General features: G+C 43.1%; 4 protein-coding genes across 4 annotated transcripts; 1 reads left to right on the top strand and 3 right to left on the bottom strand.

Moving 5' to 3' along the window:
• Nucleotides 1-17,418: 17,418 nt before the first annotated feature.
• Nucleotides 17,419-19,432, bottom strand: RPL39 (ribosomal protein L39). The gene is made up of 3 exons (XM_020975136.2): nucleotides 19,347-19,432; nucleotides 18,248-18,351; nucleotides 17,419-17,971 (listed from the first exon to the last, which is right to left on the bottom strand). Exons 1-3 carry the CDS (start codon nucleotides 19,347-19,349, stop codon nucleotides 17,923-17,925), a joined length of 156 nt encoding a protein of 51 aa, XP_020830795.1. The 5' UTR covers nucleotides 19,350-19,432; the 3' UTR covers nucleotides 17,419-17,922.
• Nucleotides 19,433-23,384: 3,952 nt separating this feature from the next.
• On the bottom strand, nucleotides 23,385-46,222 carry UPF3B (UPF3B regulator of nonsense mediated mRNA decay). Its single transcript, XM_078147883.1, has 12 exons — nucleotides 46,051-46,222; nucleotides 45,709-45,960; nucleotides 45,127-45,263; nucleotides 43,121-43,227; nucleotides 42,816-42,922; nucleotides 38,198-38,296; nucleotides 36,006-36,116; nucleotides 33,762-33,805; nucleotides 33,060-33,248; nucleotides 30,694-30,854; nucleotides 29,978-30,287; nucleotides 23,385-28,369 (listed from the first exon to the last, which is right to left on the bottom strand). Exons 2-12 carry the CDS (start codon nucleotides 45,950-45,952, stop codon nucleotides 28,223-28,225), a joined length of 1,656 nt encoding a protein of 551 aa, XP_078004009.1. The 5' UTR covers nucleotides 45,953-45,960; nucleotides 46,051-46,222; the 3' UTR covers nucleotides 23,385-28,222.
• A 9,941-nt stretch (nucleotides 46,223-56,163) lies between these two features.
• Nucleotides 56,164-57,339, bottom strand: RNF113A (ring finger protein 113A). Its single transcript, XM_020975130.2, has one exon. The coding sequence runs from the start codon at nucleotides 57,270-57,272 to the stop codon at nucleotides 56,214-56,216; it is 1,059 nt and encodes a 352-aa protein (XP_020830789.1). The 5' UTR covers nucleotides 57,273-57,339; the 3' UTR covers nucleotides 56,164-56,213.
• A 93-nt stretch (nucleotides 57,340-57,432) lies between these two features.
• NDUFA1 (NADH:ubiquinone oxidoreductase subunit A1) lies at nucleotides 57,433-63,641 on the top strand. The gene is made up of 3 exons (XM_020975131.2): nucleotides 57,433-57,623; nucleotides 60,754-60,843; nucleotides 63,524-63,641. The coding sequence occupies exons 1-3, from the start codon at nucleotides 57,522-57,524 to the stop codon at nucleotides 63,551-63,553; spliced, it is 222 nt and encodes a 73-aa protein (XP_020830790.1). The 5' UTR covers nucleotides 57,433-57,521; the 3' UTR covers nucleotides 63,554-63,641.
• The last annotated feature ends 6,934 nt before the right edge of the window (nucleotides 63,642-70,575 follow it).

Genomic DNA, 70,575 nt, shown 5'->3' with positions numbered 1-70,575 from the left:
ACATAGAGATCTTGAGGGGGAAGTAACGTGAAATCAATCTAGGAAGATAGTTTAGACCTGTATTACCAAGAGCTTTGTATGTCAGTGGATTTGTGCCCAGTGGCTGGCTAACGGGAGGTGTTTAAGAAATGTTTATCAAATTGGTCCTGTGCTTTGAGGCCTGTAAAAGGTTGGGGTGGGGAGGAATGTGTATTTCCTAATGGGGATAACCACAAATAAGGGCTGGTCCATTCTCCATCTGCTGAGTACCAGTTGTCATCCGACCTGAAAAGAGGCATCTCAAAGGAATACTGCCATTCCTCCTGGAGTAAACATAATGATCTTCCCAGCAAGTGCTTGATGATAGGCCTGGGATGTTTTGAGCAAGAGAGCCCTCCCCCTGCAGCAGCTCAGCCTTGATTTCGCCTGGAGAAGTTAAGCAAGGCTATATCACATGATGGGAGGGGAACAGCTGACTACAGGAAAAACTACTGAAAACGGCTTCCATGTCTAACAAAGTTTGTCATGCAAGTGCAGAAAGGGATGACCAAATGATTCTATAAACTCTGAATGTCCAAGAGAGGATGAAGATTTGGGAGGCATTGTTGCACAAGGGGAACCATACTAGATTTGGAGTCAAGATAACAGTATAAATTCTGGCTGTGCTATTTACTGCCTATATGACCTTAGGCAAGTCCCTTCCCCTCACCGTGCCTCATTTTTCTTCTCTATAAAATGAGACATTTGCACTAGATGGCTTCCGGGATCCCTTCCAGCTCTAAATCTCTGATCCTATGTGTGACCTTGGGCAAGTCAATTCCTCCCCTTGGGCCTCAGTTTCCTCATGTATAAAATGAAGGGCTCAGACTAGATGGCCTCTGAGATCCTTTCATCTCTAGATCTCTAGTCCTGTGAAAAGTGGGGAGGGAATATATTCCAGGCATCCTAACTAGTCTGTGAACAGGATCAACAAATCAGAGCACCAGATCTGGGAGGCAATTCATGGATCATGTAGTCCAACACACCTCATTTTACAGAAGAGAAAACTGAGTCTTAGGGAGGTGATGCGACTTAGCTGACATCAAGAAGAAGTCAACCTACCCATAACCTCCCCAGGCCCACACTGCTTACTCAGGTAGCCAATGTCTAAAGGCAAACTGTCACCTGAAACTCCTAGAAAAAGCCATCTACACTTCTCCTTCTGGGTGCACTCTCCTCCCTTGGCTTCTGTCTCTCCTGATTCTCCTCCCACCTACCATGTCAAGGTCTCCTTTGTTGGCCCATCATTCATCTTCTATCCCTTAGACATGAGGGCTCTCCCAGACTCCGTCAAACAGTCAGTCAACAAGCATTTCCTCAAATGCCTAGCCTGGGCTCTTTTGCTCTCCATTTCTCTTTTGATGATCTCATCAGTTTCCCTGAATTTGATCACCAAGTCTACATAGATGACTCCCAGATCTATATATCCAGCCCTAATCTCTCCCATCCTAATCTCCAGTGCTGTTTCTCTAGCTCTCTGCTGGACATCTCCTGAATGGGCCATCAGCACCTCAAATTCAACATGTCCCAAACAGAGTTTATTATCTTCCTCTCCTTTAAACACTCTTTATTTCTGCTGAGGATATTTTCATACTTTCTATCTCTTAGCTTCACAACCTCAGGATCATCCTCTCTTCTTCTTTCTCCCCTAGCCTCACACTCATAGCCCTGCCTCACTTAAATCTAATTCATTTGCAAGTCATGACATCACCCTTCTGATGTCATGTTGGAGAATAAAGGACCATCACCATCAAACAAATTCAATCAAATTGCTATGTCCGGTCCATGCTGCCTAAGCACCATCTCTCACTTCTCCATCACCGCTCATACAACCACTATCTTAGTTCCAGACTTTATGACCTTTAGTTTCTTTTTTTTCCAGCCAAAGACAAGGTTTATTAGAACATCCACCCTATTGTCCAAACTCTCAAGGAATCTACTAAGCATTTGTATCACTAATGCAAGGAGGCCAGATTTTAAGAATCTGAGCCCTTGGCTAGATTATAAGAATCTGAGCACCTTAATGGAGACAAGATGGACCTTATATACAGAAAGACTGTGGGAGGGATCTAGGAGTGGCCAAGTAGATTGGGGTGACTGGAGGAGGGGCCTAAGGAGGGTCTGGGCAGGAGTGTCCAGTAAGCTGGTGTGAACAAAATGCCAGGGACCTGGACCACGTGGCTAAGGGAGACCTTTAGCTTCTTAATGGGTCTTCCTGCTTCCAGGCTCTTCCCTCCCCAATCTACCCTCCATGCAGCTGCCAAAATGATCTTTCTTGAGCTCAGAAACAGTCAGTGGTTTCCTGTTGCCCCTGGGCAACTTGCCATGTAAAGTCCTCCTCAAAGTGGCGCCAACCTCTCTTTCCAGACTTTCTACGTATTACTTCCTGAACACACTTTATTCTAGCCAAATTGTTGTTTCACAAACTCAACCCTCCATGTCCTGTCCGCTCCTTTTCCCAGGCTTTCTCCCATGCCTGGAATATACACCTTTGATTCTCACCTCTACTTCTTAGAATACTGCTCTGCTTTCAAGGCTCAATTAGGGTATCACCTCCTATTTTTTAATATAATATTAATAATATAATAGTTTAATATTTTTAATATAAATAACATTTTTGGTGGAAAATAGCTACACTTTCCAAAACAAAAAGAAATTGAGTGAGAAGAGAGGCATTATTTTGTATATTTTTGAAAACCTTTTTGATGTCTGGTTTAATGAAAAAGACAGCTGGCTTCTCATAATCTGCTTCTGCATTCAGTCTGGTGTGATGTGCTGTTATGATTTTGAAGCATATGAAGAAAATCTGGCCTCACACAGCTACACAGATGGAAAAGGGAAGAGTATTCTAATAGGTAAATAACATCTTTTTATTATTAAGAAAGTAGTTTTAACCTCAGAGACCCCCGAAAGGGTCTTGGGACTCCGCCTCCCAGGGTCTCTAATCATCCATGTAGCTGGATTCTAGTTGCTTCCCAGTCTGCAGACAAGGAAGAACTTCATAAACAGCAAGCAGGCTAACTGCACCCAATTAGGAGAAACTGCTGTCTATTTGAAGCTCGAAAAAGTACAGTCTGAAAGTCATTCGGCTCCCGTATTAAGTGCATGTCCAGAGTTTGTGTGACTGATACTAGCCTAGCGCTGAAGCTAGCCGGGTGCCACTAGGCTAAGACCACAAGGGCTGGGGACTTTCCCCAATCTCTGTCCTTTGTTTGCTCCCATTCGTTTGCCCTGGGCTGATTACTTTAGGGCTGGTCTGTTTCCTCAATAGGGTTCCTGGGACCTAATGGCTTCAGTTCCACTATCACCTCAGATTCCTGAAGAACAAGCCTGTTTTGGGCTCCGATCTAAGGGGTCTTCCCCAAGTTCCAGTTAGGGTTAGGGTTAGAGGTTCCTTCTAGCTCTACTCCTATCAAGCTCTTCCTGGTCCAATGTGTTGGGTGCCATGAGAAATCTTATTATTATTAAAAATGGTGGCCAGGGACACTGTGTTCTTGGGGAACCAAGATTACGTGACTGCAATATTAGAAATATTTTCTGAGTAAAGATTTAATAAGGGATGGGGAGGGAGGAAGGAAGAGAGAATTTGGAACTCAAAGTTTTAAAAACAAATGTTAAAAATTGCTTTCATATGTGACTGGGAGAAAATTAAATACTAAATAAGTACAAAATTTAAAAAAAATATTTAATAAGAAGGGCAATCTTAATAATAGCAAATGTTTCTAAAGGGCACAGTGAGTTGTCTAGGGAGGTTTGCAGCGAATTCATTGAGGACCATGGGGATGAGGGAACAAGGCAGGATTGCCAAGTAAGTTTTTTTCATAGGATTCTAGATTTGTAGCTGGAATGGAACTTGGAGGTCATCTGTTCCGTCTCTCTTTATGTACCAATAAAGGAATTTGAGGATTTTAGAAATGAAATGACCCACCTAAGGTCACACAAATAATAAGTGACAGGTCCAGGATCTCAGCCCAGGTCTTCTGACTCTACATCCAGTGTACCCATAGATCAATTGAGAAGCAGTTTGTTAAATGCTTTCATTGTTATTGTCTTAAAGATTTGCTTGGGGCACTGCAAGATTAGGTGCCTTTCTCACTCAGGTTCACACATCCATATGTGTATGTCTCAGAGGCCACACTTTGACGGGCATCTTCTCAAATCCAAAGCTGACTCTATTCTCTTTATGATGGGTTTGTAACCTTGGCTATGTCATGGACCCCTTTAGAACACTGATAAAGCCTATGGATTTTTTCTCAGAATAAATTTTTTTTTTTTTTTTTGCTTTTTGGTGAGGCGATTGGGGTTAAGTGACTTGCCCAAGATCACACAGCTAGTAAGTATTAAGTATCTGAGGCTGGATTTGAACTCAGGTCCTCCTGACTCCAAGGCCAGAGCTCTATTTCACTTCACCACCTAAATGCCCCTTCAGAATAATATTTTGAAATGAATAAGTAAGGAACTCAGGAAATGCAAGAGTATTTTATTCCATAAATTTTGAATATATTATTTTATTTTTATTTAATTTTTTAAAAAATTCAGTACAATAAAACAGATCGAATTACCAAAGAATCTAATTATACTGACATATTGCTATCCTGGGCACTAGGTTAAGAACCCTGCCCTGTACCATTCTGCCTAGACATTAAGAAGACTTTATTCTGATGGTCTGTCCAGCTGTATGAGAGTTTATTCAGTTGTTGACCTAAACTCAATTTTGGCCTATCTGTAAGGCAAATCCCATACTCCAAGGCTTTTCCTCAGGTAGGATCATGGAAGTGCATTTGATCTGTCTGTCTGTCTCTGGACTAATTTGAGAGTAGGCTTTGGTGGATATTGATAAAATCTAGCAAGTATAGTGAAAATGTCAGGAGCATAGTTGAAGGCACCAGGGTTGTCTCAAATCTAAGTCTCCAGAGGTGCACGTAATTGATTTCACTTCAGGATGTTTAAATAAAGTTTTGTTATGAGCCACGTGAATGAACTTGTTATAAATCTCCCCGAAATATCGCAGTTCCATCTCTTGTCTTCATGGGGCTCTCTTTTCTTCTTCCTCTAGACTATTTCTCTTTGTGATCTCACTAATTCAGTTAAATGATCATTTCTCTACAGATGAATTCAATCATGAATTCATGATCATTCCTATACACATGATTCTCAGATCTATTTATCCAGTCCTAATCTCTCTCTTGACCACCTATCTCATATGTCCAACTGCCTACTGGAAATCTCAAACTGGATGTCCCATAGACATTTTAAACTTGAGTTTCCAAAACCGAAATTCCTTCCCTCCCCCCAAGCCCTAGTTTCTTTCGAATTTTCCTATTACTGGAGAGCACCACCATCCTACCAGTAAGCCAAGCTCAAAACCTAGGTATCATTCTGGACTCCTCACTCTCTCTCATTCCCATATGTAATCAGTTGCCAAGTCTTGTTGACTTGACTTTTGCAATATCTTTCCTCTGACACTACTGCCACCCTGGTCCAGGCCCTATCACCTCATGCCTGGACTATTGCCATAGCCTTCTACTTGGTCTCTGGGCCACAAGTCTCTTCTCACTCCAGTCCATCCTCTACTCACCTATCAGAGCATAGGTCTAACTATGTCACCCCTGCCCCACATCCTCCCTGCCTCCTTCAATAAACGCCAGTACCTCCCTATCACCTCCAGGATCACATGGAAAATCTTCTGTTTGGCTTTTGATGACCTTCATAACCTGGCCCTTTCCTACCTGTCCAGTCTTCTTATACCTTACTCCTCACCCTGAGTATGCTTTGTTCCAGTCACTCTGGCCTCCTTACTGTTTCTTATACAATACGCTCCATTTCGCAACTTTGGGCATTTTCACTGGCTGCCCCCTATACCTGGAAATTGTCTCCTTCCTCATCTCTGCCTCCTGGCTTTCCTGGCTTCCTTCAAGTCCAAGCTAATACCCTGTCTTCTACAGGAGGCCTCTTCAAATCCTCACTTAATGCTGGGGCCTTCCCTTAGTGGATTATCTCCAATTTATCTTGCATATACAGCTCATTTGTACATAGCTGTTTGCATATTATCTTCCCCCATTAGACTTGGGAGCTCCTCTAAGGCAGGGCCTGTCTTTTGCCTTTCTTTGGATTTAACTCAGAGCCTGGCACATAGTAAGCAATAAATAAATGCTTGAGGTCTGTAGGGTCAACTTCACACCATTTGCTAATTAAGACCTTTCTGCATGTCAGAAAACCCTAGTTCCTCCATGAGATTAGGACCCCATGAGCATTTGTGTGGTCTTATAGCATGTAGAAACCTTAGGATCCTAGATCTAGATTCTACCCCAGATCTGAGATAGGCGTGAGGGGAAATGCTATCATCAGCCACTAAGCTAATGCAAAAGAAATAACCTTCCTGGTCAACGAGTCTCTCAGATTTTTCCAGTGGAGGCCTTCCAGAGGAAGAGGTCTCTTCCTCTGCCTCTGACTATGTGGCTTTTACCCCAAAAGATTCAGTCTCGAGTCAAAATTGTAACTTGGTTCAATTGCTCCAGCTAGGAACAAGGCCTTGGAGTCAAGATTATTCCCTTGAGCCTGCCCCACCTGCCTTTCCTCTGACAAGTGTCCGTAAACATTTTGAAAGATTCAGAGGCTACATTCTTACTTACATGGTCACATTTCTTTCTAAAATCTCAATGCTTTATTTTTATCCTTAGAAAATCATATTCCCAGCAATATAGGGATCTAAGACATCTCCAAAGGCCTCATGATGGAAAATGCTATCCACATCCAAAGAAAGAACTATGGAATTTGAATGCAGATCGAAGCATACTATTTGCTATTTTTTTTTCTTCTGTTCAGTTTTGTTTTCTCTTTCTGGTGGTTCCTCCTATTGGTTCTAATTCTTACTTACAGCATCGCTAACGTGAAAATATGTTTAATAAGAATGTATACGTGTAGCCTATATCAGATTGCGTGCCATCTTGTGGAGGGTGGGGGGGGGAAATTTTTAAATTCAAAAGCATATGGAAGTGATTGTTGATAAATCAAAATAAATTAATAATAAAAAAAAGAAAATCATAGTCCATGTAACTGTTGCCCTCCTTCAGCGTTTGTACCATGTCTTTGTCGATGTTTTGAAACGTAAATGATTCAAATTGATCGGGGGGGGGAAACCCCACAGCTGCTTTATAAGTAGGGAGGTGAGGTGACAAATCAACGACCTGTTGTTTGCCACATTGACCTACATCGACAGCTTCCAAGTCATTTAAAAGTAGAGTAGTTGCTAGTTCTTCAGCTCTGGGCCCTGCCCACCTTTTCCAATTCATTCAGTATATTGTTGTCAGACTATTCCCCTAAAATGTCTTTCATGTTACTCTCATGGCTCAAAACTCCACAATGCCTTATAAACTCTTCCCCTTGGCATTTGTAGCCAGCCCCGTGGCCACCCAACCAAAGATCTTTAGAAGTGCTCCCAATGGGACCCCTTGGCCAAACACATCTTATTTCTACTGTCTTTGCTCAGCCTGGATGCCGCTTCTCAGTGGAAGTCAAGGGACCAGTGTTGCAGCCGTTCCTCTGTCACTATCCTGGGACAAATTACATCACCTCTCTGGGGACTTTTCTCCCATGTATCAAATGAACTCAGTTGGTACTAATGGTGCTCCTTTTGCTCCAAGAATCAGTTATTTGGACTTCGGCCTGTATGCTAACTCCCTTCCATGAATTCCTGGAATCTGTCTATTTTCACTAAGTGTTGCAGGCCAGGACTATGTAATAACTTAAATGCTAAATAATTTTCACATGGTAGTTTTGCCTTTCTTCTTTAAAATATTTAATTCACTTTAAAATTAATGAGCATGTATTTTCTTTTTAAATTTTAAAATTTTATTTTTTTACTTAAAAAAATAAATTTTTTCTCCCTCCCATCACCCATCATTAGAAAAAAAGAAAACCCTTTCAACAAATACACACACACACACACACACACACACACATTCTATCTAAATAAATTCCTGCGTCTGCTTTGTCCAAAAAATGTATGTCTCATTCTGTACCCTGAGTCAATCACTTCTCTGTCAGTAGGTGGGTAGCATTGTTCCTCAATGGTCCTCTGAACTTATGCTTGGTCATTGCATTTATCAGAATTCTTATGTGTTTCAAAGTTGTTTATTTAACAATGTCATTATTGTTGTATAAATTGTTCTTCTGGTTTTGCTTAGTTCTTTCTGCATCAGTTCATAAAGATCTTCTCAAGTTTCTACGAAACTATCCCTTTCATTATTTCTTTACAGAACAATAGCATTCCATTACATTCATATACTAGAACTTGCTTAGCCATTTTCCAGTTCTTTGCCACCACAAAAAGAGCTATTAGAAATGTTTTTTTTTTGTATGTGGGAGCCTTTTCCTTTTTCTTTGATCTTCTTTGGGGTAAAGATGTAGCAGTAGTGTATCTGGGTAAATGGGCATGCACTGGTTAGTAACTTTTTAGACTTAGTTCCAAATTGCTTTCCTAAATGGCTGAATTTCCCAATTCACAGCTCCATCATCAATGCACTAATGGGCTTGTTTTCCTGCAGAACCTCCAACATATTATTTCCCATTTTTGGTCATTTTTTGCCTATCTTATAGGTGTGAGCAGGATCTAAGAGTTGCTTTGTGATTTGTTGATTAGTGATTTGGATCATTTTGTTCTCCTTATGGCTCTTCATAGCTTGGATTTTTTCCTTTGAAACTGTTTATATCCTTGGCTCTTTTTCTTTTAAATGTAAATCTATTTCTTCTTATATATGCCATAGATGAGACCTTTATCAGATGTACTATAAAGACTTTCCCCCATATAACTGCTTCCCTTCTCATTTTAACTGCATTGTTTCTGCAAAAGCTTTTAAATTTTATGCAATCAAAATTGTCCATTTTCTCTTCTCTGATCCTCTCTATCCACTGTTTGGCCATGAACTCTTCCCCTATCCATAGATCTGAAAGGAAGTGTTGTCCTTGTTTATCTGATTTATCTTTTTCAAATTATATTTTACTTTTTCAATCAGGAAAAAATCCACCTTCTTTCCCCTCCATCCCATCCTTCCTCTGTTTGTTTGCAATAAAACTTCTGTTACAAACATGTACAGTCAAGCAAAACAAATTTCCACATTGGCCATGTCCGTAAAAAAAAAAAGTCTCATTCTGCATTCTTAGTCCTTTATCTCTCAGTCAGGAGGTGGGTAGCAGTTTCATTATTAGTCTTCCAGAACTGTGGTTGATCATTAGGCTGATAAGAATTCCTAAGTCTATCAAAGTTGTTTGCTTCACCTCATTGTCATTGAATAAACTGTTCTCCACTTCTGCTCACTTCATTTTGCATCAGTTCATACAAGTCTTCCTAGGTTTCCCTAAGACTATCTCCTTCATCTTTTCTTACATTACATGTGTGTATGTGTGTATCCATAACATTTATATGCCATGATTTGTTCATCCATTCCTCCAATTTATGGGCATCCCTTTAGATTCCCATTCTTTACCACTTCAAAAAAAGCTGTAAATATTTTTGTGCATCCTTAGTTAGAGATTATTTTGCTTAGAACTAACCTCTCCCTCCATCTACTGTCCCTCTAATTCCCCTTTCCCCTGCTATTTAACTGTTGAGTGAAAATATTTCTGTACCAGATTCTGTGTGTATGTGTGTGTTTTTCCCTCTTTTGAGCAGTCAGGATGAGAGTGAGGTTCAAGTGTCAGCTGTTACCCCACCCCCTCCTCCTTGTTTATATAGATATCAACTTGTGCATCATGATTATGTGAGATAATTTTTCCTAACCTTTCTTTCCTTTCCTTCCCATTCCCCTCCTCAGTGTATTCCTCCTAGTTCCTTCCCTTTCCATTCTTCTCTTAAGATCATCAAGGTATAACAACCATTCCCAGATCTTGTCTGATTAGACTCAGTCAATAAACATTTGTTAAGTGCCTACTATGTGCCAAGCATTATTCTAAGCACTGGGTATACAAAGAAAGACAAAAAAAAATAGTCCTTGTTTTCAAAGAACTCACAATCTAATGGGAGAGACATGCAAACAATTATGTACAAACAAGCTATATATAGTATAAATAGGAATTAATCACCAGAGTGAAGGCACTAGAATTAAGAGATTAGGAAATGATTCCCAAAAGATGAAATTAAAGCTTGGATTTAAAGGAAGCTGAGGAAACCTGGAGGCTGAGCTGAGGAGGGAGAGCATTCCAAGCATGGGTGAAAATGCCCTGAGTCAGGAGATAGTGTCTTTTGCAAGAAACAGACAGGACGGGGTCAGCTAGGTGGCGCAGTGGACAGAGCACCGGCCCTGAATTCAGGAGGACCTGAGTTCAAATCCAGCCTCAGACACATAACACTTAACTAGCTGTGTGACCCTGGGCAAGTCACTTAACCCCATTGCCCAGCCAAAAAAAAAAAAAGAAAGAAAGAAAAAGAAACAGACAGGACGCTTGTGTCCCTGGATCAAAGAGTACATGATGATTTAAGATGTAAGAAAACTGGAAAGTTAGGGGAAGGTTCTAGGTTATAGAAGGCTTTAAATGCCAACCAGATTTTTTATTGATCCTGGAGGTGATAGGGAGCTATGGGAGTTTATTGGGGAGGGGTAGTGACATGGTCATACCTGCATTTTAGAAAAATTACCTTATCAGTTGAGCAGATGATAGACTAGACTGGGGAGGGACTTGAGACAGGGAGAATGACCAGCAGGCTATTGCAAAAGGCCATGAACCAGTGTGGTGGCAGGATCTGAGGAAAGAAGGAGGAGTATAGGAAAAATGTTACAAAGGTGGAATTGACAGGCCTTGGCAATAGATTGGATATAGGGGATGAGAGATAGTTAGAAGTAAAGAATGGCACATAGGTTGCCAGCCTGGGAGTACCGGAAAGATACTGGTGTCCTTGAGAGGAATAGGGACATTTACAAGGGAGGAGGGCTTTTGGGGAAAGATAATAAGTTCAATTTTGGCTATGTTCAGTTCCTACAAAGCTCTGATATTTTCAATAGGAATATTTGGAAGTCCTCTATTTCATTAAAGGTCTATTTTCCCACTCTAGTATTATAATCAGTTTTTCTGGGTAAGCTATTGGTTATATGGCAAGAGGAGATTATTCCCCAGAAGTTCAAGGATACCTCCATCATCTATCTCTATAAAGGAAAAAGAAATAGGTTGTCCTGTGACAATCACAGGGTAGATATCTCTCTTAGTCATTGCTGGCAAGATTCTTGCCAGAGTCCTCCTTAATAGGCTTATCCTTCACCTGGAAGATGGTCATCTACCTGAGAATCAGTGTAGCTTCAGAAAGGGCAGAGGAATGGTCAATATGGTGTTTGCTGCCTGATAACTCCAGGAGAAATGCCAGGAGCAGGACAGAGGCCTGTACACAACGTTTGTCCATCTGACCAAGGCCTTTGATACTGTCAGTCATGAGAGCTTATGGAAAATTATGTAAATATTTGGTTGCCCAGAGAAGTTCATCAGTATTGTATGTCAATTTCATGATGGCATGCTTGCCCAAGTTATGGATAGTGGGCAATGCTCTCGTGCTTTCCCAGTCACCAATGGAGTGAAACAAGGCTGTGTGTTTGCTCCCATGCTTTTTAGCATGGTGTTTTCAGCAATGTTGTCAAATGCCTTAAATGAGAACAAACATGGCATCAAGGTAACCTACCACACTGATGGTTCCATCATGTTCCTGGCCAGACCCCTTACTCAGTATCCACAGACTTGCTCCTACTCTCTATCTACCTGTACCAACTCACTGTGACTTTTTCTCAGATTCCTCCAACAGGATTCATTTGTGTGCTTTGTCTTTTTTTTTTCATTCATTCATTCATTTATTTGTTTGTTACATTTTGAGTTCTGAGTTGTCTCCCTTCCAACCCTGCACTAGAGAAGGCCAACATTTGATACAGATATGTGGAGCCATACAATACATACTTCCATGTTAATTCTTTCTCTGGAGGTGGGGAACATTTTCTTTCATAAATCCTTCATAGTTGATTTGAATATCGTATTGTTCAAAACAGCTTAATTATACAATCATTCATTGAATAATATTGCTGTTACTGCATACAACATCCTCTTGGTTCAACTCATTTCACTCTTCATTATTTCGTGCAAGTCTTTCCATGTTTCCCTAAAATCAACCTGCTCATCATTTCTTACAGCACAGTAGTATTCCATCACAATCATGTACCACAACTTGTTTAGCCATTTCGCAATTGATGGGCATCCCCTCTATTTCCAATTCTTTGTCACCACAAAGAAAGCTGCTATAAATATTTTAGAACATATAGGTTCTTTTCCTATTTCCCTGATCACCTTGGGAAACAGATCTAATAGGGGTATTGCTGGGTCAAAGGGTATACATAATTTTATAACTCTTTGGTCGTAATTCCAAGTTGCTCTCCAAAATAGTTGAATCAGTTCACAATTCCACCAACAGTGTATTAGTGTCCTAATTTGTCCACCTCTCCTCCAGCATTTTCTCTTCTCATATTTTAGCCAATCTGATAGGTGTGAGAAAGTATCTCAAAGTTGTTTTAATTTGCATTTCCCTAATGGATAATGATTTAGAACATTTTTTTCATATGACTGTATATAGCTTTGATTTCATCTTCCAAAAACTATTTCATATCCTTTGACTATTTATCAACTGGGGAGTGACTCATTCTTATAAATTTCACTCAATTCTCTACATATTTGAGATATGAGAAACTGGCTATACATTTTCCCCCAATTTCTTATTTTCCTTCAAATCTTGTCTACATTGGTTTTATTTGTACAAAACCTTTTTAATTTAATGTAATCAAAATTATCTATTTTATATCCCACACTGCTCTTTATCTCTTATTTATTCATAAATTCTTCTCCTATCTATAAATCTGATAGGTAATATGTTCCAGGTTGTTCTAATTTACTTATGATCTCTCTCCCTTTATAGCTAGGTAATGTAGCCATTTTGACCTTATCTTGGTAAACAGTGTAAGATATCAGTCTAAATCTAGTTTCTGCCAGACTGCTTTCCAGTTTTCCCAGCAATTTTTACCAAATTGTGAGTTCTTATCCCAAAAGCTAAGAGTTTTACATTTATCAAATACTGGGTTACTATAGTCATTTACTAGTGTGTATTGTATACCTACTCTAGTTTACTGATCCACTATTCTATTTCTTTGCCAATGATAGTTTTGATAATTACCACCTTATATTATAGTTTAAGATCTGGTACTGCTAGACCTCCTTCCTTTACATTTTTTCCCCCATTACTTCCTTTGATATTTTTGATTCTAGCTCAATAAAATAATTTTTTGGTTGTTTAATTGGGATGTCACTGAATAAGTAGATTAGTCATTTTTATTGTATTAGCTCAGCCCACCCATAAACAATTAATATTTCTCTAATTATTTAAATCTGACTTTATTTGTATTAAAAATGCTTTATAAAAAAAAGAAAAAAAGAAAATGCTTTATAACTATGTTTATATGGTAACTGGATTTGTCTTGGCTGGCATACTCCTCAGTAGTTTATATTATATTATCTATGGTTATTTTAAATAAAATATCTTTTACTATCTCTTCTTTCAGGTCTTTGTTGGTGATACATAGAAATGCAGATTATTTATGTGGGTTTACTTTATATATTGTTACTTTGTTCAAATTATTGTTTCAAGTAATTTTTTAGTTGATTCTCTAGGATTTTCCAAGTATACCATTATAATATCTGTAAAAAAAATAGTTTTATTTCTTCATTGCCCATTCCAATTACTTCAATTTCTTTTTCTTCTCTTATTGTTATTGCTAGCATTTCTAGCACAATATTGAAGAATAGCAATGATAATGAACATCCTTGCTTCACTCCTTTGGGAAGGCTTCTAGCTTAATTTCATTACAGATAATGCTTGCTGGTGGTTTTTGGAAGATGCTTCTTATCATTTTAAGGAAAAGTCCATTTATACCTATGCTTTCAAGTGTTTTTTTTAATAGGAATGAGTATTGTATTTTGTCAAAAGCCTTTTCTGCATCTGTTGACATAATCATATGATTTTTCTTGATTTTGTTATTGATATTATCAATTATGTTAATAGATTTCCTTATACTGAACCAGCCCTGCATTCCTGGTATAAATCTCACTTGGTCACAATGTATAATCTTTGTGCTGTATTGCTTAGGATTTGCGCATCAATATTCATTAGTGAAAATGGTTTCTAAATTTCTTTCTCTGTTTTGGCTCTTCCTGGTTTAGGTATCAGCACCATACTTGTTCCATAAAAGGAGTTTGGTAGGACTCCTTTGCCTATTATTCCAAATAGTTTATTTAATATTGGAATTAGTTGATCTGTAAACATTTGGTAGAATTCACTTGTAAATCCATCTGGTCCTGATGCTTTTTTCTTAGGCAGCTCATTTGTGGCCTGTTCAATTTTTTTTCCCCTAAAATAAGTTTGTTTGGATACTTTATTTCCTCTTCTGTTAATCTGGGCAATTTATATCTTTGTAAGTATTCTTCCATTTCACTTAGATTTTTAAATTTCTTGGCATATAATTGAGCAAAATAGCTCCTACTAATTGCTTACATTTCAGCTTCATTAGTCAGCGCTGTATTCTCCCTTTTTATTTTTGATAACAAGTGATTTGGTTTTCTCCTCTATTTTTTTTAAACCATATTAGCTAGTGGTTTATCTAGTTTTGTTTTGGTTTTTTCCCCCCATAAAATCAGCTGTTAGTTTTATATGAGTACATTTTCTAGATTTATTTGGAGAAGTTTTGGGGAAGAGAGGGCAGGGAGCTTGCTCTCCTTATTTCTACTCTGACATCTTGGCTCTCTCTCTAATTTATGTTGTGATTTTTTTATATCTAAGTCAGAGGTGGAGAACCTGTGGTCTCGAGACCACACGTGGCCCTCTAGGTCCTCAAGTGTGGCCCTTTGACTGAATCTAAACTTCACAGAACAAATCCCCTTAATAAAAGGATTTGTTCTGTGAAACTTGGACTCAAGTCAAAAAGCTGCACCTGAGGACCTAGAGGGCCACAAGTGGCCTCTAGGCCGCAGGTTCCCCACCCCTGATCTAAGTCATGTGGTACTTATCTTGGTGCAAGGTATGAAGTGTTGGCCTAAACCTAACTTCTAGATTGCTTTCTATCTTCTCCAGCAGTTTGGGGTTTTGTTTTTGGTTTTTTGTTTGTTTGGGGTTTTTTTTGGTAGAGGTCAAATACTGAGTTCTTATCCCAATATATGGAGCATAAGGTTACTCTGGTAGCCTCAAGTCAAGTCAAAGCAACAAGCATATAGTATGTGCCAGGCACTGTGTTAAATTCTGAGTATACACAGAAAGGCAAAGACAGTCCTTGATCTCCAGGAGCTAACAGTATAATGGGGCGGGGGTGGGGGGCAGATGGAGACAAGATGAAAACTGTTATGTATGAACAAGGGCTAGATAAGTTAAATTCGTAATGATCTCGGGGCTAAGGCGCTGGCATTAATGGGGACTGGGAAAGACTTCTAGAAGGTAGGATTTTAGCTGAGACTTAAAGGAAGCCAGCAGACAGAGATGAGGAGGGAGAGGATTCCAGGTTTGGGGCCACCCCCTGAAGATGCCCAGAGTTGGGAGATGAGTGTCTTGCCCAGGCTGCAGTAAGAAGGCTAGTCACTAAATCACTAGAGTCACTGGAGTAAGGTGCAAAAAGACTGGGAAGAAGGAAGGGGCCAGGTTATGAAGGACTATAACAGCCAGAGGATTTTATATTTGATCCTGGAAGTAATAGGAAGCCATCGGAGTTTACTGAAAGGGGATGGGGGGAAGTAACATGGATAGGGTCCCAACTGAAAAAAACGACTGAACAATAAAAAAGATCACTTGGATAAATGAGTGGGAGATGGAGTGGGGAGAAACATGAGGCCAGACCAAGCAGAAGGTTATTGCAATAGTCCAGGTATGACATGACAAGGCCTGGACCAGGGTGGTGGCCGTGTAAGAGAGAAGGGGATGTATTGGAAGCTACTGCAAAGGTAGAACTTCAGACAGGATTTGGCTATAGGGTGAGTGTGAGTTGAAAATGACAACCCAGGTTTAGAACCTGGATGACTGGGAGGACGGTGGTACCTTGGTAATCAGGAAGTTAGGGTAAAGGTAGGGTAGATAATTAGTTATGGGGTTACAGCCCTATGAGTTAGGGCTAAGGTTAGACTTTTTTTATTTTGATTTATCAACAATCACTTCCATATGCTTTTAAGTTTAAAATTTTTCGTCCCCTTCCTGCCTAAGACTGCACAATCTGATATAGACTATACATTTACATTCCTATTAAACATATTTTCACATTAGTGAAGTTGTAAGTAAAAATTAAAATAAGGTTAGACTTCTATGGTACTTCCAGTTCAATATGTATCTAATCTGTCACTGATCAATGTTTTTTTAATTTGTACCAAATCTTTTTGATTACTGCTCTATAGTAGTTTGAGATCAGTTATTGCCAAGTCCCCTTCCTTCCCACTTCATTCATTATTCCCCATGTGTTTCTTGGCCTTTTGTTCTTCCAGATTTTTTCCTAACCCTAGTTTTACATTTCTCGGCCTTTTGTTCTTCCAGATTAATTTTTCCCTAACCCTAGTTTCACAAAATGGCAGTTCATTATCATACCAAAGAAACAGTCATTACCCCCCATGAACCAATTACTATTTCTCCACCTGTCTTTATTCCTTGGGAATCCACCTGCCAGCAGACACAGGAACTGAATGAATAAACTACCAGTTTATTCATTTTATACATCCTGTGGTTACTTCAGAATTTCTTCATGCTGGGGTGTTTGCAATAAACAGAAATGTTTATTTATATTGCTCTTTAGTATCCTACAATTTTATAGATTACTACATGTAATTCCTTATTTATTCCAGTTTTCTAGCTTTCAATGGAAATGGGTGTTATATTTTATCCAAGTCTTTTTGAAGACATGGTTAGTGACCATGGTTTTTATTTATTACCCCATGTAGGTAAGCAGATAATGCTAAGCATTCTGAAGACAGAAAACCCTTTATGTTCTGCTTCTCCTGGTTTCCTCCCCTTTGCCCTGGTGCCGCAAATGAGTCACACATAACCCTTTTTTTTTTGTAGAAGCCCTTTATTAGCAGAATTGCATCTTCAGAAAATTGTGAAGCCATTCACCTGGACCAGGTCTAGTTCCTAACAAAGGTTGGGCTTTCCCAAACACACAAATAACCGACAACTCTGAAGTTGCCAACACTTAATTTCCACCTCCCAACAAGGAACAAAGACGGCTTATTGTATGAAATAAGCAGGGGGTCAACAGGTTACTTCTCTGACTGTGAGTTTGATAAATGAGCACAGTCAGCTGCGCATAATCTGGCTGAGACAGCTCCTGATTAGCAGCACTGGTGGCTTACACTGAAGGCTTGCAAATCTTAGATCCCCACAACAACCCTGTGAGGTAGGTGCTCTCTTATAACTCCTTAGAACACAAAAACAAAACACAGAGAGGTTATTGTGACAGCTTGTTCAAGGCAGGGCTTGGTTCTTCTTGACATGAGTAACTTGTTTCATTATGATCTCTGCCTCTTAAGCATAACCTCAAACATACAAATGCTACACAGAGATGTAGATAACAGTAATTTAAACTATATCACAATACACTGTACCTGAACACATGGATGCAATTTATGAAAACATTTAGGGGCAAGACAAATTTAACAGTTTCTTGGGATTGGGTTTTTTTTTTTATGTCTGCATCTTGGCAGATAGCTTCCAAAATGGGAGGGCTGTAGTGATAATTTACTTCTTATTGGGAGCAATGAGGCGATTGAGTGATTGATGGATGGATGGATGGATTGATGGATGGCATGGTAAGGGGGGGGGAGATGGTCTTGATGTAGAATGTCTTTCATTGCCCTGGCCATTCTCTATAATCCGAGCTTGGTTCTTCTCCAGTGTCTCCTTTTCGAGTTGTACCTAGATGAGGAGAAAAGAGAAGAGAACAAAAGGCCAAGTTACTCAATAACTGCTTTCAGTAGAACTTTCAATTCAAGCCAATATCTTCATGGAAGAAATCCCATTTGAGTTGTTTTAATATTTCCATCATTTCTTTTTTATTTACTCCTGCAAAATTACCCTGCGGGGACGAATCATATAAATAAAAAACATTTAAATCAAAGCCTTCCCTTGTTTAAGCCTGCAGGATGGACTGATTGATATTCACCACTAATCAGGAGGGGCAGCTGGTCTTACCTGATCTTATTTCCAGTTTTCATTCGAATCCATTGAGGGATGGGACGATTCTGCTTCTGTTTCTTGGCCAGGAACCTCTTGATCCTGAATGTTTTATGAGAGGACTAACAAGGAAAAACATTGTTTAAAATGATCCGAAGCCAAGCCTTTTTCTATTCAGAGGGAAGGTGAGGGAGAAGCCCCGCCCACTTGGTCCCATTCACAATACGGCAGAGCAATTTATTCCGCAGCCTCTGCAGAATTGGGGGCGGGACAAGATGGCTGCAGGCATGCTGACGTCACAACCAACTGTCAAGCCATTTTCTTTTTTCCCCTTTTTCTTTTCTTTCTTTTTTCGTCAAGCCATTTTCAAAAACTAATCCAAGTCACAGGATTAAAAACCTGGAAAAGGACCTAGGTTAAGTAAACTGCGGCAAAAGTAAAATGAAATGACTAGACTTAGAGCACCTTTTAATTAGATGGAAAGACCATCTAATCCAATCCCCTTATTTTACAGACGAAGAAACTGACTTGCCCGAGATTACATAGAGATGGCATTTAAGAGCCAGATCCTCTGGCTATGCCGCGTGGCCGCCCTTTTAATCAGCAGGGAAAAGAGGCTACGGGCTTTTTTTTTGTTTGCTTGCCAAAGGGGAAAGACCCACCCTGTTTTCGAGGTTTAAAATGACTACCCACGGTCCCTCTCAGCTCTAAATCTACGTCCTTTTTATGCTCACTACCTCAAAGTCATAGCAATGTCATCCAAGGGACCATGGGAGGGACCTCTTTCTTTTCCTAACACAATTCCTCCTCCATTGGGGGGGGTCCAAGCCGCTCGGCTTAAGGCTTCGGCGTCCCTCGGGGATCCCCTCCGTGACTTCTCCTAACTCTCAGCTGTTCTAGATGGAGCCTAGAGAACCCTCCCTCCCTGACCGGGAACCTGGTTTCAAAGCTAGGGAGCAGGGGGGCAAAGGCAATCTCCATCTACGCAGCACCAAATGTGCTCGACTCCCCTTCGAAAGCTTCCTAAGAAGCTTCCCCGAATGCCCCTCGCTGCTGCTGCCCTGCCTCCGGGGCCCTTGGAGCTGCGGCTGGAGGGGATGGCTGCGGATTCTCTTACCATGATGATGAGATGACAGCCGAGCTTCCACCACGATGGCTGGACGGGCGAAAAAGGGAGAAAGACTGGCGGAAGCTCGCTATTAGAGGCTCTGCAGAGGGCGGAGCTAGGGGGAGCTGCGCCTGCGCATTGGCAATAGGCTGCGCCCTCTGCAGGTTCCCAGGGGGCACTGCGGCGCAGGAAAAGCGTCTTGTCTTAAGTCTCTCTGCAGTCCTCAGCCCACGGATACTCAGATCCCGCCTCCCATACTGCGGCTTTTTGGAGGTGACATCATCCTGTTCTTGTTTTTCTGCTTAGAGACTCTTTGCTGCAGTGCAGAGTTTTACCAGCCTTTTTTTCCCCCCCGCAGCCCACACTCCATTGTTTCCACTGTTTTTCTTAAAAAATAATTTTTATTGACATTTTTGGTTTTCTATCGTCTATTTCCCCCTGTATCCTTTTTCCCTCCCCCTTCCCAGAATATCCCTTATAACAAAGAATGTTTTGAAAACAGAAAAAGAGAGGAAAAAATCAGTAAAATTGATCAATAAACCGAAAAAAATCTGGTTATGTGTGATGTACCCATGGACCCCCCCCCCAATCTTTGCAAAGGATGTACCCCTAGGCTGCTTTCCAGGGAAGTTGCTTTATTTAATATGAGAGGAAATACATTCTAGAGCTTACTATACATGTTCATAGAAATAAAATAAAAGAGAAATTACTTTTTCTTTTCCAGGGGCATATACCAGCATTTTATAATTTTGCTGGTTTGGAAATCACATTTCTGGAATATTTCCATAGGAAAATGTAGTTATTAACCAAATATTCACCCAGACCTCTTGATAAATGTGGGGAGGGGGTGGTATTCTAGCCTTTGTAGTTGTTAGAATGCTGCATTTGGATTCAAGACCAAATCCTGTCTCAGGTACTTCCTGTGTGACCCTGGGGAGTCATTTACTCTTTTCTGGGCCTCAGTGCCCTCATCTGTAAAAAGACAATAACGCCTGCAGCACTACCAGAAAAGAGCGGCAAATGAAATGACATAAAAATGATAATCTTGCTGTTATTATTCATCAGGATCTTCTGTTGAATTGAGGTTGATCCTTTGAGGCTGCACCACGGCTTCTAAGTAAGCAGTATCTATTTGTTGGCACAGGGGCTGAGACATTTGCCTATACCCTAAAATGGCACCTGCTGCTTTTTTTTTGTTTGTTTTTATTTTTCCAGATTTTGTTAATTTATTTCTTTTTAGTTTTCAACATTCACTTCCACAAGATTTTGAGTTCCAAATTTTCTCCCCATCTTGTCCCTCCCCCCACCCCAAGATAGCATTCATTCTGAACACCCCTTCCCCTAATCAGCCCTCCTTTCTATCTCACCACCACCACCCTTATCCCCTTCCTCTTCTATTTTCCTATAGGGCATGATAGATTTCTATACCCCACACCTGCTGCTTTTTTAAAAAATGTAAAATAAACTGCCTGGGAGGTAGTACGGTTGAAAGAGCCACAGCTATGGATTCAGAAAAGCTGGAATGACGTCACCTCTGCTGCTTACTACATGTATCTTTCTGACCATGGGTGAGCTTACAAACTTCCCTGTTTCCCCCTGTGTAAAATGAAGGGGTTGGACTAGACAGCATCTGAAATCCTTTCCAGCTCTAGACCTAAGATCCTGTGTGTGACCTTGGATAGGTCACTTCCCCTCTCTTGGCCTCAGTTTCCTCCTCTGTAAAATGAAGGGTTTGGACTAGACAGCATCTGAGATCCTTTCCAGCTCTAGGCCTAAGATCCTGTGTGTGACCTTGGACAAATCACTTCCCTTCCCTGAGGCCTCAGTTTCCTCAGCTGTTAAAAAGAATGTGTGGGGGCAGTAACAGCCACAATGTGTGATAACTTTGACAGACACATCTCCTCTCAGCAATGCAAGGATCCAAGACAACTCCAAAGGACTCTTGATGGAAAATGCTATCTACATCCAGAAAAAGAACTATGGAGTCTGAATGTAGATCGAAACACCTTATTTGCGCTCTCTCTCTCTCTCTCTCTCTCTCTCTCTCTCTCTTTTTTGTTTGTTTCTTCTTTCTTGTGGTTTCTCTCATTGGTTCTAATTCTTCTATACATCATGACTAATGTGAAAATAGGTTTAATATGAATGTATATGTACAACCTATATCAGATTGCATGCCATATTAGGGGAGAGTGGAGAGATGGTGAGAAAATTTGGAACTCAAAATCTTATGGAAGAGAATGTTAAAAACTAAAAATTAATTAATTAAAAGAATTTTTTTTTTTAAAAAAGGGTGTGTGTGGGAGTGGGAGACTAGATGGCCTGAGGCCTCTTGCAATTCTAGATCCATTTGGATCAAGGTTGGTCCTGGAGAAGAGTTGAGCAAATGTGACTCCTCTTGTTTGCAGATGTTGGGGCACTATGGATGTGGAATGTGGACTTTGCTTTGCTTGACTTTGCACATTTGGTACAAGGGCTATTTTTTTCTTTTTTCAGTTTGGAGGGGAAGGTGGAAAGGAAAAAGGTGGGAATAGGGTTACCAAAAGACAAAGAAAGAAAAGAGGGTCATGAAGTCTTTTTAAATCACAGAACCACAGACAAGTAGCTTTTCAAGTTGTTTATCCAATTTATTATATACTGGAAAAAGAAAAAAAAACAATCTGATAGGGATTTGCTCTTTCACAGCCAATCTTTTATTTCTGTTCTACTTTGTATGTGTGTGTGTGTGTGTGTATGTGTGTGTGGCAATTGGGGGTTAAGTGACCTGCCTAGGGTCACACAGCTAGTGTCAAGTGGTCTGGGGCCAGATTTGAACTCAGGTCCTCCTGATTCCAGGGCTAGTGCTCTATCCACTGCACCACCTAGCTGCCCCCTCTGTTATACTTTTAATGTGGAAGTACTCATTTTATTTGGTATTGAAGTTCAGAATTTTAAAAGTTTTTATTTTTTAATTTTTGCAAGGCAATTGGGGTTAAGTGACTTGCCCAGGGTCACATAGCTAGTGAGTATCATGTGTCTGAGGCTGCATTTGAACTCAGATCCTCCTGACTCCAGGGCCAGTGCTCTATCCACTGCACCATCTAGCTGCCCCTAAAAAGGTTTTAAAAAGAGAAAAGAAATGAGGGTCATGCAAAAACAAAAGTCATCAGTATTGCTGGTTCCAGAGTAGTATAACCCCACTGAATAGGGTTTCTGCACTTCTAAGAGCAGTGTGTGCTTTTAGCTACAAATTCTCCATTCTGGATGTTTTCTTTGCCTGTTTATGACTGAGCTAGTGAATAACAGACAGGCAGAATATTGTGCATGGAGTCAAAAGATGTGGCCTCCTCTCCTACCTGTGACTGTGTCACCTCTTCAAGCCCTAATTGGCTCCTCTACAAAATGGAGGCATGGGACCAAATGATCTCTAAGGGACAGAAGGCCAGCCAGAGTCACAAGCAGGACAACTCTGAAAACAATGTGTTAGATTTATTACTTATAAAAATGCAATAGTGTATGTAACAGATTTGTGATTTCCTGTATTATTTTTTCTGATCTTTCTATATGGAAATGTTCGTGTGTGGATGACTTTCAAGTTCGGAGTGATAAAAAGTAAAAATTGTTTTTAAAATATCTCTGAGGTTCCTCAAACCATTCTTTTTTTCATCATTTTATCTTGATCTCTGCCCCTTCATCAGCAGTGAAGACTTTTTAAATACCTCAAAGCTTTCATGGCTTCTACCATTGAACAAATAAGTTGAGAAGATGCAAACTTGTGTTACCTGGACAACTTTTTGCCCTCGATGATATCACGACTTATGTGTAAGATGTGACACGAGAAATCCCTGAAGTGTATGATCAGAACAGGAGGCCGTCCCTCCTCTTCTTGCAGAGGTCAGGGACTAGGCATGTGGAGCGTTGCAGAAATTGTCAGACATGGTTGATCCACTAACCCAGTTATATCTGTTGAACTTCTTTTTCGCTTTTTTTTTGGGGGGGGAGGGTTGTTTTTGTTATATGACTGGCTGCATATATTCAGAAATTAGGGGAAGTATATAAAAACAGAAGATATCAATAAAAATAAGATTTATTTTTCAAGGAAGTGAACTGCTCACGGAGCAAGATGATAACAGGACAGGCTGAGTTCTAGACTGGCCCTCACCCAATCTAGAAGGCCCTGAGGAAGACTACCAACATATTATGCAGTGCCCAGAGGCATGAACCAGAGATGAACAGGACCAGGCATGGATGGAAGGGCTGCTATCTGTACCAGTGGAGGAAATACTCACATTGATGACATCTCAGACCCGCTGAGGTGTCAAAGCATAATATTAAGGTACATTTTCAGACAAGAGATATCAAGAGAGATCAGGAAAAGTGCTGGCCAGTTCAACTTGGAAGACTGTCACTTACTGGCCATGACCTTTGAGGAGTTAATTCCCCTCTCTAGGCCTTAGTTTCTTAGCTAATAATAAAATGGAAACACTGCTACCAGCAGTGCTCTATATCTTTAAGTTGGTCAGACTTCCCTGAGGTAATGGAAGTAATCCACCTGTAGAATTGTAAAGCACCAGATAAATGTGCTAAGGTTGCTAGGGTGAGTGCAATAAGGCAGTCAATCAGAAGACAAGATCGGTTTGCATTATCTATCCCCAAGTGAGTTGTAAGCTCCCTGAGGGAAAACAGCATCTTGGTTTTTTGTATAGCTGCCTCCCAACATCTGGACCCAAGGCTCTGAGAACAGAGGACACTCTTCAATGTTCCCTGATGGGCAACTGGTTGGATGCTTCCCAATGAGTAGAGCTTTCAGGCTAAAGTGTATGAAGGGATCATGGGCTCAGAGATCTTGGAGGTCCAGTCCAAACCCATCACTTTACAGATGAGGGAATGGAAGGCCTGAGAAATGAAGTGATTTGTCCAGGGTCAAACAGCTAGTGTCTGAGGCAGGATTTGAACTCAGGTCCTCTTGACTCCACAAGCAGCTAGGTGGCACAGTGAGGCTAGAATGCTGGACCTGGAGTCAGGAAGACCCATCTTCTTGAGTTCAAATCCAGCCTCTGACACTAGTCATGTGACCCTGGGCAAGTCACTTCGCCCTGTGGGCCTCTGTTTCCCCATCTGTAAAATGAGCCACAGAAGGAAGTGGCAAACTGCTCCAGTATTTCTGCCAAGAAAACCCCAAATGAGGTAACTAAGACTCAGATACAACAGTATAGTTTTGAGATTCTCTTGATGCCAAGTCAGTGCCATAGCCACTATGCCACCCTGGTTGGGGATGAAGGGGGCTGGAGGCTCAAAATCTTTGTAGTCCCACTCAGGGATGTTGGGAGGGGAGCTCGTGGTAAAGTTGGAAGCACTATGGATGTGGTTGGAACTATTATTATTACTCTTATTGCTAGGTGTCAAGGTGGCTGGCTTCTTGCCTTTCCTTATTTAAAAAAACCAAAACTTGGAAGGCTCTTGGAAGACTCAGATGACCGAGGAGTGAGGTAAACAGAACAGGGAAAGCAAATACAGTGATTATAACAGTGTAAATGGGGGTGGGGGGGTAAACCCAATAAAATAAAAACAAATGCTGTGATTATGATGTGCAAAAAGAGATGAGCAAAATGTTCCTCCCTCTCTTCTTGGGAGATATGAGGTGAAGACAACTGCATATAACATCAGATTTGGTCAATAAGATTTTTTAGTTTTCCTAAACTGCTTCCCATCTCTGCCTTTCTTCTGTATTCTTTGTTACAAGAAAGGGCAGAATAGAGGCAGATACATTTGCAAAGTGATATGAGAAATTAATATTAATAACTATCATTGCCGCATTGTGGTCTAAAACTCTCTATGGAACTCTGGGCCTCTCTGGCAGCTTGGGGCCCCCTGCCTTTGCTCTGGAGCCATCCTTAACTCTTCCCATCCACTTCTGCCCTTTTCCCTGAAAGCTTCTGTACCCCTTCTGGAAATCTGAACCACATGGTCCAGGACTCTTACCAGAACCAATCTCCATATAGTCTGTCTGCCTGTGACATTAGAAATGGAAGTCCACAGACCCAGTACTCTCATACCCCCCATGACCTTTGCTACTCTTCTTCAGGATGCCATGTTGTAAGTGGGACAGGATCTTGGTAGTCAAGCACGTGCTCATTCACTAAAGACCTGGCCAAACTGTTATTACCCATCTCTTCTTTGGTTTAACAGTAAATGCATCTACTCCCTTTCCTTCCACTTTCCTCTTTACTCTGTTCAGTCTGATTTCTGACCTCTGACCTTTTCAACTCCAAACTTACCAATGATCTCTTATTTGTCCAATCAATTGGCCTTTTCTCAATTCTTAATCTCTCTGCAGCCTTTCACACAGTCAGTCACCCTCTCCTCCTTGCTAGTCTCTTATCTCTAGACTTTTGGGGTACTGCTCTTAACCCGATTCTCCTCCTACCCGACAGCTCCTTCTCAGTTTCCTTTGCTGGGTCTTCATCCAGGTCACGTCTGCTAACTATGAGTGTCCCACAGAGCTCTATCCTGGCTCTCTTTTCTTTTGGCTACACACTATTTCACTTGGTAGATCTCATTTGCTCTCATGGATTCAATGATCATCTCTAAGCTAATGATTTTCAAATCTATATAACCATCCCTAACCTATCTGCCAACTTCAAGTCTTACACCTCCAATTGCCTCTTGGACATCTCAGACTGGATGCCCCATAGACATCTTAAACTTAACATGTCTAAAACTGAACTTATTTTATCTCCCCCCCAAATCCTCCCCTTCTTCCAAATTTCCCTGTTACTATGGAGGGTACCACCAGCTTCCTGAGCTGCCAGGCTCAAAATCTAGGTGCTATTTTCAACTCCAAAGGAGCTCTCTCACTTCCCCCCACATCCAATATGCTGTCAAGTCTTGTCATTTCTACCATCACGACTTCTCTCCTACACTTCCCCCTTCCTTCCTGACACTGCCACCACCTTGGTCCTTACTACTTCAATCCTGCAGCTCAGTCTGCCCGCTACAAGCCTGTTCTCACTCGGTGGCCAGTGATCATCCTAAAGTATACGTCTGACTGAGTTACATGTCTCACACCCCCCCCCCAATAAACTCCTTTGGCTTTCTATCACCTCCAGGACCAAATATAAAATCCTCTGGCATTTAAAACCCTTCATAACCCGCCTCCGCCTTGACCTTTCCAGTCTTTACATCTCATACGCCCCCCAACACACACACAGTGACCCAGTGACATTGGCCTCCTTGCACAGGACACTCCATCTCCCCACTGCAGGCATTTTTACCGGCTGTCTCCCGTGCCTAAAATCCTCTTCCCTCATCTCTGCTTCCTGACTTCTCTGGCTTGAAGTCCCAGCTAAAATCCCATTTTCTATAGGCTTTCTGGATCCCTCTTAACCCTAAAGCCTTCCCCTCTCTTGCTTATTTACAATAGATCCTACAGAGATTTTGTTTGTACTTAGTTGTTTTCATGTAGTCTCCTTTAGACTTCAAGCTCCCTGAGGACAGGCTTGTCTTTTGCTTTCTTTGTATCCCCAGGACCTGGCACAAAGCCTGATTCCTAGAAGGTGCTTGACATATGTAACAATGGTCTTTCCCTCATCCTATCCAAAGTGGGCTGGAGAAGTCAGGACTCACAGGAAATGAAATCCAAGGCTTCAACGCTATAGGGAATTCATTCCCAGGTGAGGAAACTCTCCCTACCATCACAGGTCAGTACCTTGTCTTCAGTCTATAGCTTTAAAGCTGTTTTGCTAACTTAGGAGGCTAGCTCTCTCTCCACTAGGCCATGTCACCTCTCCAATATGATCTCACCTAGCCCTTTGAATTCCTTTTAAGCATTAATATTACAAATCAGAAGAGGAGGCACATTTTTTCCCCTAGATTATAGACTTCTTCAGGGAAGGGAAGGGCCTCCTCCCTGCTGTATTTTTCCTAAGCTCTGGCACACAAAGCAGGGTAACTAAATGGTTTTTTTTAACGGAATTACAACTAAAATCTACTTTAAACTTTGTAAATGTACTTCAAAACAGCCTTCAGGGGTTGCTGTCTGGTCAGATCTTTATTGATATCTGTACAAAATAATGAAGACTGAAAGCTCCTATGATAAAAGGTGACCACAGATGGTAGTGACCGTTGTGCCTGGGAAAGGGAATGTACTCGTGCCATAAGGAGTTAAGATGAAGCAATGATGGAAATGACACATTTTGGAGGGCTGAATTTGGGGATAATTCTGTTCGGAAAAAAAAAGAAATGCTTGAAATATTCTCATATGCTAACCTATATTCAAATAAAAGCCAGCGTTTCCGTACGCAAGATGTAGACATTATTTGACTATGGCTGGTATGTCAACCAAAACATCTGTTCATAGGAAGTAGTCTGATATCTTTTTCAGGGCCTAAAGTAATAGGATGCTTTCTGTTTCTAGCCGATTCCAATTTAGTAATTAATACCAATGATACAACGTGTCTAAGGTGAAGCCAGTCTTCCTTCAAAGATAGCTCAATACGCCTCAGATGAAAGCATTCTCAGCTTTGCTGACCAAAACCTTTCAACATCAGCTACGGGCTTCCAACCTTTAGCACACAGATGTGCCATGATTAAGGCCACAGAAGACATTTCCACATTCAAGCAAACCTCAAATCAAGTAAACCTCAAATTATTTTCCTCATTGTTATCTGAAAACCCTAAAATTAAATTCCAATAGCTGCATAGTAAGAATCGCCTCCAATTTGGCCTCTTGAACAAAGATTTCTGATTTTGCCCCCCCTATCATGCTCATCTGAAAGGCAGCCCCACCAGCACCTGGCCCCTCTGAGATTTTTTCTCTCTATTCCTCCTTTTGGAAGGCACTGCTAGACTGCTGCATTCCTGCTCTTTGGCTGTCTGCACAGTCAGAACAGTTAAGCTATCTGGGCCCATCATTCCTCTTCTTTCCTATTATTGTTCTCATTCTCTTGCTTTTTATCTGGAGCTGGCTCTGCAGATTTCAAAGGGCTGTCTTCGTAGGGTCCCAGGCGATTCCGGCTCCGGGCACCTGGCTGGTAGAGTTGCATTGCTGGGCGGTCCTAAAGAGAAGCGTGAGACGCATTAGTGGGCTACAGTTGACCTGAAAGTTGCTTTTGGCCCTTTTCGTAGCTTTTTGAATGTCCTAAGCACCATATACTGTGTCAGTGGTAGTAAAACTTCAGTGGCACCAACAACCAGGATTGCAGATTTCCCAAAGCTCAAAATTTGAGTGCATGGTCCAATAGTCAACCTTGACTGGGATTTTGCTTGCAAAATCCAAAATGAAAGATCATTTTCAGAAGCACTACACTGCATTCCTAGCTACCCAAGACACACATATACATACACACTCCAAATCATCTGTCCAAATTTCAGGACCATCTGAAAACGAACTCAACCGACCTAAAATGTTTCAGTTCAGGAACCACACCCACTACCTACCTCTTTCCAGCTACAATTAAAAAAAAAAAAAGAACCCCCAAAACCTTTAGCAAGCAGTTTCAGAGGAGGAAAAGACAAAATCAAAAACATCTGTCAGTGCAGATGACTCTTCCAAGAGCTCATTTTTGAGATTATAAAAGACAAACATATGAACTTTGCTTAGTGCTGATCTATCCTGAAGTCATGATCTCAGACCGCTGTAACCCTGTTAAAACACAACCAGCAAGATAAAAGGCCAACAATGTAACACTCAGATGAGAGGCTCTATGCCCGCCGCATGCTGGAACCCAGATTTGATAAAGCCATTCTGTACGATATGTTTGATTCATGACTTAATTTGATTCTTGGAAATTCTAATTCAAACCATATAATCTGAGAATTGGTTGGGGCCCCAGAGGCCATCCACTTTAACCCTTACCTGAGAAGGTACTCCTTCTACAACATCTCTAACAAGAAAGCGATCAATCTCTACTTTAAGACTGCCAGTGATGAGCAACTCACTACCACCGGATGTAGCCCATTCCACAGCTCTAATTGTTAAGATTTTTTCCCCCCGACACAGAAGCTAAGCAGACCTTGCTCCACCCCCACCGACACTCCTACTTCTGCCCTCTGAAGCCAAGCAGAATGATTCTTCTTCTAAACAGCAACCCTTCAAATACTTGAAAACAGCTGTCATACTAGGTCCCCCTCAAAGAGCCTTTTTCCATCAGACAACCCCAAACACCAGGAGTTCTTGCACACCCTCTCCCCGAGTGATAGAACAAATGTTACCATGGGAAGCGTCACTCCTTTGGGCCTACTTCCAAGCACACATTTCTGCAGTACTTCAAAATAGGAGGCTTCACAAAAGGAGACGGCCAGATGAGCACCCTGCTTAGCGTTCCAAGGAGTTTGTGCTAGAAGATAACTTTGCTCTAAAAACCATCCACCAGAAGGCTCAGTGTCCAAGGTTTTTTAGTGGCCTTGTTTTATTTTTAGGGAAATTTCACTCCCAAGATGGCTCTTCCCGTTTTAGATTTCACCAACCTAACTTATCTTTCCTCGTCAAGACAAGCCGTGGATAAGCCATTTGTTTAAAGCGGCCATTGAGAAACTTAGGTTTCAAAAGAACAAGAAATAAAACTAATAATCCTTTTTTTTTTTAGTTTCTAGCGTTTCTTAAAAAAAAAAACAAACCACCAAACCACCTTATGAAAATAAACAAATTTAAAGAAAAGTAGCACCTTGTTTCTTATGCGATCTCTTTTCGCTGCATCTTCTTTTCTGTCCTCTTTGGTCATTCTGTCTGAGTTGCCTATTAAATCTGTACCATCATGCCTCTTTCCTTTGTCCCTAAGTAGATCTCTTTCCTTTTTCATTTCTTCTTCTTTTCTTCTAAAGGTCTTCTCTTTCTCAAAGCGTTCCTTTTGCCTCCTTTTGTCTTCTTCCTGCCGCCTCAGTTTCTCCTTCTCTCGTTGCTGCCTCTCTCGCTCCTTGTCTCTTTCATAGTCCTTGTCCCTCTCCCTGTAGTCTTTGCCACCCTCATCTTCAGATCTGCATGGAAAACAAATCTGAGAATGAACCCTCAGCGTTCCGGGCATCACAAGCGAAAGACACACTGTGCTTTCGACTTGGCTATCGAAATGAAGCTACCTAGGAAAAAAAAAAAGGCCACAAGAGCAGTGCTGCAATTGGCCACATGTCGTGACCCTGCGTTTGGGTCAAGCTCCTCTGGAAAGCTGCCCTGAGACACATGACAAGGAGCATTTTGGACCCTCCTCCCCACCATTTAATTAGAAACAGTAGCTGATCTTCATTCATCGCCAAAGCCAGGACAGAGCAACCAGCGCCATTAGCACCCTTGCATAGAGGAGCCACTTAACTGTTTGTAGAATTCAATTCAATGCTGCAGAGACAAGTCTAGACAAGGAGACATGCTGGTGAGCCCTAGAATACTAACTTCTTGGCCTTCTCTTCTTTTGTCTCCCCATCAGAACGCTTGGCCGCGGCACTACTCTGCCCACTGGTTTTTTCCTCATTCAGATTCTCTTTGTCCAATCTCTTGGATTTTTCCCTTTTTTCCAATTCTTTTTCATCTCCTCTTTCTGGCTTCTTGAGCAGCTTGAAAAAGAACAAGTTTATTTTCATTTTGAGGGGTAGAGAGGAAGTGTTCCTTTAAAAAAAATACCTCAAGAAAATTATACTCTGGCCCATCTAAGCCTTAGATCACTCACAGTGGCTCCCTTCTAGTTCCCCACTCCGAAAATGAAGTGAGGTGCACTTCATTTCCCACGGTAACAGATAGTGCACAGAGAAAGGTAAGTTACTAAAGAGGCGAGACCAGCGTCCACACGTCACCCACTCACTGCAATCAGGCAGCTTTGTACTGAGAGGATCACGACTCTTCAGTTTTAGAAAGGCCAATGCACAATTCCAAGCATGTTGTCCATAGCAAAGTAGCGTAGCTATTGCGGTTGGTGCTGCTTTGTGGCAGAATACGTCATGAACCTAAACATGCCAGATGGGGGTGGGGTGCTGCTGGGGTTTGAGTTGGGTTAACGCTCCGAGTGACAAATAACCTCTGTCACTGCACGACTGATCCACCTCGAAGAAATAATTTTTGCTTGAGGCCTTTTGCTGTGTTGTGTTGAATGGTTAAGAACCATCCAGCAGCTGGTTAATAAAGCCAAACACCTCATATGGCACTAGGCAGGTATGAGCTCTAAGATTCCCAGTGTGTAAACAAAACCCCTCTCTGTCCCCAGTCACCACTAGGAAACTCTCCAAAATACGCCCCAAGTGATGGATAGCATCAAGGTATAGTCTTATGGAAAACATAAGAACTCCCAAGTCTTAGGACGAAGGCTTCATGCAGCGCTATGTCACTGAGCGAAGGGTATGATAGCATAGCACACACTGAAGCAGGAGCTAATTAAGCAGAAACAAACAAGTTCCCTGCAAAGGGCTAAGGTCCAATCTGAACAGCAAGACAGGCAAAGCATCATCCTAGGTGGTCCACAGTGTATGGTCTTCTTAGCTCTCCAATAAGCATCTTCTTAGAAGAGGAGTTGATGGCGCATTAGAAGTACTCTTAACTTAATAAATGTGTCTCCTGCTTATGGGTAGCTGCCTTGTTGGAAAGAGGCAGGAAAAGCGCAAGTCATGGCTAAGGCGGCAGGCACAGGGTGTGTATGAGACAGGAGACTGAAAAGAAGCCCGAGGATCTGAATGAGCTAGGGGCCCTAGTGATGGAGGGGACTCCAGCAGCAAGAGAAGCAAAAGGGGTGGTGGGGGGGGCAGGGGGTATACTAAGTAATGCCTGGCCTCCCACCTATGAGTAGAGTAGGGACTTCTTCCTGCTTGGGCACCAATTGTCCCCCTTTTCCCAAAATGTCAGAGAATAAATACTCCATAAAGCTTGGCAAAGCAAAAGCTTCACCAAACCCTGATCCAGAGGGGGAGCTAGCAGGGCCTAGTGATAGCTCCTTCCTTGAGGAGGGGTCCCAGGCACGTGTGACTGGGAGCTGCTGGCTGGCTGGCTGGCTACGGAGTCCTGTGCACGAGGATGGAGGAAACACGGATAAAAGAGGGAGCAGAATGCCATGCAGGCCCATCATCCTCAGTGGCCCCTAGGTAACCGGGTTAGCCTGCAGACAGTGGAGGCAGAATGAAGGAGAGGGAATCAAACAGCTCCCCTTCCTACACAAGTTATGGATACGCAGCAAAGAGGAGTCAGTGGGCCTGAGGCTTGTCATTTTGCCCCCCAACCCCCAGGACTTAGAGGAGGGTGTTTCCACCACTAACCCTGGCACCCAAAATACTTGGTAAGACCTGGCCATGGGATAAAGTACCAGGTTCTATGTGCTCTGCTGTGCTGGGCCTCAACACTTTGGTGATCTGCGGTTTCTAACCTGTGTATCAGAAGACAGTGGGAAAACGCACAGACAAGCCAACCTGATTGAGTGTCAGTGTGAAGGAAAACATGGAGAAAGGTCTACTGTCCCCTAGCCAAGCAGAAGGCCTTATCTACTAAGAAAAGGAAACTAGGAGAAATCCAATAATGGAGCAAGTTAGATGGCAAAAATAAACCAAAAAAAAGGATAAAATTTGAAATGACAAATTAAATGGTATGAGAGGTGCTGATTAATGCTCTCAAGGGCTTCCCACTTCTCAAAGTAAAAGGATAGTGTTGGAGGAAAAAAGCTTGCTTTATTGGTTTGCCACAAGAAACTTTATTTCATCTACACCGACACTCAATACACGGACACTCCATACATGTTTCGGGAAGTTGTTCCATGCGACTTTTCTGCAACATGGATTTCATACCTTAATCTTTGGTTCATCCTTTGATCTATCCCTCTCTTTTTCTGGACCTCTTTCAATCTTCTTTATCTTGTCCGTATCCTTTCTTTTTCTTCTCTCTTCTTCCTTCCATTTTCTCCGTTCTTCTTCTCTTTGCCTTTTTCTCTCAATCTCTCTCCGCCGTCTCTCTTCTCTCTTTTCTTCCCTCATCCTCTGCAAACAGAGAAGAGGATTCAAAGCCTTTTAAACAAGATGGCCACCACCAAAAAGCCTCAAGCAGTCACAAAGCATGCTGGGTACCCTACGTCTAGCAAAGGCAACGTCCATTCTGTACCCTGTCTACAAAGTCCAACTCTGCCTTCCTACAGAAAGGAGAGGTGCCCCAGCAAGGCCAAATCTCCTGCAGCTGATTAAACTCGGCTTTACCAATGGCTTTCAAGAAGACAAAGGGCATCCAGGAACTGGATGCAGTTTGCATTTAAATGGCCCTTGGAGGTTTACAAAGCACTTTACATCCATTTTTGCATTTTATCTCCCCAGCATCTCCACAATCAAAGCTAAGGAGATGGGCCAAGGGCCAAGACAATAGGACTAGATTCTCCCTACTCCAGGGCCCAAGTGGCTAGGAACAACCACAAACATACACTAGGAAAGTACCCCCTCCACCCTTTTCCAGTGTAAATGAGATCAAATTTATTAAGATAACTCCATTATTACATTTCTCACCTGTTTATTTTTCAAGAAGTTCAAAAGGGGAGTTGTCTTCTTGGCTACATAAATATAAGGGGAAAAAATCCAGTGTCAATTACAAACCTAGAAAGAACTTTCTTCTGACCTCCAGGGCCAGGAAATTTATTGACTTTAAAGGAAAATCTCTAACGTATCAGAAGAAAGTTAGTAGTAAAAACAATTCCTACATTTGTCCAGCACCTCGTAGCTTATTAAGAGCTCTTATACAGAGATCGGCTCTGGGCTTTCAAAAGGGGACCTGGCATTTATTTAAGGTCAGGGGCATTATACTGGGGTGAAAGCCTCCTCCTTCAGCAACAGCCATATAATGTGAATGAAGCCAGCCAACCTTCAAGAAGGAATTTCAGTTATACCTAGACTTTTAAGGCAAATGTTTTTGGTTTTATGATAAGGCCAAAGAAAAAGCAAATGGTTCGTTATAAGGCTTTTATTTCCCATCACCCAACTAGTAAATGTTTATTAAGTGCCTTCTGTGCGCCAGGCCTTGCACCAAGCGCTAGAGATACAAAGAAAAGCAAAAAAAAAAAAAGCCTCTGTGCTCATGGAGCTCACATCTGATTGGTGAGGGAGAGAGAAAACCAGCAAGGTATAGGCAGATACAAAATAAACACCAGGTAATTAATTTGGGTGGGGGGAGACAGTGAGGAAGAATCAGGAAAGGCTTCACATATAGAAGCCTTATGCTGAGTTTGGAAGCAAATTAGATCCCAAAAGGCCAAAGTGAGGGAGTACATTCTAGGCACAGGGCACGGCTGTGCAAAGGTGTGGAGGTGGGAGAAGAGTGTCACATATGAGAAACCGAGGAAAGGCTAGCCTGGCTGGAATGCAGAGTTCAAGAGTAGAGCAAAACTAGGCTGGAAAAGTTGGGTGGAACCAGGTTTCAAAAAGCTTTAAAAGCCAAACAGATGAATTTGGATTCTAGCTTAAAGATAAAAGGGAACCACTGTGGAGTTTACTGAGTTGGGGAGTTACATAGTTAGACCTGGGCTTAAGGAGAATCATTTTGGCAGCTGAGAAGGGAATTGGACTGGAGAAAGACTTGAAGAAGGAACATCGAGTAAGAAGCTACTGCCCAGGTAAGAAGGGATGAGGGCCTGAACAAGGTTGGTGGCTATGGGAGTGGAGAGAAGGGGATAGATTAGAGATACGTCAGAGAGGTAGAAACAACAAAACTTGGCAACTGACTGGACAGGAGGCGAGGAAGGGTGAGTCATCCAGGGTGCCACAGACTGTGAGCCTATGTTAGTCCCTCCAACAGAATTAGTTCTATCTTCGACATGTTGAGTTTGAGATGCTATGGGACTCTTCAGTTGGAAATGGTCAATGGGCAGTTGGTGATGCAGGATTGGGGTTTGAGGGAAAAGACAGGTCTGGATAAAAGGAACTGGGAACCATCTGCACAGATCATTATTGAACCCATAGAAGCTGATGAGATCACCAAGGTCAATGGTATACAGGGAGAAGAGAATAGGGCCTGGCATGTAGTTATGTATAATATTTTAGCTAGAAATACTCATTTGTAAGTAGCAGAAAACACCCAAATATCTTCAAAAACTTACCAGAAATTCAAAGGTCCTAAAACTTACAATTCTTAAACCTCTATACCCCAAGAAGATATAAAATAGAAAGGCCCCAAAATATACAAAGGTTTTCATAGCAGCTCTTTTTGTGACAGCAAAAAACTGGAAACAAAGTAGGTGCCCATTGATTGGAGAACAGCTGAGAACCGGCTGAACAAAGTGTGATCTATGAATACAATGGAATGTTATTCCACTAAAAGAAATAACAAATATGAGGAATACAGAGAAACACAGGAAGACTTGTATGAACTGAGGAAGACTGAAGAGAAAACAAGGTAAGACAATGACCACAATCATGTACATGTACACCACATCACTGGGTGATCGGAATAATGAATCATAGTCCCAAGAGAAGAGACTTTAGGGTAGGAAGGTGGAGGATTATGGGTATATAATGCCATATACACTGTCAAATGTGCTTTATTTAACTCTTATCCAAAGGTGACTGATAGAAAAAGTGAAAGGCATTGGTAATGCTGATTTCAAAGACACAGTCCCAAGATTGGCACTTACCATTTGTTTAGAGAACAGTGGCATGTTCGTAATGAACAATATCATAAAATTTAATAAAAATCATGACCCTTTAAAGAGGCACACATTACCTTAGGAGCCTTCTCTCTTGCCCTCCCTCCCCCCTTACCTATCAGCTCTTTATTTCTCGCTTCTATTTCTTCTAACAGAGTCTCCGGAGTGGACGTCAGTTTCTCTTCCTCTGCACAATAACTCTCCAAAAATTTCTTGTACTCAGGGTCTAAATATGGAATTGAGGAAGTAAGCGTGGCAGCCTTTTGGTGGCAGACTGCATACAAGTCTGTGAGAGAGACTCCCTCACTACTTTATGCAAACTTCACTCTGGATTTCCCCCCCCCCCAAAGGAGAGGACAAAGAAAAGACCATTTGAGATTTTCTTGCTTTGGCTCTGCAATAAGGAGCCCCCCCCCCACTTTGTTTAAAAGCTGCAGCCCTGGCCACCCGGAGTCACACTTGCAAGAGGCTTCACCATGATGGTATCTGCCGACAACAGAACCACCAGAATGCCTTTCCTGGCATACCTCTCTTTAAATGTTAGATTGTAAGCTCCTTAAGGGCAGGGACTGCTCTTTGCCTCTTTTTGCATCCCCAGGGCCTAGCACAGTGCCTGGCCCATAGTGAGCACTTAACAAATGTCTATTGATTGATTGAAACAAACTCAATATATGAAAATCCAGATTTGCACAAATAAAGTTTGGGCCAATAAATGCTCTACCCAAACTGGATCCAAACATGAGTCTATTAAATAGGAAGCTTCTCTAGGGCACCAAGACTTGAATATAATCTACATTTATTTTTGTATTTTTTCTTCAGGAAAATGGGAAATGCACCTATATTGTCACTGTGAGGATGCTGCTCACACTACCTCAGGGAGATCTAATGTAAGCTCCTGAACATGGCATTTGAGGTGACAAAGGTCACTCGAGTTCTTCTTGGGGCACTTGTTTCAAAAAGGCCAAACCCAGTGGCTCATAGGATTCTGAGCTAGATAGAAATCATCTAACACCTGCCGCCATCTTATCCCTATTTTACAGAGGAGAAAGCTGAGGCCCACAGAGGTTGAGTGGCTTGTCCAAGGCCAAGAAGTGGGATAAAGATCACAGATCTAGAGTTGGAAGACACCTCAGAGCCAGGCAGGTGGCAAAGTGGTTAAAAGTGCAGGACTTCGCATCAAGAAAATCTGAGTTCAAATCCAGACTCAGACATATTAGCTGTGTGATCCTGGGCAGACCACCCAAGCATTCAGCCTTCATTTTCCCATCTGTAAAATGGAAATGGTAGTAATCATAGCCCCTCCCTACCAGGGTTACTATGAGAAACAAAGGAAATAACATTGTGGCATGCTGCCAACCTTAAAACACCACATAAATGTTAGTTATCATTACCTCGCCCAACTCTTGTTTTTCAGGGGAGGAAACTATTTGGAATGCAAGGTGGGATGGACGTGACCTGATTCAAAGGTCAATGCATCTGAATTCATGACATAATAAATAAACTATGTGTTGTTAGGTTTACATTGCATTTTCCTTATAAAATACCAACTATGGTTGCTCTGGATGGCTTTGTAAAAGGTCTACTGTTGGGGGTGCAAAACAGGTCCCTTGATTTTGAAAAGCTTGAGGCAGGGGCATCTTATCGTTTCAGAGGTTGGCCAGAGACCTCTCAAAATTCACAAGCTTGGGTATATTCAAGTGGGATTGCCAATGACTGTGTATCTACTGATTTGAGCTGATGTGTCCAGACCATTATCAACATACGTGTAAACATATGTTCTAAGTTTAGAGCACAGAATGACCAACTGATTCTCAGTCATGCCAAATAAAACCAAATTGCAACTCAATTAGGGTTCTTGTCCTCCACAGACTGGAATGACCAAACTAGTCTCAGATTTTGCATCTGTGGAAGTCATTTCTGTTAATGTGGCCACAAGTGACCTTAGAGGCCAACCAGTCCAACCCCCTCTTTTTAGAGAGGGGGAAACTGAGGCTCTGGGTCAAACAGTGGCTTCTCTTTTGGTGCATCTGAGGTGTCTTTATCTTGTAAACAAAGGCCCTCATCATCATCAAAAGCAGCAACAGAAATATAGAATTTATTGTACTGACTATACTATGTTCCTCAGAGGCTATAAATAGAACTGTTAGGTAGAGAAAATCAACATTCTTTATCGGAAATCCAACTTCCCTCTAAACATTAACCACTTAACATCATATCCTATCAACTTCACCTTTTGCAAAAAAATGCAAATTCTTCCTTCCCCCCACTCTAACTATGACCCCATATACCGCCATGGTGGTATCGTACCATCCTCAATAGTCCCAGTTTTGGCATCTTTCTTCTTGTTCTTCTTTTTGGCTGATTTTTGGAAAGGAGCGAATTCCACTATGGCAGGATACTCCTGACCTGTTTGGAAAAAAAACACAATAACCCCCCCCCACAACAATTGCTCATATTTATTTTTATGGTTCTCAAGAGTTCCCCACATGCTGCTAGGTGGTGGTGTATCATCGGTCCTGGTGAGGAAACTGAGGCTGTGAGAGATGGTCATATGATAATATGGGCTTTTATAAAGGCAGTGCCTTCAAATCACATGCCGGAGATTCAAGTTGCTCCTTTACGGGAGTCCTACTAGGTGGTTGAGATTTTGAGCTGCTAGGGACTTGAAAGGTCCCTAGTTCCCCCCCCAACCCCATTTCCCCAGGCCCAAGGAAGGTAAGTGAAATTGGCCACAGTCATAAGGTAGTAAGTAGCAAGCCAGGACCTCTAATAACAAATCCAAGGCTCTTTTCCCTCTACCAGGCTGCCTTTCCCAAGAAAGTTCTCACCTCTCACCATCAAGAGAAACACTATGACCTGAGTTACAAAAAGCTCAACCATCATAACAAAAAACAACTTAGAAGGGAATGAAGACATTTTTATAGGTTGAAATTCCAGTCATCTTAAGAAAAAAAAACTGCTTTCAAAAGTTCATAAAAAAAGAACATCTTTTTCAAAAAGCCTATAGAAAAGGCCCCTCAGCTTTGGGGGGGATGACATGTAGGGGACCCACGTGTTTAAGACTGGAGATTATTGCTGTCATTTTCAATCGTGTCTGACTCTCCATGACCCCATTTGGGGTTTTCTTGGCAAAGATACCAGAGTGGTTTGCCATTTCCTTCTCCAGCTCATTTTCCAGGTGAGGAAACTGAGGCAAACAGGGTGAAGTGACTTGCCCAGGGTCCCACCACTAGAAAGTGTCTGAGGCCAGATTTGAGCTCAGGAAGATTTCCTGACTCCAGGCCCAGCACCCTATCCACTGCAGTGCCGCCTAGCTCCCCATAAAAAAAGGGCTATAGAAAGGGCCCTTCAGCTCTAGAGGGGATAACATGTAGAGGAGCCATGTATTTGAGGCTGGAGATTGGATATTTGCTCTACAATAACACCAGCCTAGCAATGTGGACAGATAATAGCTGGAAAGCAAGCCTCAGAATAAAAATGACAGACTTAAGTCCTACCCTTAATATATACTGGCTATGTGACCCTGGGTAAGTCACATGCCTCTCAGTGCCCCCAAAGTACAAGTTGCAAAATAGGTGCCAAAAGAACTTCTAAGAAGGAAACTCCTTCTTTTGGCACTTATTTTGCAGAAAGGCAGGAAGTTAAAAAAAAAATCTCATGTACTTTCCTCCTAGGAGGATCCCTCATGCCCTCCTTATATGACTCGGTTCATTTTTTTAAAAAAAAACGTCTATAGGCAAGGTATAAAATTATAAACATTGGTCCCTGCCATCAAAGACCTTATAGAACAGCAGGGGAGGTACAACCTGTAAACACTTAGCAGTAATACAAGGTAGAATGAGATCACTGCCACCAGAGGCAAACTGTCAAGAAACTTCAGAGGAAGGAAGAAGAGCATCCTGTTGTGGAAAAAGCACTGGAGTTAGAGTAAGAAGACTGGAGTTCAAACCCACAGTGTTCTGGACCATTTATGATAAGTGCCAACAGCCCTATTCAACAAAGGCCCTGAGGGCACCAGTGTATCCTAGGCACAGAATGAATCACAGAACCATGAATCATCATCATGACCCAATGACATCTACTAAAAAGTTGTGAACTGTTTAGTTACAGAAGGTAAGCAAGCATTTTACAAAGATTTTCATCCAAGAGCTCCCAGATGCTCTATATAATTCCACCATGCATGTGGATATTGCTTTCTCCTTTTCAAATCATGTGACACGGATTTCATTAGCCCCAAAACAAGCCCACTCAAAGGTTACTACAGACATTATCAGGATATAAAGAGATATCATTAGATTTGGGGGGAGGAGGAGAGAAACAGAGATACAGAGAGAGAACTAGTAGTCTTTTCAGAATAATGTAGTAAAGAAAGAGCAAAAGAGAAATCCTCCAAATTTCTTGGTAGAGTACCTTAAATTCATTTCCCCCCCCTGTATCTAATGGACAACTGTATTAAGCTGCATACTTTAGTGAGACAGATTTTGAATCAGCATCATTAAAAATTCAGAGACAAACAGTTCATTTTTTATTTTTTCTGACACACAACAAAAACAAAATTCAAAATTATTTCTAAGAATACTGCAATAGCAAATCAATAAAAGCTCTCCTGATCTTTTCTACTTTGTTTTCCTTAAGACAGAGGAATGTTTAAGACCTTCCAACTTTTAGGAGCAGCCACAGCCTTCCTCGAAGAGCCATTCCACATTTGCTCAGACACCTCCACCGACTGGAACACACTACTACTTACCAAGGCAGCCTGTTGGATTTTTTGTTAGATAGCAAAAGAAAAAGAAGAGCCCCTTCTTATATTAAAATGGAATGCCCTTTACTATGTTGGTTCAACTGCTATTGGCACATTCTCTGAAAAGGATCTGTTCATAAGTTGTGAAACTGTCCACACCCTTGGATCCAGTGGTAACACCACCGGGCCTATACCCAAAGACACCAAAATTGGAAGAAAAGGACTCATATGCACAAAAATATTTATAGCAGTTTTTTTTGTGGTGGCATAGAAAAAAGTGGGTATCAATCAAATGAGGAGAATGGTGGAATAAATTCTAAGTACATGAATGTAACATAATAGAATTTTTCAGGACAAACTGATGAATACGATGGATTGAAAGAAACCTGAGAGGAGTAGGATGAACTGATACAGAGCAGAGTGAACAGATCCAGGAGTGTGCTTTTCAAAATGACCACAATTGAATCAAGGCAGTGATCAATCCTGTCTCCAGGAAGACTGATGAGGAAATCTTCCTTTCTATCTCTTAAAGATTTGATGGAGTAGAGGTGTAGGCATACATTTTCAGATATGGCCAACACGTTCATTTGTTTGGTCTCACTATACTTGTTAAAGGGAAGGAAGTGGTAGTGATAGTTGCGAAAAAAGGAAGGAAGGAAGAAAGAAAAGGAGTTGTCAACAAAACATTAAAAAATACACAGAAGGGAGTTTGTCAAGGGACATGAAAGTGGGGTAGTTTCATATACATCCCCCCGCTTTTTTTTGCTCTCTTACCATCTCTCATATACATCCCTCTTTTCTGTTCTCCTTTATAGACTGAACTGTTCATATTTGTTCATGTTCATAATAAAGACAGTTTTTAAGATGTCAATGTCATGATGTAAAACAAAAAGCAGCAATAACATTTATTTTGTAAGAAGGCTTTCATCTTACTAAAGTTTGAGTAATGACAAAAACCTGAAAGCCCCCACCCACAGCCCCTTTTACCTATGGTTGTATAGACAAAATTGGAGTAATAACTGGTGGATTACCTGTGTTTCAGAGCATATTGGTGGGATTAGGCAGAGAATTTTCCAGACTCACTCAAGAAGAAATGGTCCCCATCAGGGAAGACATTTACAATATTATCTTAGAATAACCACTGGCTTAAAAGGTTTGAGCTCAATTGTAGCAATAACAGACAAAGAATCCTTGGGGCTGGGAGGGAATATCTGAAACCTGTATGTATCTTTACACGGGCACAAAACAATATAGCTGCCAACATTATTCAAGCGTTCAAAACAAAGTATCATTCAGGCCAGAGCTGGCAACAATTCCTATCAGATGGGCAGTGAACAATGGGGAATTCTTCCATTTTACTAACATGTGAAGACAGCAGAGAATCCTAGAATGTCAAGGCTAGAAGGGACAAACAACACGGCACAGGGGAAGGAACAATGGATTGGGAGTGAGAGGACCTAGGTTGACATCCTACCTTGGACACCTAATAACCTTGGTGACTTTGGGCAAGTCCCATAACCTCGATGGACTGTAAAACAAAGGGAGTGGGCTCAGTGGCCTCTAAGGTTCTTTTTAGTTCCAGATCTAGGATGGATTTGTTGTGTGTTTTTTTTTTTAGGCAGTTAGGGTTAAGTGACTTGCCCAGAGTCACACAGCTAGTAAGTGACAAGTATTTGGTTCGAGGCCAGATTTGAACTCAGGTCCTCCTGACTTCAGGGCCGGTGCTCTATCCACTGTGCCACCTAGCTGCCCCCGATCTAGGATGGATTTGGAAGCCAGGGGGAAAAACATAACTTCCCCAAAGTACAGAGCAAGTTAGTATGAGAATCAAGCTGACATTTCCTTGAATCTTAAGTACTGGACTCTTTCCTAGGACAGTGGCTAGCACACAGTAGGTACTTAATAAATGGTAGCAGCTTGGTTGATTTCTAAGAGGTTAATAAGAAATCTGGAGGGCTGTTAAGGTGGCATTCTACCCACTGTGCTGCCTCTGATATCAAGGCATCATACTTATCTGCAAGGATGCCTTAAAGGTTAGTGCCCAAGTAAAAATGGTGCTGTTATTAGATCACACACAAGAGGTTTGAAAATCTGGGGGGGGGGGGTGTGGATACAGGATACACCACGTTTCTAAGGCAAGCAGACATATCAAAGGCCCTCTTTGTATCAGTTACCAGGACTCACCTTTATGATCAACGAAAACATAACCATCAAAGCGATCCCTGAACAAAACAATGTCCTCCTGGTTTTTAAAGTTGATGTATGCTCTAGAAAACATATGAGGATACAAACTGCAGAAAGAAAGAACAAAATGTAAATGTGCTTGAAGGTGCCCTGCTGAGTTGCAAATATGCACATTAGTTCTATATGGAGATAGGCCCCAAAGTGTAATGAGAAGCATTAGCAAGACAAGCACTGATGAAGCCTTAAAAACAACCAAAAGAATTATTATTAGTATACAGATATATAGATATATATATATTTTTTACCTAGAATCATTTGCAAAGAACTCAAAATAATCATGTTCAGGCAGAGGCTGAAGGTGTTCTTCAAGCTGTTCCTTAGTCAAAGTAGGAGGCAATCTCCGAATGATCACCTTGACATAACAAGGAAAAAGAATGAACCAGCATTAATACCCCATCCCTCCACAGCCAGGTTAGTCCTGGTTTTTGCTCTACCCAGTGATTTCACTTGCTGGTACAAAATGTCAACTCTGACTTCCATTAATGCTGCCTTAACAGTTAAGGCAATGAGAAGCTTTAACCAAGTTTCACAGGCTAATTATGTGTCAAGGGCAGGAATTTTCCTCCTCTGACTATAGCACTTTGTATATAATATCTCAGTACTGATATCCAAAGTTTAAGCTTATTTTAAAATATGCATTCACTTAGGCTATTGTAGATTGATCCTACTTATTGGTACGACTTGTTTTTAATAACAATCGCTTATATTTTTAGATAGCATCTTATGATTACAAAAAAGAACTTTCACATCCCTATATCATTTGTTTCTCACAACAACGTTGGGAGGAAGGGGAATTCGAACACCATTATGCCCATCTTACAGATGAGGTAACTCAGAGGCTTACTCAGACATGGATTATTAGGGCTGGAAAGGGATTATTAACCTGGGTCCGACTCCCTTATGTTATAACTGAAAAACCTACTAAGACTCAGAGACAGGAAAGTGATTGGCCTAAAGACACAACTAGTAATTAAGGATTAAATCAACTAATTCCTAGTCCAGTGTGTAGTGGAGGCTTTATGGCGAGTGAACTGGAAAGATCATTGAATTTGACCCAATTCAGTCAGTTTCAACTTGTGTGACCTTGGCCAAGTCTCTTCCCCACTCTGGGTCTCAATTTCCTCGGCTGTAAAACCAGGAGACTGGACGACGTGACTTCATTTTATAGAGGAGATAAACACGCTTCGGGAGATTTTGACCTGCCTGAAGCAACAGCTTAGTCAGTATCAGAGGTCTGCCCAAGCCCAGCACAAGATCCACCATTTATTTTTCTGTTAAAATATCACACAGAAGTAGCCAGCAGCTACCTGGGGCTTTCGGGTGTGTCCAGTAAAAAGCTTACAATAAGAATCCATTCCGCAACCCAAGTTCTCTGCAGCTCTCACAAGCCCAGACTGATTGGCAAAACCACCCATGCCCTCTCCACCATCCCCACCCTGCCAGCCAAAGCCGGCTCTGCGCATGTGAAAGGCAGCTTTCTGAAAGAGAGGGCTTCATTCAAGGGGAGGGGGTCTCTAGCTCAAGGTGGGGGCCCATTCCCAGTGAATGAGATGGGTATTTCCCCGGGAGGGAAGAAGGAAAGTGGGAAGGGTCCTCCCCATCTCCCTTTCCCCCTCCCTGTCTCCATTCCCTCTCTTCTCAATCCCCAGCTTCCCTCTCCCCTCTCTGCCCCGCCCTCCAAATCCTCAGCTTTCCCCCTCTGTCCTCCCCATCCCTACCTGCTTCCCTCTCCACCTTCATCACTCCCCCCCCCATTTCCCTCTCCCTCCCACTGCTCCGCTTTCTTCATTCCCCACCCTTATCGATCCTCATGCTCGGTCTGCCTTTTCCGTCCCTTCCCCCACCATCCCCACCCCCCTCGGAATCCTTCCCACACCCTACCTGCTCCCCTCCCCCCCACTGCTCCCCTCTCTGCCTTTCCCCCACCCCACCCTCATTCCCTCCTTCCCCCCCCTTCCTTTCCACTGCTCCTGGCCCTCCCGGCTCTCTCAACCCCAATGGGCACCACCCCAAGCTCGCCTCTCCTGCAGTCGCAGTCTCCCATCCCCCTTCCCCCTCCCTCCGCTGCTCCATTAACTCTTTCATTGCCTCGCCTCCCCCAAAACGATTCGAGGCCGGCGTTGGAACGCTAGCACCTCAAGCCTTTCCAGGGTCTTGGGACCCGGATGGGGGGAGAGGGAAGAAGGGGGCAGGCGCGGCCCCTAGTCGGGCGGCTCCTTTCGGCAAAGGAACCTGTACGCGCCACCCGCACCTTGCTCAGCATCTCCTTCTTCTCTTTGAATCGCTCCGGCTTTCTCTCCTGGGTCTTGGCGCTGTCTGCCGCGCCGCCGAAGGTTGCGCTCGCTGCTGCTCCTGCTGGAGCTGGGGCTGGAGCTGGAGCTGGGGCTGGAGCTGGGGCCGGGCCTGGGTCTGGAGCCGGAGCCGGAGGTGGGGGCGGAGCCGGGGCCGGAGCTGGAGCCGGAGCCGGAGCTTCAGCCTGGAGCGGAGCTGCAGCCAGGGCCGCAGCCGGAGCCGGAGCCGGGGATGGGGATGGGGCCGGGGCCGGGACCGGGACCGGGGTTGGAGCCGGGGCCGGGGCCGGGACCGGGGTTGGAGCCGGGGCCGGGGCCGGGACCGGGGTTGGAGCCGGGGCCGGGGCCGGGGCCGGGGTTGGAGCCGGGGCCGGGGCCGGGGCCGGGGTTGGAGCCGGGGCCGGGGCCGGGCCGGGGCCGGGGTTGGAGCCGGGGCCGGGGCCGGGGCCGGGGCCGGGCCGGGGCCGGGGCCGGGGCCGGGGCCGGGGTTGGAGCCGGGGCCGGGGCCGGGGCCGGGGCCGGGGCCGGGGCCGGGGTTGGAGCCGGGGCCGGGGCCGGGGCCGGGGCCGGGGCCGGGGTTGGAGCCGGGGCCGGGGCCGGGGCCGGGGCCGGGGCCGGGGCCGGGGCCGGGGCTGGGGCAGAGGCTGCAGTTACCGCCGCCGCCGCTGCGGTGACTGCTGCTGTGGTGACCGCCGCCGCTGTCTCTGCTGCCGCTGCTGCAGGCGAGACTGCAAACGAGGGCGGCCGCTTCTCCTTGGGCCTCGCTTTCTCCTTATCCTCTTTCATGGCCCAGCCTATACCCAAGGCAGCGTCAGGATGTCATCACCATAAGCCCGCCCCACCCCGAGCCCGGAGCCCCTCCTCTTAAATCTTCCAGGTCCAACCTGCAATTGTGGCGCAGTGACTCCGATCGCGCGAGACTGCTCGGTCGCCCCTGCCCTCCCTCGCCGGGTAACGGGTACGGTAACACTCTAGCTTTGCCGATGGAACCCGCCCGAGGCCGCTCGCGCCCCTTTTCCCGGCTAGGCTCTGGGTGCGCCCTGGGGCGGTTCTTGGCGTCCACGAGCTAGCGCCGCCCCTTTCCGCCAGAATCAGTTTCACTTTTGCCTGGAGAACTACAAGACCCAGCATGCCAAACTCCAAGTTGGTTCTGGGGCTCAGGGGCTATGAACCTCCAGGGAGGGAATTCGGATTCATTCCTTTGCGCCTTAAACTGATAGGAAAGCCTAGGCTATTGAGATGACCTTGTAGCTTACTCTCGATCCTTCTGCGGATCGTGTCCTCAAGTTGTTTCTCTTGCTGTTACTCACAGTACACTCTAATCTCCCATCTCCTACCTTTGCACTGATTGCCCCTCAAGTCTTTAATACATCCCAACCCTATCCCCCCTTTCAATTCCCTTAGTATTTATGTAGGGTTTTTTTTTTTACATAAACGCGCCTCTCCCGGATAAAAAACAACCTCCTTGTGTTGAGGTTTAGAGTTGGGAGAGCTCGTTCAGGTGTGGAAGATTTCACTTAGCTTTATTTTGTGAAAGCTTCAAGGGCCTGAGGTTAGCAAGGAGCTAAACAAAGGGCGCTGATATAGGAAAAGACCCAGGCTTATTATATAGATGGAAAACTACACAGCCTGTAGGATAATGATGTATTTTTAGGGTTCCTTATGGGGGTTGGAGATTAGGGACAGGATAAGGAAGATGAATGACAGGATAAGGGAGACAAAGGCAATTCTTTTGGTACAAGTTGTACCACATTTCAAGATAAGGGGAAAAGGACTTGAGAAGTTCTCACGTTCCAGGATCTCAAGATACAGGATGGGCTACAGAAGGAGCCTCAAACCCCCTCAGATGCCTGGGAAAATAACACTTAATATTATTTTTAATCCTAGGGCACTCTTTGTTCCCACATCACTTGAGGTCAATTACTGTTTAAACCATTGTATCCTTGTACCCAGGGCTTAGTTGGTGTTGTTCAGTACTTTTGGACTCTTCTTGTCACCATTTGGGGCATTCTTGGCAAAGATACTAGAGTGGCTTGCCATTGCCTTCTCCAGCTCCTTTTGTTTTGGTCTGAGAGGTTGAGACCCCTCAAAGACTAGAGTACAGGACAGGGTCGTTTGGAATGAATTCACAGACTCAAGCATTCTTTAAGTCAAGTGGGCAAAAAGTTTGTTACACTTTTCATCGGGCAAGGATTCTTAAGGAACCTTCGACCTTAGAGGGGTACAGTTAAAGTTTATATAGGATAAAATATAATAAAACATGTCAAATATGCTAACTAGGTGATTCAGGGTGGGATTAGGGAGTAGTTAAGGAGTGGTCAGTTCTTAAAGGAACAAGTACTTCTGCCAGGCGTTTTACCCAGAGTTCACTGGGAAGAGCCCACAAGGGGGGGGCCACATGGAGGTATGGTTTTAGGCCTGCTATGTCACTAAGTTAACTAGAGTTCAGGGGTAACTGAGAGTGATCCAGTCTGCCACCAGTCAATGTCTTGTTTTGATGGGGTGCTTGTGCTTGTATTTGGACCCCAATTTCTCCCTAGTCTCAGAGACACTGTCTCTGACAACCACTCCCCAGCCTAAGGACACTGTGCCTAGCAGTTATTCATGCATGGGCCTTAGCATGACCCTTATCTCTCTTTCCCTGGTACAGCTACACTGAGCTGGGCTGCTCAGGCCCCAGCCCTCAGATCACGTCTCTGGAAGCCTCCCAATTCCTCAGTAAGCTCCTATCTTGTGAGAAAGCTTTCCCTTGTTGCAAAGCATTCTCTCATCAAGACAGAGGGAGAGGGGTACCTTGCCCAGCCCAAGGAGTTTTGTCTTTTTGTCCTTCCTCCTGCCAGACTCCCAAGATCCATACCTCTGTCATCTCCTTCCCTATCTGGTATACTCCCTGTACGTTCCCATCCATAGCTCCCAAAGACAGCTGGACCTTTGGATTACCTAATCAGTACCCCTGGCATTCCTTTCCCATGCCCTTTTCCATATAAACCCTAGCTCCATCCTCAGTCTCTCGCAGGTTCCTTAAGAATCCTTGCCCGATGAAAAGTGTAACAATAAATCTTTGCCACCTTGACTTAAAGAATGCTTGAGTCTGTGAATTCATTCCAGATGACCCGTCCTGTACTCTGGTCTTTGAGGGGTCTCAACCTCTCAGACCACAACAGTTTGATAAGATAGATGTAGGGAGTATACATATGTCTTAAGTCTAGAATACAGATAATGAGGAGTCCAGGATGTAGATAATGAGGTAGGGAGGTAGTACAGATAGTCCAGTGGGTAAGAATATCTTTATGACCCAGTGCAAAGCCAGTTCAAACTGATAATTCCTTCAGGTGCTGTTTGTAACTGCACCAGGGAAAGAGATAAGGGTCTTGCTGGGGCCAACTCACGAGTAATTGCTAGGCACAGTGTCCTTGGGCTGGGGAGAAACTGCCAGAGACAGTGTTTCTGAGACTGGGGAGAAATTGGGGTCCAAGTACAAGCACCCAAACATAAGCACCTAAGCACCCCATCACTTTTACAGATGAAGAAACTGAAGGGGGTTAAGTGATTTGCCCAGGGTCACGCAGCTAGTTAAGTGTCTGAGGCAGATTTGAACTCAGGAAGAGGAGTCTTCCTGACTCCAGGCCCAGTTCTATGCACTATCCTACCTAGCCTCCTAGCCTAGTACAATACCTGGTTACATAGTGAGCACTAAACAATCACTTGTTAACTTAAACCCAGTTTCCACCGGGCTTGCAAAGCTTTCTGGCCCTAACCAAAATTACTGGTAATCCTGAATTATTGATTGAATGATACTATAAATGCAAATTTCCAAATTGTTGACTTAGCTGTAGCACTAAATAAAGATGGGGCTAGAAGACCTTAATTTTAGTTCTGCTTTCAACACTCTGTGATAGAGACATTTGCCCTGAGTATCATTTTCCTCACCTATAAAAATAATAATAGCTACCAAAGTGCTTTAAAATTTACCTTAAGAGACTCTCTGAAAAATAAGCCATTCCATACCCAGAGAAAAAGCCTAAATCATATCATCATACCTCTCCCTGTGTCCTTGCAAAGTAATCTTGTTGTAAGATTTAAATAATGTGGGCAGCTAAGTGGTATAGTAGATAGAGCACCTGCCCTGGAGTTAGGAGGACCTGAGTTCAAATTAGGCCTCAGACACATAACACAGGGGCTGAGCCAAGATGGCAGTGTAAAAGCAGTGACTTGCTTGAGCTCTCCCCCAAACCCCTCCAAATACCTATGAAAAATGTCTCTAAACAAATTCTAAAGCAGCAGAGCCCACAAAAAGAGTGAAACAAACTTCCAGGGCCAAGATAACCTGGATGGTTGATTAGAAAGGTATATCGAGCCAGGCTGGGAGAAGAACCCAGTTCGGCGTGGGCACGCAGGCCACAGCAAACCTGGAGCAGGCCTCAGAGGACTGAATCATAGGCAGCTGTGGCAGTTTCCAGACTTCTCAACCCATGAACACCAAAGACAACTTAGAAGGTCAGTGGGAAAAGTCTGTTTCTGTGGTGAGAGAGAAGTGTGAGGTCCCAGCCCCATTCCCCAAGCTTGGCCCTGGGGTGGGGGCTGCCTCCTGAGCTTCAGTGGCTGATCAGAGGGGCATTGCAGGGATCTCTCTGCTGGTGCAGGATTCTCTTGCTTTGCCAGTGCTTGGATCTGGGTCACAGTTCTGGGTGGTGGTCCTGGGGTGAGGAGGAGTGCTGGCATGGTGGAGCTTGTAGTGACTGTGAAGAGAATATCCTCCTCACAGTTCCAAGACAGAAAAGAGTGCTTATGGTCACTCATAGACAAGAGCACAGGCCAGGGAAGGAGTAAACACCTTGCCCTTGATCATAGCACCTTGGAAGAACTGAAAATTTACAGGTCCCTAGAAGTATCTCTGAAAACAGCTGCACAAAACCCCTGAAGCTTGGGACAGTACATTCTCCACACTGGAAACAGACCCCTACCTTAACAAAGAGTTTATAACTCAAGTAATTAGCTGGGATCATGAGCAGCAGCGCAAAAAGAGTCAGACTATATTATCTTACTTTGGTGACAAAGATTAAAACATACAACCGGAAGAAGACAATGAAGCCAAAGCTCCTACATCCAAAGCCTCCAAGAAAAATATAAATTGGTCCCAGGCCATGGAAGAGCTCAAAGGGGATTTTGAGAAGCAAGTAAGAGAAGTAGAGGAAAAACTGAGGGTGATGCTAAAGGAGACCCAAAAAAATACTGAAGAAAATAACACCTTAAAAAATAGCCTAACCCAAATGGCAAAAGAGGTCCAAAAAGCCAATGAGGAGAAGAATGCCCTAAAAAGAAAATTGGCCAAATGGAAAAGGAAGTCCAAAAGTTTACTGAAGAAAATACTTCCTTAAAAATTAGAGTAGAGGGGCAGCTAGGTGGTGCAGTGGATAGAGCACCGGCCCTGAAGTCAGGAGGACCTGAGTTCAAATCCGGCCTCAGACCGAACACTTGACACTTACTAGCTGTGTGACCCTGGGCAAGTCACTTAACCCCAATTGCCTAAAAGCAAAAAAAAAAAAAATTAGAGTAGAGCAATTGGAAGCTAGTGACAATTTGAGAAATCAAGGCACTGTAACACTAATCCAAAAGAATGAAAAATTAGAAAACAATGTGAAATATCTCATTGGAAAAACAACTAACCTGGAAAATAGATCCAGGAGAGAGAACTTAAAAATTATTGGACTATCTGAAAGCCATGATCAAAAAAAGACCCTAGACATCATCTTTTGAGAAATTATCAAGGAAAACTGCCCTGATATTTTAGAACCAGAGTTCAAAATAGAAATGGAAAGAATCCACCAATCACCTCCTGAAAGAGATCCCCAAAGGAAAACTTCTAGGAATATTGTAGCCAAATTCCAGAATCCCCAGGTCAAGGAGAAAATATTGCAAGGAGCCAAAAATCAGAATGACACAAGATTTAGCAGCTTCTACATTAAGGGTCCAGAGGGCATGGAGTATGATATTCCGGAGGGCAAAGGAAATAGGACTACAACCAAGAATCACCTACCCAGCAAAACTGAATATAATCCTTCAGGGGAAAAAATGGTCATTCAATGAAATAGGGGACTTTCAAGCATTCCTGAGGAAAAGACCAGAGCTGAATAGAAAATTTGACTTTCAAATACAAGACTCAAGTGAAACATGGAAGAGATAAACAGGAAAGAGAAATCACAAGAGACTTATTAAAGTTGAACTGTTTACATTCCTGCAGAGAAAGATATTTGTAACTCATGAGTCCTTTGTCAGTATTAGGGTAGTGGGAGGGAAAAAAATTATATGTATGTATAGATAGATAGAGGGCACAGGGTGAGTTGAAGATGAAGGGGTGATATCTGGAAAATAAAATTAAGGGGTGAGAGAGGATTATACTGGGAGAAGAAGAAAGGGAGAGGTAGAATGGGGTAAATTATCTCACATGAAACAGACAAGAAAAGGCTTTTACAGTGGAGGGGAAATGGGGGAAGGTGAGAGGGAATGAGTGAATCTTATTCTCATAGGATTTGGCTTAAGGAGGGAATAACATACACAATGGGGTATGGAAATCTATCTTACCCTACAGGAAAATAAGGGGGGAAGGGGACAAGAGAACAGGGGGTTGATAGAGGGGAGGGCAGATTGGGAGAGGGGATAATCAAAAGCAAACACTTCTGAGGAGGGACAGGGTCAAAAGAGAGAATAGAATAAATGGGGAGTAGGATAGGATGAAGGCAAATATACTTAGTTTTTCACAACAGGACTACTATGGAAGTGTTTTGCATGACTACATATCTAAAACCTGTATCAAGATGCTTGCCTTTTCAATGAGGGTCAGGGGGAGGGAGGAAGGGAGAAAATTTGTAACCCAAAGTTTTAAAAACTAATGTTAAAAATAAAAAAAAATAAAGACACATAACACTCACTAGCTGTGTGACTCTGGGCAAGTCACTTAACCCCACTGCCTAGTCAAAAACAAAAACCAAAAAAAATTTAAATAATGCACCTACTTAAGAAATGGTTCACAAACTACAGGTCTGGGACCTGTTTTATTTATACAACTTGTTGATTCTTTTACCTTTTGGCATATAGTACTATAGAAACTAGTCTGCTGTCATTTTTTTAAAGGAAAAACCCTCCTCGAATAATTGCCTTTTTGTAATGGATCCGCTATGCTAATGCTCCTTGTCAGCCTGTCAGTCCAACTGTCTGCTGCCGTGTTTATGATTTCAGAATGTCTCAAACATCCTCACTGACTGAAGTCTAAAGACACTGGGTGTAGGGAGGGAGAGAGGGGGAGGAGGCCACCCACCTGAAGTCTTGTTCCTGAAAGATTAGCCCTCTTTCCTTGTTCCTTTACCAGGCTGGGCATGTGCTAACCATTTCCCCACGTCACCCCCTTTCTGGGTAGGATAGTTCCTGCCAAGGAAAGAGCTAGATTCATGATTTGCCTCCATTGTTCTCTGTTCTCATCCAAGATTCCAAGACTTCTAGGTCCTGCCACCATTTTGCATTGCTGGCTGACCTCACTCAGGCATGCCTGCTTTTCTGCATGGTCTCCTGGAAAAAGAAAAACCCTTTGTCACTGATCTATAGCCATCCCTTTCCTTAAGTGAGACTACTAGTCCTCAGAGCTCCTGGCCTCCCCATAGTTGCTAAGAAGGGAAGAACCTTTCCTGGGTGAATGGTTGGCTTTTTTCCTTTTGAGCCACGACTGTATACAGAACAGCCTTTGTGGGAGGAGGTGTTGCTTGAAGGTGCCATTTTCTGTTTGTTTAGAACACTCTCCCCTTCAGCATCTCTAAAGTTTCCATGTGGCCAAGGTAATGTTTTTATCTATCTAAACCATCTGACTCAATGGGAACCACACTTTTTGTCGTTTTATACTTTGCTAGGTAGATTTTATTACCCTGTGCTGCGCCCTTTTTTTTTTAAAGAGAAATTGGGTTGTCTTAATTCATTTTATGTGCCAGGTTCTCTATGTTTTTCATTGCCCCTCAAGTCCCATCCTGCACAATTGGCATCAGGTGCAGGAAGAAGTTGATTGAAAAAAAAGAAGAAACAATTATCCAGTTTTCTCCTTTGCACTGTTAGTTTACCTGATGGTTTCCTACTTACTCCTGTTCTGTAGCTGTGTACAAAGAGATGTGAAATACTTTCAGGCAAAATAAACTATAAGTGACTCAGTAAAAAAAAAAACACCTTACCTTCACAATAACTTTGAGAGGAAGAGATTATCCCCATTGTACAAAGGAGGAAACTGAGGCATAGGTTAAGTGACTTGTTTAAGGTCACACAGGTAGGAAATATCTGAGTCCAGATGGGAACAGAGCACTAAGTCCAGTGCTCTGTTCACTTCACACCTTTGAATTAAAATGGTCTTGAGCTCCTTTTCAGCTCAGAATCTTTTTTTTCTTTTTCTTTTTTTTAAGGCAATTGGGGTTAAGTGACTTGCCCAGGTCACAGAGCTGGTAAGTATCAAGCGCTTGGTCTGAGGCCGGATTTGAACTCAGGTCCTCCTGACTTCAGGGCTGGTACTCTATCCACTGCACCACCTAGCTGCCCCTCACTCAGAATCTTAAAGGGTTTTTTAGTCTTGATATGTTGTGTAGATTGCATCAGCAGGACATGGCACTTCATCTTGCATATGTAGACGGTAGGGTGTAAGGAAGAGGGAAGAGAAGACTCAAGAAAAATGTTCAGGTTTCTCAAACGTGGGTAACTGGGTTCCTGAATTTCAGTTACCCTTTGGAGTTAAGGCAAGGAGACTTTTTTCTTCCCCTTAAGAGTAAATGCATGTCACTTTTGTATTATGGCTGTTTTAAGTAAGGGGAGGGAGGGAGAAAAAGGGAGATAACGAGTGAGGAGAGAGGGACAGATGGATTAAGGCTAGAAGAAAAGTCGGAGAGCAGCAGAAACTAGGGAAATGAGATACACCTGGGGATGGTGGAAGGCAACAAGACAAAACTTGTCTAGACAGACACACACCCAGATACCACTAAGTGCTACTCAAAGAAATCCAGCAACATATTTAAAGCAACCAACACACCCCCCTTGCAGCCTAAAACTTTTAAAGCAATGTATTTTTTTTTTACAATTATAAGTATAGCTTTTGATTCATGGGGTTGGGGGAGCCCAGATTGATGAGGTCACCAATCTACTGAAATCCCTGATGTTAGTACTTGTCTGCAGGCCAGATGAAATTAAGCTCTAGGTCAACTTCAGATCCCTCACTCCTATTTTAAAATACATCTTGAAGTAAAAAATATAAATTCATGACCTTGAGGCTCCAAAAAGATAACATTGTAAGTAAAAAGTGTAAATGTATATGACCTTCAGGCCTCAAAGATATGTTGATATTTTATTATACTGATTATTGACTCATTTCTTGCAATAGCCCTGCTAAGTAGGTCAAAAGATTAATTTGGGAAGATTGTTTCCTTTTACAAAACAAACCTTCAGTTTGATGCTGCCAAAGGATACATTTAAGTAAAAACGTTTAGTAGGCAGCTGGTGAATATATGGCTGGCATTAAGGTTAGGGTCAGAGAAACAGATCTGACAGTCATTTGTGTAGGAAAATTGAAGTTGATTCTCCTTTATTGTAGAATATTGTATCTCTATTAATTGTACTTAGATGAACTTATAGCCTGGCTTAATCTTTCACCACCTCCACAACGTCACTTAGTCACTGTAAAGTTGGCTACAAAAGTATATTTGTCATGAAAAGTCCAGTAGTTCTGCGCTCTGTAAGGATCTGCACCAATCCAGCAATGGCAATGAATAGCAGTCACCTAATATAACCAGATTAAATGCTAATCAGTTAGGCAATGTTCATCATGGTTACAAAGAAAAGAGGTCTTTCAGTCACAGAGTTAACAATTCAAAAGGGATGTTCACAAGATAAATTCTCCAAACCTTAAGCTCTGTCTCCCTAATTGAATTGGTCAGGTCCTTCAGCAGGACCTCACGCTGGGACAATAGAGTATGCTTAATATTTAGTGTTGACAGTGAAAGGAGAGTCTCACATATTTTTGAAGCAAAGGTGTCACAGAGCAATGAATAGTTTAATAGACCACTCAGAGGGCAGACTGCCTAAATTTAGTATTTTACCTCTAGTACTTAGCAGGTACTTAACACTTATTCATTCATTCCTTCATTAATGAAGGCAGCATACTTCTATAACCACTCTACTTCTAAAGAATGAGTGTACAGGGTGGACAGAAGTTAAAATACTGCCTCTGACAGCTATTACCTGTGTAACTATGGGCAAGTCACTTAATATCCCTGTGACTCAGTTTCCTCCTCTATAAAAGGAGAGAGTTGGATTAAGTAGCCTCTAAGGTCCCTTTCAACTCTAGATCTATGATCCTAAAGAGATGTCTCAGTATGGAAGTCCTTATCCAAGAAACAGGACAAAAGCCTTTAGTACATCACCATCTGCTTTGCTGCTGCATCCTAAGGACCATGGGACTTTCCCATTGGACTTGCAGCTAGCTCAAACTTTGCATGTGTTGTCTCCTCCATGGACTGTCTTTCCTATTTGTGTCTCTAGTGCTTAGTGCTTTATACATGGTACGTTCTTAAATATTTTATTCATTCATTAGGACACCCTTGAGAGCTTCTTCAAAGTGTACCCCAGATCCTTCTGGCACATTAGCCAGGTAGCAGATTACTTTGAACCCTGGGTGTCAGGCAATTTAAGGCAATCCAAGACTCCCCCCCAACCCAAGTTGGCTTGGTACCCCATGGATACCAGGGAATTTAAGCCTCCCCATTCTTCACCTCCACCCCAGTTTAGCCAGAATAGGTACCAAGCAATCCAAGCCTTCCCTCCTCCCTATCCTTGCCCCGCCCCAGTTTAGTCTGGTAACTCAGGGGAAACAGGCAATCCAAGCCTCCCCATTGTTTCCCCTCCACCCCTCCCTCTTCCCCATGCTGCCCCCCTCTCCCCCCAGTCCACCTCGACGCTTGAGTCAGAAATCTCCACTCATATCAAAACTTAAAAGAGAGAGATTTTATTGTTACCAGTTAGTTCCCTAGGTTTAAGTTACGGGGTTTACACCTTCATCTGAGCTTTCTAAGGGGTCAGAGGTGCCCGCCTTTCCCTCTGCTTGGTGTTTTTCTAGCTTGGCGATCAGGTCCTTGGCTGGGTTGAAAACCCCGTTGGTCTGCTGGTCACAGACGTAGCAGCGCTGGGAGGTGCGGAAGTGACTGAGGGCGCAGCCCTCGCAGAAATAATGCTTGCACTTGGTCACCACGGGGTTACGGAAAGACTGTCGACAAATGAAGCACTTGAAAGGCAGGTCCTCGTCGTCGCTGCTCACCTCGTAGTTGTCTTCGTCGATGCCCCCGTAACGACCCTCGTCCAGCTCGCGCTCGATCTGCCAGCCGTGCTTGTAGTCAGAGCGGTCGTGCAGGAACTTGCAGCTGTCTCCGAAGCCGCAGAAGCCGGTCTCCTTGTAGTCCTTGCAGATGTCGGGCTGATAATCCCAGCGCACCGTGGCGCGCAGGTGTTCGGGCGCACGGATGGGCCCCTTTCTTACCATGCCCGATGAGGCGTTGCCCATGGACGTGTCCTTGGGTTTCACGTACCTCTGGTAATTGTTGATGCCCCTGTAGATCTTATCGTCCTCTTTGCCGCGAAGCTCCTCTTGGATCTTCTGGCTGCGCTCGAAGATGGCTTGGGCATCGCGCTCCTTCTCCGTGTCCAGCTCGTACACGGCGGTGGCGCCCATGTCCTCGGGGCCCACGGGCTTGGCCGAGCGTGTGGATTTATAGACGACGCTCACGGAGGGCGAAGGCTCGCTCTCGTCGTCGCCGCCGCTGCTAGCGCCGCTGTAAGAGGCGGGCGCCTTCTTCTCCCGGCAGCTGCCGCGCGTTTTCTGGATCATGGGGTTGGGGACCAGGCGCCTTTTCTCCCGCCGGACCACGACGTTTCCCTCATCGCTGCTGCTGCTGCTGCTGCTGCCGCCGTCTGCTCTGGGCGGCTTGTCGAAGGCAGGCCGTTTCCGGCGACCCGCGTTGCCCTTACGGTTCGACTTCTTGAAGAGGAAAGTGCACACCGGACCAGCCGGAGGCTCAGGGGACAGGTCGTCAGCCATCCCACTCTCTCTGAGACTATAAAGCTCCGGCGCCAAGTACTCAGTACCGGTCGTGACGCCACTTCCTGTCAGAAAGAGGAGAAAGGCGGGCGGGGCCACGGCTGCGGGGCCCCCGCTGATTGGCCGCCGCCTAGGGGCGTGGCGGCGCGGGAGCTGCTGGGACGGGAAGCGACCGCAGTCACCTTAACCCCGCGTCCGGCGTCGTATCCGCTGTCTGTTGGAGTCTGTGGCCGTGAACCTCCTGCCGAGATGTGGTTCGAAATTCTGCCGGGGCTGGCCCTTATGGGCGTATGTGTGATGATCCCGGGAATTAGCACCGCCCTCATCCAAAAGTACATGAGTGGGGGCAAGGTAGGGCCAGGCTGCCCGTCAGCGGCCCCGCACACCCGAGCTGGGTCCCGGAGCGGGGTCCTCTCGTGCTTCTTGGGGTTTGTAGAGCGTCTCTGCCCTTCTTGGCTGTTACAGCCCTTGAGCCTCAGCTCGCGGGCGGCTCCGAGGTCCGGGAGGGGAAGGGAATTGCCAAGGATCACGTATAGGATCCTTGCTCTAGAACTGGAAGGGACCTCGGGCTATCGAGTCCACCCCCTCTCCTTTTACAGAGGAGGAAAGTGAGATGCAGTGAAGGGAAGGGACTTGTTCCGGGTCACGCAGAGGATCCTAGAATTAGAGCTGGAAGGGACCCCAGGGCCTATCCAATTCAACCCCTCCCCCCTTCATTTTACAGAGGAAGAAATTGAAGCCTAGGGAGGGGAAGTAATGTATCTGAGGGTATACAGTATTCAAATCCAACTACTCTGAATCCAAAACCAGTGCTTTTTCCATTACTAGCTTTCCATCTTCCTCACGCAGATGGCATGCCAAAAAGTAAATCTTTTCTGTGCTAAGTAAATGGGCATTCTCTTTAGTTTCTGCCCTAAATACTATTTCACTGGGGGAGAAGCCCTGATTTCCCTTCCTGTAATGCAAACAGCAGGTTGGAGGCAACTCTTTGTTGCCTGAGAAAATGAGAAGAATCCCTTCTTTACAGAGATATAGGGGATCTAAGACGGTCAAAGTGGACAAATAGAACACTGGGCCTCAAGTCATGAAGACTTGAGTTCAAATCTGGTCTCAGATACTTATTAATTGTGTGACCTTGGGCAAGTCACTTCACCCCTGTGAGCCCCAGGTTACTCATTTGTAAACAAAAGTGAGATAATAATAGCACCTACCTCCCAGGGTTGCTGTGAGGATGAATGAGATAATATTTGTAAAAGAGCTTACTTAGCACAGTACCTGGCACATAGTAGGAACTGTATCCCCTTTCTCCTTCTCCTCCCTGTCTATGGTTGTAGAGCATTGCACGTATGGTCAGACTTAGATGTTAGTTTTGCTAAAATGGCTTTTTTCCCTCTTTTATTGTTCTCTATTATGAGGGATGGCTCACTGGGTAGAGTTGGAGATGGGACATTCAGAAATGAAGGTGATATATAATATACAAATCTATGTAAATGTGTAAAAATGATTTTTTTTAAAGTAAAGGGGAGAGATCTGAAGAGCCCTAAGTAACACCAAAGAACCTCCTGAACTGGCTGTAGAAGGGAGTGGGAAGATCAGGGGAAGGTACAAAGAAAGGGGTTATGTGGCAAGAAGAAGCGGAGATTAAGGTAGAGAGGTTCAAGGCCAAAAGGAGAGGAGAGAATTCAGTTACTTCCCCCAAACTATACTCACTCCATTTATTTAGCAAATGTTTATTGAGCTACTGTGTACAAGGCCCAGTGCTAGGTACTGGGAATAGATATGAGTCAAATACCAGACCTGCCCTCAGAAGGGCTCACAGTCTAGTAACAACACAGATGTCATATAATCTCTTAATGCCTATTGAGAGGGTGGAATTGGTGTAGTGGAAAGGACACTGGACTTGGATTCTGGAGGTTCAAATCCTGCCTCAAATACCTTCTACTTGAGGCTTTTCCTCATCCCTTTTAGCTTCTGTTACTGCCTCATATACAAGGTAGTTGTTGGGGGGAGAGGGAGGGGTGGAGTTGTATATGTGTATACTATCTCCCTCAGGTAGAATGTAACCTTTTCCAAAGCAGGAACTGTTTTATTTGAAAATACAGCATAATAACCAGCACATAGTAGGTACTTTATAAATGCTTGCTGATAGATTGATTGAAGGTATAATGGAAAGTGTGTTGGAGTCAGTGGACTTGGGTTCAAGTGCCTTCTCATATACTTTCCATGAGGACAGGCAAGTGACCTAATCACTCAGACTCTCAGTTTCCTCATCTGTAAAATAGGGATAATAAAGACTAATGCACTTATCGTGTCTCACAGGGTTGCCAGTAAAACCTTGAAGCATTAAATATTATATTATATGAGATCTGCAGGAGGATGGTTATCAATTGGGGGAGGCATTGAATTTTAATAGGCAAAGATGGGAGCAGAGGGGCATTATTTCTTGAGAGCAGAAGCTGTGGGTAAGGGACAGAAGGCAGAGCCTGGAGGGTCCCTGATTTGAGCAAATGGAAGGAAGGAGAAGAGCCAGGGAAGGAAGAATTAAAGAAATAGCAAGAGAATCTTGAGAGAGCAGTACCACCTAAGCCAAAGGGTAAAGGCATACAGCAGTATCATAGTAGCATGGTGGCCAGGAAGCATGACAACTTCAAAACTGAATAATATGAAGTCATGATGATAGAGATAGGAGAAAGTTTCCCCTGATTCCTACAGATGTGGAGGACTATAGGTGTGGGACAATGCATATAGCATAAGACTTTCGATATGTTGATGAGTTTTGCTAAAGAATTTTTTGCCTTTTTTTTTTTCCCCTTTATTATAACTTATGGCCCTCTGGGAGGGGAGGAAATGTGTTGGGACATGTGAGTGCTGTAAACACAAAAGAAAGATGCTAGGGGGCCCAGTGGATAGAATGCCAGCCTGGAGTCAGGAAGACCTGAGTTCAGATCCAGCCTCACTTACTAGCTACCCTGGGCAAGTCACTTCACCTCTGTTTGCCTCAGTTTCCTCATCTGTATGTAAAATGAGGATGATAATAGCACCTACTGCCCAGGGTTGTTGTGAGGATCAAATAAGATGATATTTGTAAAGTGCTTAGCACAGTGCCTGGCATGGTTAAATGTTAGTTATTATTATAGTTATATGTCTATTATATGCACTATTATTAATATATCTATATTATAGATGCTTTTATATATAAAGTTTTTTTTTCTCACAGAGACTAAGAACTGAGGAGAAGTTCTAGGATTAAATCATTAGATCTTTGACTCCTAATTTCCATCCCCTCTTCAATTACCCCTTATCCTTAAGAGGCTGAGGCCTCTTAACTTTGAAGTTCAGTAGCCTGGTTTTTCTTTCTGGGCTTCATCCATGCTCCTCCTTCTTTTGTTTGAGCTGTGTGATAGTCTTTGAAGCTTTCTCTCTTCCACTTTCTAATTTCTGGCCACTTTGGGCCACTTGAATGTCCGTGTTCTCTTTACAGGAAAAGAGAATTGCCCGTAATCAATACCAGTGGAATCTACTGGAGAGGGACCGGAGGCTCTGTGGATTCAATCGTTATTATGAGGCGAAGGTACAGTTTGTCCTGCTGTGTGTCCCATTTGGTGGGTTGGGTTCATTTTGAAAGTGTCTTCCCCTGGAGGGATCTTTTGGTTGATTCCGCTGGCCCTGGAGACTCTAACTTGTGATTTCATGGTCCCCAGGTAAAGTAGTTTGCTGCTTCCAGTTCTGTCCAGGATGCACTGGGAAATTCCTCAGAATGCATTATCTCACCAGCCTGCTATTGTTGTCAGATGCCAGAGTTTCTTTTCTTTGGATGACACAAGGAATTGCAATTTCATGAAACTTATGTGAAAACCAGGTTTATACAAGAGAAATGAACATGTGGGTGTAAGCCAAAGAGTTCACAAACAGAAGTTTGCATATTTATGACAGCAGGACAAAGGAAGGAGGAGAAATCTCCACCTAAAGGGGAGTGGCACGGGAAGGGGAAAGGTGCAGTAAAGATGGGGAAAGGACAAAACCCCCCTCCCGAAGGGGAGGGGCAAGGCTATGTGAAAGCCACATTTGCTTGGGAACTGCTAGACTATGAACATAGAATGGTCTGTTTATCTGGTCCCAGCTGCACAAGCAATTTCCCAGCCTGGCTAGCATCTGTCTTGATTCCCAAGGACACACAGGGAGTCCAGTTTGGGATCCAAACAACAAATTATGTCAATTGGGGTGGGGGGGGAAGCTTTGTCCTCCATACATGCTGTGGGTCTAGTATTTCTGGAAAATATGGCAACTCAAAAAGACAAGTTCAGGGAACCATTTAGAAGGCTGAATTCCTCTGCCTTCAGTCTAACTTTGATACCTTTATAAGAGTTCTAGTAACAGGGTGAAAAGTAAAACCTAAGGAAGATGTAGGCCCAAATCTGGAGGAAACTGTTTTTGTTTTTTAATAACCTAAGGAAGTAGGGTGACCCTGTGATTTGAGAAAGGCAGCCCAGTGTGCATTTGGAAGAATCCTGGCCTTGGATTTCAGAGAGCTGAGCTCGAGACCCGACTCACACATTTAGTGGCTGTACCATGCGAGTTTTTTCTTTTCCTCTTTGAACTTCAGTTCCCACTGCAGCAGATTGGGACTAATAATACACCCACTCCCTATCTCACAGAGTTGTAGGAATCACATGAAAAGAATGTACACAGAATGCTGCATAAACACATCTTGATTCTCTTTTTTCTGGGAGATTATGCCTAAACTAAGCCACGATGTACAGTTAAAATAATCGTTAACAATGATCTCTTCTTAACGATGGTAATTTTCGGGGAGTCTTTAGGCCATCATTCAGTGACTCAGAGGTAGCAGCTTGGATGTGTAACTGTAGAAGGCTGTGCCAGGGACAGGTAGTGTTTAGCCTGGAGAAGACAAAGCTTGGGGAGGACATGATTCTTCAGGTTTGGAAGGGCCTCTGTCACATGGAGGTGGGATTGGCCTTGTCCTGTGTGGCTTCAGAAGGCAGAACTAGCAGCAGTGGGGGGAGGGTACAAACAAGCCAGTTTAGGAGAGGAGATAGGAACTCCTTTCTGACAATTTGAGCTGTCTCAAAATGGAATGGATTGCCTCCAGATGGAATGAGTTCCCCTTCCTTGGTGGTCTTCAAGCCAAGATTGGATAATAACCATTGTGTTATTGTGGGCATTCCTTTGGAGTAGGCTTAGGCTATGAGGCTCAGTCCCTTATATTTTTCAGTTCTGGACAAATCACAGAAATCTGACCTGCCATAGAGAAGAGAGACTAGGATGGATGTTTTGAATAGTAAATTGATGTTATAAGTAGGTTGTTTTTTCCCACAATGGCTCCAAGTTATTTGTCAGATCACTTTACTTTTTCAACAGTGCCAAGCCTAAAACTGCTTCTCGTGACTTGGAATAAACGTACAGACTAATAGAACGTATGTGCTATGACTGAAATGACTCTGCAGGGGAAAAGTGATTCAGATCATGCTCTTTAGCAGATAAACAGCCCAGGTGGGACTGAAACTCAGATCTTCCTGGCTCTGAGGCCTTCTCTCTGCCCACTGTGCTGTGGTGCTTTTCTTTCATATATCCATCTGAAAGTTGCTACAGGTCCTTTTAGAAATAGGCAGGGTATATGATTTTCTTTTTTTTTTCCTTTTTTAAAAAAATTTTATTAATTTATTTTGATTTATCAATAATCACTTCCATATGCTTTTGAGTTTAAAATTTTTCTCCCCCTGCCTCCCCCCCCACCCTCCCTGAGACGGCGCACGATCTGATATAGGCTATACATTTACATTCCTATTAAACATATTTTCACATTGGTGATGTTGTAAGTGAAAATTAAAACCAATAGGAGGAACCATCAGAAAGAGGAAACAAAACTCAACAGAAGAGGAAAAAAAAATAGCAATTCAACTTCCATAGTTCTTTCTTTGGAGGTGGATAGCATTTTCTATCATGAGGCCTCTGGAGGTGTCTTAGATCCTTGTATTGCTGGGAAGGATTAAGTTTATCAATATTAGTCATCGTACAACATGGCTGTTAGGGTATGTGATTTTCAAAACTATATGATATATTACCATGTGTAATAATGTATATGTTGAAATTATAACTATCTGGTTTTTACATTACTATAAATGCAAGCAGAGAGTGATAGCTGCTTTGTAGAAAGAGCTAGAAGTGAGAAATGCTGAGCTCTCTTCAGAGACAATGAGATTCACATTTCTTTCCCCTTTAAACTTTTTTAGGGGTTGGAGAACATAACCGAAGATGCATAAGTGACCACATGATGCCCATCCTCAAGACTGCAGAACACTTCTGTGAGATGTTGTCTGGTGCCCATTAAAGACAAAGCAACTACCCAGAGAGCAGGTCTTTTTTTTTTTTGCGTTCAAACCCCACACCTCTTCCTCTGTTTCTTTTATATAAACATATCCAAGAACTTGGACACTGAGTTCAGGCATGGAGCCTTAGGAAATATAAAATGGGCTTCCAACAGTAGAAGTATTTCATGCTGCCAAATCAGGGTTTCTTCAGAGAGGACTAGGAAAGAAATGTAATTGCTGTGGTTTTTCTTTCCCAGAAGAATTCTTCTCTTCCTTTTGTCAGAAAAATAAACTGAGTCATTCAACATTATATTTAATGATCAGATCTATTAGACACTCCTTTTATTAATTAGCTGAAACGCCCATTTGGAGGGCAGTTGCCTGACACAGAGATCCCTCTCTGTCAACCAAGTGTCCTGCCTAGATTTAAAAAAAAAGACCTAACAACAACAATAACAAATCTGAGGCTTATAGAATCTTGTGGAAATAATTCCAGGAAGTTCAAAAAAATCATCTCGTGCTATCAGGTTTGCATGAGCATTCCAGGAACCGAGCATTTATCATCCAGAAAGGGAAAGCAAATCAAAGACACATTTTAGCTCTTTGAGCCCAACAGTCAATAGCAGGTAACTTCAGGGACTCCAAAGGGCAAGGACAGGGCTGCAGATTACAGAGGTTCATCCGTGAGGAAATGATAAGGGCCAGTCCAATTGTGGCAGGCCACCCAGCATAAATTGGTAGTGTTGTCTGCCCTTTCAAGTCAGTGCCAGCATTTGTAGGTGAGCTACCAACTAGTAGCTTAAACCAAGAGGCCTAAGAAATTACTGTAGATTCCACAGTGAACATTGATTAAGGGATAAAGCTTGCATTTTGTCAGAGGCTGTAACTTAGGTTTTCCATATTTCTTTGAAAGATCATTGCCTTCCTGAAGGCAAAGTATTTTTTAAAATTAAGTATTAAGTTCCCTGGGGGCAGAAGCCCTTCATTCTGTAAGTTTTCCATAGCGCCCATTTAAAAGACACTTTTTGACATTTAAAAGGTAATTTTTCAAGAAGATAAACAACAATGACTACCAGTTATGTTGATTGAAAATAGTGTGGGGTGAGGAAAAATGTGAAAGTTAAGAGTGCTGGGTTTGTTGCTGGAAGTAACCAGAAAAAACTAGCAGGTGTAAAGATGAGCATGCTCCAAGGGGGTGTGTTAGCACTACATGGTAAATTAAAAAGCAAAATCCTACTTTTTCCCCCTTTTGTTGGGCCCTACCTGTGAATTCATTTGTATAGGGAATTTTGGGAAGGGAAGCTCTCTCTACCAATGGAGTCTAGCATTAACTCTACAGCTTATGATTTTAGGAAAGCTGAGAGGTTAGGTGACTCACTCAGAGCCTCCCAAGAATGTGTCAGAGGCTAGGCTTGAACCCAGCTTGTCTTGTTTCTGAGGCCAGCCCTCATTTCTTCCTTATTCGTTAAAAATTCAGTTGAAAATTTGGCCTGATTATAAATCCCAAAGAAATCGAATAGCAAAGCTACTTCAGGCCTAAACATGCCGTCATCTTTGGTGACATCAGATGGAGCAGGACCAACAGAAGGAAGGGTATGGTCAAACTTTGCTCCCAGAGGCTTCATCACCATGGCCAAGAATCAGTGGTGTGAATGTCTTTACTGTCTTAAGAAATGCCAAGGAGAGTTGTCAGGGAGCCCTTGGCCTAACAAGAAGAGCTTGATGAAAACATCTGGGGTGGGGGGCTCAGAGCCCTAGATTTCTTCTGGAGTTTTGACAGGGCCCAGACTTAGAAGGGCAGAAAGGCCTGCTATCTGGAGGAGGAGAATGGGGCCAGCCTTTGAAAGTGATCCTTCCAGGGTAAGAAATTTATACTTGATTGTAATACAACCTATACCTCATGTTTGGTTGTTAAAATACTAGATTAATCAACCTCAGCTCACAACCTCTAGTGTTTGAAGTTTTAAAGTCACTCTTTTTATTCTGAATTTTATAAGCATCAACAAACATGACCATTTCAATATACAAAGCAGAGCAGAAAAGATTATATGTGAAACTAATCTATCGAGTAAAATTGGTTTCTCGAAAGTGTGGTAAACTCAAGACATTTTTTTTGCAACAACTCTGATGTGTTTCTGCAGTTTTACAGACGAGGAAGCTGAGCCACATAGAAAGGAAATGACTTACCCATGGCCACACAGCTAGTAAGTATCAGGGCCAAGGTGTCCAACCCAGTGTCTTGTACACTTTCCATTTGGCCACAGTGCTTCTACACAGATATCCTTGTCAAGTATATGGGACAAGTAGTGGTAAATTCTACTTTACAGAATTTGATGGATTTGAGGTTAAAGCTGCATGAAGAAGGCTTGCTCATGATGTGTAGGCCTGACCTCTATAGACTGGATCACCTTCCCTATATAACATTTAACCAGGCAGTACTAAAATTGCCCTGTGCACATGTTATCCTCGTTTTACAGATGGAAGACCAAGAAAAACCCAAAAAAACTGTGAGCCTGTGTCTTCATCTGTAAAATGAAGGGTTGTATGTGAAAGTCCCAGTTCCAAATCTTGTGGTCCTATTATATGTAAAGCCCTGAAGGTGGATGAGGAGAAGCTGGCTAGCTATAGTAACTGGCATTTTTGTTTACTAAGTGCTCTATAGACATTACCTCATTTATGATAACCGCAATTTTTTTTGAAGTTGCTAGGTGGCACAATGGATAAGGCACTGGGCCTGGAGTTGGAAAGATCTGAATTTTAAGTCCAACCTCAGATACTTACTGGCTGTGTGACCCTGAATAAGTCACTTAACCTCTCTTTGCCTCAGTTTCCTCACCTATAAAATAGGGATCATAGTAGCACATACCTCTCAGGGTTGTTATGAGGTTAAAATGAATTAATATCTATAAAGCACTTAGCACATTGCCTAGCACTTTGTAAGCTCTTAATAAATGCTTATTCCCTCCCCCCCTTTTCAGACGGAAAAGCTAAGGCTCAGAAGAGTCTAAGGAGTTTCCCAAGATCACATAGCTAATGAATATCAGAGGCAGATTTAAATCCAGCTCTTCCTAACTCCAAGTTCATTATTCTGTCCATTCTGTTCCCTTGATACTGGAGAATAGCCCTGTGCCTGAATGGAGAACCAGGCAAGTTGTATGCAATAGGAATGGCAGTGTGGCATTGCATTCCAGGTCTCTAATGGCCATTCCTTCCCCAAATCACCATTCCTTATCTCTGGATGTTGAAAAATCAATGACCCTTCTTGTCAGTGACCCCTGGGCTGGTGTCAAGGCCTGCCCCCAGGAGAAGAATCCTCTTGTTCGTGGCGCCTTGAAGATCTCTGGAAGGAACCGGAGCCGAGTCTTCGAAGAGAGTGGGACAGATAACCAGAGAAGAACACATGTTCAGTACTTTGTTGTTGTTTAGTCATGTCCGACTCTTAGTGACCTTATGGACTATAGTGTCCACCAGGTTTTCTTGGCAAAGATGCTGGAGTGATTTGCCATTTTCTTCTCCAATGGATTAAGGCAAAGAGAGGTGAAGTAGCTTGCCCAGGGTCACACAGCTAGTGAGTGTCTGAGGCTGGATTTGAACTCAGGTCTTCTTGACTACAGGCTCAGTGCTCTATCCACTGAGCCACCTAACTGCCTCCTATGTTCAGTGCTGACAGTGCAGAAACCAGCTATTTCCCTTGGTGAGAGTGGCGGTCAGTCCACTAGCCCCTCTGAAGAGTCCTTTATCCCAAAGATCTAGATTGTAGTTCCTCCTGAGTTAGCAACCATGGCAGGGTAGTAGTGGAAAGAACACTGGCTCTGGAGGAAGAGGACCCGAGTTCAAATCCTACCTTGGACAAGTCACCCCACTGTGTGCTGCCTCAACCATCAGGCAGGCCCTGGAGTCTTCCCACCTTCTCCAGACTGGCCAGCCATCCAGCGCCAATGACCCACCTTGGCTGCCCCCTCCCTCCCCCCGGTGATTATTTTTTTTATTAGGCAATTGGCGTTAAGTGACTTGCCCAGGGTCACACAGCTCGTAAGTGTCAAGTGTTTGGTCTAAGGCCAGATTTGAACTCAGGTCCTCCTGACTTCAGGGCCAGTGCTCTATCTACTGTGTCACTTAGCTGCCCCTCCCCCAATGATTTCTTCAACATTAGAGTGAACCCTGGGTCAGAGCTAGCTGACCAAGTTGAGGCTAAAAGGACAAATAGCTCCAATGTGATCTCTTTCTAACCAGCCAGGCCACAGGACTCTAATGATCCCTTTCTTAATCTTGGACAAGTCACACCACCAACCCCTGCCTTGACCATCAGGTAAGACCCAGAACTCATCATCTGCCTATCTCTTCCCTCTTTTCCCTTTTTCTCCCCACTTCTCCCTTCCTACCTCTTCTTAGGGATTGATAATCAAATCAACATTGCCACTGCTCCAGTGACATGGCTCCAGTGAGGGTCCCTGGAGTTCAGAGGCCAACTGCCTGGGCCAGAGGTCCTTTCCCTGGCCACCACTCTCTGCTTTCAAGGTCAATTCCACAATCCTTCCTGTGTCCCTATCCCACTCTATCCTGCCCTTCCATTTGGACCCTATTGTAGGGTCCAAAATTCTTCAATCTACAAGAAAAACCACTGAGGCAGGGCTCTGAGCCATTAATCATTTATTAAAGGAACCAGACCCTTTCAATGAATGGGACCTCAGATCTTCTTCACCATCTAAGATGGCCCCTTTCCCCAAGGCCTTACTTTTATCGGGCTTGACACCCAGACACTCAGAAGAGACAAAGTAAAATACAGGGTCTCATTGAATGATAGACCTTGCTTTTGACCCTCTGGGAAAGCCAGAAATGACGCATCAGCATGAGTGGTCACAGGATGGGCAAAGCAAGGGTCATCTCTGCTGACCAAGTGGTCCAAAGATGGTCCCCTCATGTTGGGCAAGAGGGGGTGGTCCAGAGGTATAGAAATAAGTTGGGGGACTTTCTATATCCCGTCAAGACATCCCACTTCTACTGGGTTTGGTGGTCAGCATTCTTGTGGTTAGGCAAGTGAACTTTATAGCTACTAAGTAAGTAGTAAAGAGTGAATTTATAGGTTTTATAGTTTGAGGCCTGTTATAAGAAAGAATCTATTTTACCTTGTCTAATTATTCCTATATCTAAGATACATAAAATACATATTGATGTATGGAATTCCTGTACTAGTCTGACTAAATGTATATTACTAGATGAGAATATTACTAACAATTGCTATCAATCATTACCCCGATGGAATCACACTGAACTGATTAATACTGATTGGAATAAAGTAGAGGTCCACTAAATCATTCCTCCCACTATGGACCTCCTGTTATGTGCCCTCCTCCAGGAAATTACTTTGTATGGTATATGTTTTATATGTGTGTTTCATTTCTCCCAGTAGAATGTGTCACCCATAGCCCAGGGAGTCCCTGGAATCTGGGCTTACGTGGATTGGGTTTGACTGACCCTAGCATCTCTTTGACTCATACCCCCTACCCCAGAGCTAAACTCCAGGGAAATCTGAATAAAGTTTACGTATGGCTTATGTTTCAGTTTACCCAAGTAACAGGTTCCCCAGCCAACTTTGGGATCGATTGTGTGACATGGGAGACACTGGTGCAGGACCACCCAGCATTGTGTGCCCTCAATCAGAGGTGCTACCCTCTATGAACAAAGCAGAATTGAAGTAGCTCAAAAGAAATTCGCGATGGGCAAATTTAGAGAATCCACCCCAAATGTTCACATGGACCATTTGTACCCAACTCATGGTGGGGCATTCTGAGCTCATATTGGTCTAATCAGCCATAGTCAGACACGCTGTAACTTGACTCTCACATAGTGATGTCATTTTGGTCCTCTTTGAGAATGAAGGAAAACTACCAGCCATAGTCGCTCTGTAGACAATATTAGTATCAGAAATGGGACAACCTTTAAAATTCATTGGCATCCAAAAACATGCAGAAACATAAAACAGTCCGATTAGCGATTATACTCACCAGACTTGGCCCCAGAAGGTGTAATGAGAAACTGCTGAACAAATACTGCCCAGTCACCTCAGACCTCTGTTTTTTTCTTTCTTTTTTCTCATGGCGAGGGTGGGGTAGGAGGGAGAAAATCCATTTTTGTTCATTAAAAAAATTCATTAAAAATGAATGCTTGTTAAATGGAATTGAACTGAACCTTTCTGGCCTCAGTTTCCTCATCTGTAAAATGAGAGGGTTCTACTAAATGATCTCCGCTATCTGATATCCTCTCAACCTCTTGGAGTTGATTTTTCATAAATATCGACTGTGAATTCAGAGAGCCGAGTCTCAATCCTTAGAGTTTGAATGAATTTCATGGGTTGGATTTTCAGGGCAGCAAGACCAGAATCTGTTTCTTGAGGGCCCTTTGTTAGAAGTAATGTCAGTGGGCCTTTCTGCAGAAATTTCCTGCAGCATCACTGGGGAGGGACTTTCCTGCCCTCCAGAAAGTGGCCTACACTTTCTGTTCTTCCTCCTGCCGCTGAGATTGAATGATGTTGCCCATTTCAGCCTTCCACTGTGGGGAACCCACCTCGTGGAAACCCATTAGATCATAAATAAGCTCCTTGAGAGCAGGGACAGTCTTTTGCCTTTCTTTGTGTCCACAGAGCATAACACAGTCCTTGGCACGCAGGAGGTGTTTGGTAAATGTTTATTGACTTTGTGATTTAGGTCGATTTCAGAGTATTGCCTTTCACTTTATCTCACACTCACATTGTAGCTGCTTTATGTATGTTTTGCATATACCTATATATTGTATGTGCATATAAGTTTTATGGCTGTGTGACCCTGGGTAAGTCACCTAACCTCTCAGTGCTCTAGACCCATGGTGTGAAACTCAAATAGAAATGGGGGTCACCAAACATCCATGCTGGCAGCATATTGACTCAAAATCACATATAAATATTATCTATGCTCTAATGTGTTTTTATTTATTTTGTT

This window comes from Phascolarctos cinereus, unplaced genomic scaffold (assembly GCF_003287225.1).
Source record: "Phascolarctos cinereus isolate Bilbo 61053 unplaced genomic scaffold, phaCin_HiC Scaffold_8;HRSCAF=390, whole genome shotgun sequence".
Lineage (NCBI taxonomy): Eukaryota > Metazoa > Chordata > Mammalia > Diprotodontia > Phascolarctidae > Phascolarctos > Phascolarctos cinereus.
Note: the sequence above shows the minus strand (reverse complement) of the source record. Positions and strands in the feature narration are given on the sequence as shown.

Excerpts from the sequence above, each read along its gene's own strand:
- NDUFA1 (XM_020975131.2), top strand. The coding sequence starts at position 57,522 with ATGTGGTTCGAAATTCTGCCGGGGCTGGCCCTTATGGGCGTATGTGTG. Across the intron at positions 57,624-60,753 it reads AGTACATGAGTGGGGGCAAG|GAAAAGAGAATTGCCCGTAA; the intron begins GTAGGGCCAGGC and ends TTCTCTTTACAG. Across the intron at positions 60,844-63,523 it reads ATCGTTATTATGAGGCGAAG|GGGTTGGAGAACATAACCGA; the intron begins GTACAGTTTGTC and ends AAACTTTTTTAG.
- RPL39 (XM_020975136.2), bottom strand. Across the intron at positions 17,972-18,247 it reads AAAACTGGAAATAAGATCAG|GTACAACTCGAAAAGGAGAC; the intron begins GTAAGACCAGCT and ends CTCCTCATCTAG.
- UPF3B (XM_078147883.1), bottom strand. The coding sequence starts at position 45,952 with ATGAAAGAGGATAAGGAGAAAGCGAGGCCCAAGGAGAAGCGGCCGCCC. Across the intron at positions 45,264-45,708 it reads GGCCCCGGCCCCGGCCCCGG|CAGCCCCAGCTCCAGCTCCA; the intron begins CTCCAACCCCGG and ends CGGCCCCAGCTC. Across the intron at positions 30,855-33,059 it reads AGGATGAACCAAAGATTAAG|CTGCTCAAGAAGCCAGAAAG; the intron begins GTATGAAATCCA and ends TTCTTTTTCAAG.
- RNF113A (XM_020975130.2), bottom strand. The coding sequence starts at position 57,272 with ATGGCTGACGACCTGTCCCCTGAGCCTCCGGCTGGTCCGGTGTGCACT.